Source organism: Bos mutus, chromosome 8 (assembly GCF_027580195.1).
Source record: "Bos mutus isolate GX-2022 chromosome 8, NWIPB_WYAK_1.1, whole genome shotgun sequence".
In the NCBI taxonomy this organism is placed as follows: Eukaryota; Metazoa; Chordata; class Mammalia; order Artiodactyla; family Bovidae; genus Bos; species Bos mutus.
In genome coordinates this window covers 62,604,283-62,676,371 of record NC_091624.1, presented here as the reverse complement: position 1 = coordinate 62,676,371, position 72,089 = coordinate 62,604,283, and the positions used below count along the sequence as shown (strand labels likewise).

At 38.0% G+C, this 72,089-nt stretch overlaps 1 pseudogene; it reads left to right on the top strand.

Moving 5' to 3' along the window:
- Positions 1 to 21,196: 21,196 nt before the first annotated feature.
- Positions 21,197 to 44,331, top strand: LOC102283065 (S-phase kinase-associated protein 2 pseudogene; annotated as a pseudogene).
- The last annotated feature ends 27,758 nt before the right edge of the window (positions 44,332 to 72,089 follow it).

The following is a 72,089-nucleotide window of genomic DNA, read 5'->3' as shown; positions in this document are numbered from 1 at the left end:
TATTTCTCAAAAGACCTGCAGAGGTCTTGGGAAGTAGAAATGTGACTTTTAAGAACTTTGGCTCTGGAGTCAGCCTGCCTGGGGTCAAATCCCACCTCTCTTCTTACTAACCACATGAACACAGGTAAATCACTTAACCTCTTTGTGTCTGTTTCCTTATGTATAAAAGGAGAATAAGACAACCTACCTGAAACATTTTTTTTAATCAGTGGATGAGATAATAAAAATAAAGTTCTTAAAAGAATGAGTAACATATTCCAAGGACTTATTTAAAGCTAGCAACTGATACAAGCTGGAACTAGCCTTCCTCACTTCAACCCAATGATTGAGACAGCAACGGTTTAATTAAGATACATCCAAGAAGATTCCCTATGAAAGATTAATGAAATACTATATCATTGAAACTGTAATCATAATAACAGCAGCTCTAAATCGTTGAACATCCAGGGCCAACATGATGATATGTTCTTTACTTGTTTTTCTGTTTAATCTCTCAGAAACCCTGTGAATTAGGTAGTTTTTCCATTTTACACAGTAGTAAACCACATTCAGAAAAGTAAGATCATGGCATCTGGTCCAATCATTTTATGGCAAATAGATGGGGAAATAATGGAAACAGAGCAAGACTTTATTTTTTTGAGTTCAAAAATCACTGCAGATGGTGACTGCAGCCATGAAATTAAAAGACACTTATTCCTTGGAAGAAAAGCTATGACCAACCTAGACAGTATATTAAAAAGCAGAGACATTACTTTGCCAACAAAGGTCTGTCTAAAAGCTATGGTTTTTCCAGTAGTCATGTATGAATGTGAGAGTTGGACCATAAAAAAGCTGAGCACTGAAGAATTGATGCTTTGGAATTGTGCTGTTAGAGAAGACTCTTGAGAGTCTCTTGGCCTGCAAGAAGATCAAACCAGTCAATTCTAAATGAAATCAGTCCTGAATATTCATTGGAATGACTGATGCTGAAGCTGAAACTCCAATACTTTGGCCACCTGATGCGAAGAGCTGACTCATTTGAAAAGACCCTGATTCTGGGAAAGACTGAAGGCAGGAGGAGAAGGGGACAACAGAAGATGAGATGGTTGGATGGCATCACCGATTCAATGGACATGAGTTTGAGCAAACTCTAGGAGTTGGCAATGGAAAGGGAATCCTGGTGTGCTGCAGTCCATGGGGTTGCAAAGATTCAGACATGACTGAGCCACTGACCTGATCTGAAACCACATTGCAGACTAGCTGAGTAACTTGCTCATGACTTGCACAGCCTTTACATTGTCTTTCCAAAAACTTGGCTGTTAAAGTGATTCCCAGTGACTTTGTGAGAACTCTAAGAGCTCAAATATATTAATTTACTAGATCTTCTAAAATGTTTCCTTTAAGGTAATCCATTAGTTGGCCTTGTCATATCTTCCTTTCAGGGACATTTAATTGAGAAAGCACTGAAGAAACACAAGTAGCAGACAAAGAGCAGAGAATAATCATGGGCAGATTTCACTTGAGTAAGGAGAGCTGATGTTTTTCAGGAATTTGCCATGGGGACAGTGGTAGGGTTAAGATCTGAATGTAATGTCTCTCCTTCAGAATGTTAACTCTATGTCCATTTCCACAGATGGAGAAGAAAGGCCCCATGAAGGAGAATCAAGAGAAGTCCTTGGAGTTGCTTTTGCCAACCTGAATAGTTTTTGAAGCTCCCATGAAGAACCTCATCCATTCAGCTTACTTAGGACCATTGGTGGAATCTGATAGCCAGGGAACAGACAATCTCTCGTAGGCCACATAAGTATGAGAGGGAAATAAACTTCCCAGGGTAAACATCACGTATCATCCTAAAGTGGCAGTCTTAATAAATATAAGCAATCGAGAACACTATAGTTTTTAAGGTACACTTTATATTAAACCATATTAGGGAGTATATTTGGAGAAGGCAATGGCACCCCACTCCAGTACTCTTGCCTGGAAAATCCCATGGACAGAGGAGCCTGGTAGGCTGCAGTCTATGGGGTCGTAAAGAGTCAGACACAACTGAGTGACTTCACTTTCACTTTTCACTTTCATGCATTGGAGAAGGAAATGGCAACCCACTCCAGTGTTCTCACCTGGAGAATCCCAGGGACGGGGAAGCCTGGTGGGCTGCCGTCTATGGGGTCGCAGAGAGTCGGACACGACTGAAGTGACTTAGCTTAGTAGAGAGTATATTATCAGAGTCCCAGCAAAGAATAGAAGCCATATTCTAAAGTACTTAATTAAACAATTAACAAGGGGACTATTTGTTGACATGTGAACAGAACAACAAAGGATACTGAAGCACGTATGAACCAGAAGCAGTGGGAAACTATTACCAAATTCAGAAGAGTGATTATTTCTCCTTCCTCTTTAATTCTTTAGTATCTACCACAGTAACTGTCACATCAAAGTGAAAGTGTTCGTTGCTCAGTCTTGTCCCACTCTTTTTGACCCCATGGATTGTAGCCTACCAGGTTCCTCTGTCCATGGAATTCTACAGACAAGAATACTGGAGTGGGTTGCCATTCCCTTCTCCAGGGGACCTTCCCAACCCAGGGATTGAACCTGGGTCTCCTGCATCGCAGGCAGATTCTTTACCATCTGGGCCTCCAGGGAAGCCCTAACTGTGGCATAACTTGTCATTATGATCATCATCATTATAGCTATGTTTCATGAAGGCGTCTCATGTGCTGGCCATTAAACTAAATACGATACACTGTTTCATATGTTCTCAGCCATCTTGTGATTTGGAAACTATTGACTATATTTTACATAATGAAAAGTGAAATTCAAAAGTCAAAAAATGGATAACAATTCAAACAGGTGATAGGTGTGAAGCAGAATTAAAATCATGCCTGACTGATTTAAAATACAGTGTTATCCAAGTTATAGTAAGTGAAGGTCCATGTTAGACATCAAATAAAAGATTTCTCCTCCACTGACTATAAAATTTCTATTACTTCAAAAGCCAACCAGTAGGCTTCCATCTAAACTCCAAGGAATAGTTAATGAGATAAAACTATATCACTTATCGCTCTTTCGCCAGAAATTTGTTCATGCTTTGTCTCACAAACAGATCACAGACGCCTCAAAGAAGGATTCCTTGTGTTATACAGCTTTATATCTCCCAGAGACTCTGGTGTTTTGCGAATATCAGTTCTTGTTTATTTATATAATTTTTTTCCCTATACTTATTTCCATAGTTCTCCACATGGCTACAAGCCTAGTCCTCACAGGGTTTTTATGATAATTAGGTTCTAGAGCAGCAGTTTCCATATCCTGAGTGTACAGTGCTCATTATGTTTAGTTTTCAAATTAAGGTTAATTTTGTCTTCCCAATGCGTCTACTCCCTTTGAAAACTTTAAGATGTCCAAGTTTGCAAAGATGGGCTTTGCAAAACTACAATTGGAAATTAACTTTACAAAGGGCAAATACTAAACCTGTCTGACTCATCTCTCTTTTATAATGGCTTTCCTAACCACAGGCATTCCTAGGAAATGTTTCTGACTTTGGTAGCTAAAAGTGAGAGAAGGAATCCTTACTGTTTGCTGACCCGTCTGACTGATCTTGAAATCAATGAGGTAGGGTCATTCAGGACAATCTTGCAAACTGCTTAGCAAAGCATTGAAGCTCTTCTGTGGCTTGGACCCAATTAAACACAAACTTGAATTTTCCAGCATCTTCTATCACTCTCTCGGCCCATGCATCTCCTAGACTCTAGCTGGAGAGAATGTTTAAGGAATATGCTGTGCCCTTATGAGTCTCCCTATTTCACATTGCTGACTGCCTCTTCCTGGAATGCTTCACCTCACATGGACTCAAATAAATAAGGATGCAGCTACATTTTGCAATAGAGTCTACTGGTTACTACTACATGTTCTAGAGCCAATCCCATTTTTCTAGTTCTAGTATATCAACTAGTTATCTGACCTTGAGCTTGACACATAACCATTCTGAGAATTAGTTTCTACATCTCTGACAGGAGCAAAATACTGTCTACCTCAATGCAGCTATTGTGAATATTAAAATGAGTTATGAAAGTAAAATGATCACACGATGTCTGATAATACAGTAAATGTTTAATATGTAATAGCTACTGTAATTTTTATTTAGATCAAATAGTTTCTCTCAATGAAGCCTTATTCTTCTCCAGCTAGATGACTTACTTCCTCTTTGCTCTCTTAGCACATTTTAGTCACCACTATACTGGCACTTTCTTCATTAATAATTTATATGACTGCATTCCATAATCAGAATTATATGACAAAATTCAGAAATACGACATAAATTTGACATAAATCAGAAATAATATGACGTAACTCCATAATTCCAGGTGGCTCAGTGATAAAGAATCCACCCGCCAATGCAGGATATGCAGGTTTGATCCCTGGATCAGGAAGATCCCTTAGAAAAGGAAATGGCAACCCACTCTAGCATTCTTGCTTAGGAAATCCCATTGACACAGGAGCCTGGCAGGCTATAGTCCATGGGGTCACAAATAATTGGACATGACTTAGCATGTCAACTAAACATGCTAAAGCAACTAAACAACAACAATACCATAATCAGAACACAGGCCTTTAGCTTTTTATAGCTTTAGCATAGTTGGTTCCTGTGTGCTTATTAGGTACTGAATGAAATGAATGAATGAATGGTGAATGGAGGCTAAGATACAAAATACTCTTAATTAATATAAAGATGTTGATTATTCTAAAGTGACCAAGTTACTCAAAGTGAGTAATTTGGGTAATGAGAGACTCTGTCTTAGGATAAACTTGATAAGACCTAGTCAGCAGATAGGCTTGGCAATATGATCTTGCTGACTCATTTAATCAATCACTCATTTCTTTCTGAAGTTAAGAAGTTAAGATAAGAAGCCTTTCTTATCTCTATATTTTATAACAGTGAGAAAATAAACGATCAATGCTCAATATCTGGGATCAATGCTCAATACCATTAAAGTGGTGTACATTTTGCAGTTCTTAATTAAATTGTGGCAAACGCATTGTGGTCTCCATGGCTAGCTTCATCTGCATATAGCAGCATAATCATTTTTTTCCCTTAAAGACTTGTTATGAGTCATAAGTCTTCTCCGGAGGGTGTGGTTATCATCTGATAATCACACCCTTGGGAGATTAAAAACACTTATCTTTGGATCATGACTTGCAATGCCCCAGGGGTGTGATTATCTCAGGAAACTCACACTTTCTGTCATGCCTAATTGCTTAATTATTATAGCAGCAAGTTCACACCACCATACAAGAGCTAAAGTTGTGTCAGCATTTCCACTATAAATTCTTTTTCTAAGACTCTATAGCTCAGCTATTAAAAAAAAAAATCTATGTTTCTTAGAAGCACTGCACTAAAGGTCTTATTCAAAGAAACATATTTCTTCAATAGATTATTTTTATCTCAAAAATTGGGTCCTTGTCCCTGTAGTGAGTTGACCAAAGATGTAAGTGTTAATTAAATGTCTTTAAATCATATATTTTTCTGAGCAGCTGGGAAAATAATACACATTCTAAAGATATAAATATGATTTCATCTATCTGAACAGCAAGAATGGCTCACACAATTTCCAGTTCCTTTGGAAATATGCTTACACTTTTTAGGACCATTTATAAAAGACTTTTCCTTTTGCAAGTAAAACAAGCTAGCCCATAGTTGAAAAATGTCATATATAAGTAAGTTCCAAACCTCAGCTAAATATTTTCTTAGGTCATATGCTGTTAACTTTCTAAAGAGAATTGAGTAAAGTCTAGTTAGGTAGAAAATGGGGAACAAGGAGATGCAGGCAAAACACTGCATAGTTACTTATAATAAGGCTTCTCAGTTTTATCAGTGTCTCAAAGGTGACAAGTGTCTCAAAGCCTGGAAGAGGCTGACTCACATAGATTGAATTTATGAGAGATCAAAGATTATGAGATACTGTTGTTCTTCAGTTGCTAAGTTGTGTCTGACTCTTGGTGACTCTATAGACTGCAGAATGCTAGCCTTCCCTGTCCTTCACTATCTCCCAGAGTTTGCTCAAACTCATGTCCTCTGAGTCAATGATGCCATCCAACCATCTCATGCTCTGTAACCCACTTCTCTTCCAGCCCTCAAACTGTCTCAGAATCAGGGTCTTTTCCAATGAGTCAGCTCTTAGCATTAGGTGGCCAAAGTATTGGAGCTTCAGCTTCAGCATCAGTCCTTCCAGTGAATATTCAGGGTTGATTTCCCTTAGGATTGGTTTGATTTCCTTGTTGTCCTAGGGACTCTCAGGAGTCTTCTCCAGCACCACAGTTTGAAGGCATCAATTCTTTGGCACCCTTCCTTCTTTATGGTCCAGCTCTTACTAGGCTACATGACCAATGGGAAAACCATAGCCTCGACTATAGAGACCTTTGTCGGCAGAGTAATGTCTCTGCTTTTCAACACACTCTAAGTTTGTCATAGCTTTCCTGCCAAGAAGCAATGATGACAAACTTCTGGAAGGACTTATGCTGAAGTTGAAGCTCCAATACTTTGGCCACCTGATGGGAAGAGCTGACCCATTGGAAAAGACCCTGAGGCTGGGAAATATTGAAGGCAGGAGAAGAGGACGTTAGAAGAAGTGATGGTTGGATAGCATAAATGACTCCATCAACAAGAGTTAGAGCAAACCCGGGAGACAGTGAAGGACAGGGAAGCCTGGCATGCTGCATCCATGAGGTTGCACAGTCAGACATGACTGAGTGACTGAACAGCAACAGTATTTAGAATTGTGCTAGTTACATTTCAAATAGTTATTATTTTTACAGATATTTTTCTATTACCAGTTCCTAGTTTAATACTGTTATAGTCAAAATATTCCATATGAGTACTGATATGTGTTTTATGGCCCTGCATACAGTTTTTGGAGAAGGAAATGGCAACCCACTCCAGTGTTCTTGCCTGGAGAATCCCAGGGACGGGGGAGCCTGATGGGCTGCCCTCTATGGGGTCACACAGAGTTGGACACGACTGAAGCGACTTAGCAGCAGCAGCAGCAGCAGAAGCAGCATACAGATTATCTCAGTGATTGTTTCCTGTGTACTTGTGTATTATGCTGTTGATGGGCATTGTGTTCAATAAATGCCAATTAGATCAAGTAGACTGAATGGATATTTAGGCTTATTTATTTCACTTTTCTTGTTTGTTCCATTAATTATTAGATAAGTGTTGAATTCTCAAAGTATAATTGTGGCCATTTCTAATTCATTTTTATTATGTTTTTGCTTCACGAATTCTGAAACTCTCCAATCAGATGCAGAAACTTTTAAGATTTTCATGTCTTCTTTATAAATTGATTCTTTTATCATTATGAATTGTCCTTTATTCTCTGGTAATTATACTCATTATTTTTAGAATGTCAGTTATCACTATAAATTAAAGTCAGCTTTTTATGATTAGTGTTTGCTTGGTATAGCCTTTTCCATACTTTAACATAATGTATACTATCATCTGTATCCTTATATTTAAAGGTTATTTCTCATCAACATATTTAGATCTTTTAACTAGGATGTTAAACAGTTTATTTTTTATGTGATTACTGAAATGTTTGAATTGAAGTCTACTTTCTTGGTAGTTGTTTTCTATTTTTCCCTTCTGTTCTGTCTTTCCTTTGTAAATGTCCATCTTTGGGTTAGTTGAGTAATTTCTAGGGTGCTATTTTATTTCTATTATTGACCATGGCACAGGCAGCAAGATACTCATAAATAATTTTGACTCTTTCTAAGATTTTTAAACTTGTTTAGGGAAGCCGTAGAGTAACCTTTATTTTACAATAAAATACCACTTTTCAATGTTTTAAATAGTTTGATTCATTTTTTCCCAACTTCTTATTTATGTAGGGTTGTAAGTGTGAAGTGAAAGTTGCTTAGTCGTGTCTGACTCTTTGTGACCCCGTGGACTATACAGTCCATGGAATTCTCCAGGCCAGAATACTGGAGTGGATAGCATTTCCCTTCTCTAGAGGATCTTCCCAACCCAGGGATCGAACCCAGGTCTCCCGCATTGCAGGCAGATTCTTTATCAGCTGAGCCACAAAGGAAACCTAGGGTTGTAAGTTGGTCCCTTTTAATCTTTCAAGGGTTCTGTTAGCTTTCTAGGTCTGTTATAACAAAATACCACAGTGGATTAAATAACAGAAATATATTGCCTCACAGTTCTGGAGGCTAGAAGTCTTACGTGGGTCATGTTGCTTTAGAAGGCTCTAGAAAAGGATATGTTCCAGGCCTCCCTCCCTGTCTCTGGCATTTCCTTGGTTTGGGCAGCCTACTCTAATCATCATACAGCATTCTCTCTCTAGGTACATCTCCGTATCCAAATTTTCTCCTTTTATAAGGGAATCAGTCATATTGGATTAGGGGGTCCATCCTACATTAAATAAGACCTTATATTAACTAGTTACACCTTCAACAACCCTATGGGTAAATAAGGTCACATTCTGGGTTACTGGGGTTCAGTGCTACAACAAATGTATATTGGGGAATGCAGTTCTACTCATAACAAGGATAGAAGCACAATGCCCACATGAGTAATTTATGATATCAATCAGAAATTCTGTCATTCACAGATTAAGAAACATTATATAGACTGCTACTGCATATAATATGACTTTGATTGGGGATTACTACTATTTAAATTTACTGTCACACAGATATATTGGGGTGCACAGAAAATATTGGGGTGCAATGACTAGGTCTGACAGGGTGTTCCCTTAAACATGCAACGTTTTCATTTCTAAAAACTATTTATTTATTTATTTGACTGTGCTGGGTTTTAGTTGCAGCATGTGGGATTCTTCATCTTTGCTGTGGCACGTGAGGTCTCAGTTGTGGCATGTGGGATCTAGTTCCCAGGTCAGGGATCAAACCCGGGCCCCCTTTACTGGGAGCTGGGAGCATAGAATTTTAGCCACTGGACCACCAGAAAACTCCCGCAACCTTTTGTAATTACTGTTGGGTGGTTATAAGTCTTTGTTGTATGCTATTTCAATTTTGTGTTTTGTTCCATTTCCTTATTGTATTTTATTATTATTACTATTAATACTATTATGATAAAAATAGTCAAGAAACCTATTCAATCTAACCAGGATTTACACATTATCCAGGAATATCTAAATAAATTTAAGTGTTATTTTTTCCATCTTTATATATAAATTATTCTTGATATGTAGTTTTAAATCTTATATATTTAAAAATTATCAATTAAAATTTTACTTGAAAAATAATTACTGTAAGTGTGAAAATCTGTAGATGCTGAAACATTTTCCAGTGAAAATTTTCTAGATATACAGTTATATCATTATATACTATTCAGCTGCATGTAAGCAATCTAAATGTCCATAGATAGATGACACAAATAAAGAAGACATGGTACTTATATACAATAGAATATACCCCAGCCATAAAAATGAGATAACGCCATTTGCAGCAACATGGATGGATCTAGAGGTGGTCATACTGAGTGAAGTCAGTCAGATAGAGAAAGACAAATATCATATGATATCACTTGTATGTGAAATCTAAAAAAAAATGATACAAAAGAACTTCCTTATAAAACAGAAACAGAATCGCAGATGTAGAAAACAAACTTAGGGCTACCAGGGTGGAAAGGCAGGAGGGGCTTAAATTGGGATACTGAGATCGACATACACACACTGCTATTTATAAAATAGATAACTAATAAGGACCTGTTGTATAGCACAAAGAACTCTATTCAGTACTCCGTAATGACCTATATGGGAAAAGAAACTGAAAAGGAGTGGATATATGCATATGTATGACTGAGTCACTTTGCTATACAGCAGAAATTAATACAACATTGTAAATCAACTATACTCCAATTAAAAAAAAATGTTGTGATAGCATTAATATCCATTCAGTTCAGTTCAGTCACTCAGTCGTGTCCGACTCTTTGCAACCCCATGAATCACAGCACGCCAGGCCTCCCTGTCCATCACCAACTCCTGGAGTTTACTCAAACTCACGTCCATTGAGTCGGTGATGCCATCCAGCCATCTCATCCTCTGTCGTCCCCTTTTCCTCCATAAACTAGACCAAAAAACAAAAATGTTGATTAACAAAATGTATTTAGTAGACACGATAATTCAAGTAGATAAATACATTTTGATATGTAAATAGTGGTTTATAAAATTTAGTAGTATTTCTATATTCTTATCATTTGCCAATAAAATAGGAGTAAATAACTGCTTTGACCAACATATTAACTGCCTAGAAATTTAGAAACACACGGCAGGAAAAGCTTTGTATCTATGGTAATACTGTGTGTGCATGCTTAGTTGCTCAGTCATATCCGACTCTCTGTGACCTCATGCACTGTAGCCCACCAAGCTTCTCTGTCCATGGCATTCTGCAGGCAAGAATACTGGAGTGGGTTGCCATGCCCATTTCCAGGGGATCTTCCTGACCCAGGGATCAAATCTGAGTCTTTTGCAAGCAGTTTCTTTACTGTCTGAGTCACTAGGGAAGCCAACTTTATGCCTATTAACTCGTTTATACTAACCATGGAGAAGGCAATGGCACCCCACTCCAGTACTCTTGCCTGGCAAATCCCATGGACAGAGGAGCCTGGTGGGCTGCCGTCTGTGGGGTCACACAGAGTCGGACACGACTGAAGTGACTTAGCAGCAGCAGCATACTAACCATAACTACAAAGGTAGATATAATTATTCCCTGGAAACTGAGGCAATGGGTATATTTAGTGACCTGCCTGATATTTCCTCTTTGTTCTCCAGAATCTGCTGGCTGCTCCGGAGTTAACACAGCAGATAAGTTCACTGTGATCTCAGGTCTCCATATCTTCAGATAGGTTCATTCTGATGACTGTAATGACATCATCAAATGCTGCATTGTGTAGACATCTTTTATATTTTCTTTGCCTCTATTCTGTTGTCTATCAGTTCTAATCTATCATTTAGAGTTTTTCAAATGTTCTATTCCAGGGCTTTTCCTTTTCTTTCTTATGAAACTAACAAAGTTTTGTTGTTTTTGTTTTCCTTGGCGGGGGTATATTTTTTGTAATTCTAAAATACTTTTGGTGAAAAGTTAGGAATCTGAACACTCTTCCATCCTGCATCCTGAGGAGGAAACCCCTGCTGCTACTGCTAAGTCACTTCAGTCGTGTCCGACTCTGTGCGACCCCATAGACGGCAGCCCACCAGGCTCCACCGTCCCTGGGATTCTCCAGGCAAGAATAGTGGAGTGGGTTGCCATTTCCTTCTCCAATGTACGAAAGTGAAAAGTGAAAGGGAAGTCGCTCAGTCGTGTCCGACTCCTAGCGACCCCATGGACTGCAGCCCACCAGGCTCCTCCATCCATGGGATTTTCCTGGCAAGAGTACTGGAGTGGGGTGCCATTGCCTTCTCCAAGGAAACCCCTAGAAGGATTTTAAGCAGAAATGTACAGGGTTTTAATGACCAACAAGACTATTTAGGAATTTTTTTTTTTTTTTTAAGTGAGGGTCAAAGTAAAATCTTAACTGTGTAACTGGGAAAATGGTTTTTGTAACTGATCGATTTTCATCTTAGGTAGAGAGTAAGACAAAAATTTTCACTTTTCTTTTCTTTGTGCCACTCCAGTCTCTACCTCATCAAAGCAGGTTTAAAAACAATGTATTAGGCATTTACATTTACACTTGCTAAATGATATATACCTTATGAGACCTCAGTGTGAAAATACCTGCATAGGACAAAATAGCCAATAACTGCTTAGTTTTTAAGAAAGGCCACTACAAAGGCTGAAAGCTTACTTTAACCTCTTTTTTTTTTTTTTTTTGGTTAGTGTAACATCTATTTCTTTAATCTTATAGATTCTTTTTCTTTAGTTCATGGTTCAATCCGCATTTAATTAATAGAATGTTGGTGTCCTCCAGATATTCTTGGGATTTTTTTTTTTTTTAAAATAATAGGATCATGGCCACATATAAAGTACCATCATATGTACTCATTGCTGGTAAATTTAAAGGCCACTGATATAATATTTAATATAATAAAAAGTAGAGAAACTAAAATTTGGGAGATTAGATAATAAGGGTTGTGAAAAGAACTGATGTTTATTCAGTGCCTGCTATTAATACTAACTTTTATCCTTTTCAAGAAATTACCATGTGTTAGGTACTATGCTAAGCATGTAACATTTATTAACTTATTTGCTTTCATAATAATCCAGAAATGAGTTCCCTCATTTCAAAGATGATGAAGGCTTGTAAAATGAGGGGTTGAAGGGCCCCACAAGATTATCTAGTGGTTAATCGGTCTTTCCAGGTGGCTCAGTGGTAAAGGATCCGCCTGCCAATGCAGGAGAAGCAGATGTGGATTCAATCACTGGGTCGCAAAGATTCCAGTGATCTTACTCCAGTACTCTCACCTCGGAAATCCCATGGACATACGAGCCTGGCAGCCTACAGGGTTCCAAAGGGTTGGACACGACTTAGTGATTAAACAGCAAAGTTATTGATCATGCGAGAATGAGACAACAAACTATTCATTCAGATAGAAATGGCAAAAATCAGGCAAAATATCATGTCTCTCCATTTTTTGTTTTTCTCCAAACCTGTTTTCTTATAATGCCAACATCAGAATATTGATTATGTAAGCTTTTTCCCCTGGTCTTATCATTTTGATAAAAATTCTGAAAAAAATACAAAATGCAGATAGGATATGCAACTTTTGTTAAAATACTAGCTAAAGCAGAATTAGAATACATAATTCCTGATCACAGGGACTGCCGTTTGACCACATACATTCATGATCTGGTTTTAGAAACTTGGCCAATTCAAATTAAAACATTTCTGTTTGCTAATTACCCTCCAGAAATTAGTGCCCAAGAGAAGTGAGATCATATGTTGATAACCGATTCAGCCTTATCTTGCTTCAGTTGCATTTTATTATAAACAAAATAATTTATGTGTAAGTTACAATGGTCCCACCTACTATTTTCAGAACAGCTTCACTTCAACTAAATATAAGGAACTTAATCACTTACTTTATCAAAATCATGTCACTGGTACAGAGCTAATCTCACCTTGTAAATTCACTTGTCAGATAGTTAGCAGATTTAATATGTTCTGAGTGTACACTGTGTAATCAAATAACTAATTGAAAATTTAAAATGCACTTTTTGCTTATTTTAATTTTCTTTATATTCATAACATTGTATTTTCTTGTGGCTGATGTACCACAGGCAATATAGAAATTACTTATTTTATGAATATTTAACACAAGAGTACCTCTTGTTGGATGATATAGTCTCTTTAATACAAGAAATAAGGAATTAAATTTGTAAAAGATTTCTTTTAACATTTTAACAGATATTTTATACTGATTTTAAGCATCTTAATATATGAGTGAATATATGAAACTTTAGAGATATGAATCAAGATCTGTTCCCCCATTTTTGAAGAGATGTGCCAAATGTCTAAAAGGTCAGATGAGCAGTCCAAAGTCATACAAGAAGCGTGAGTCAGAAAAGGGAGATAAGGATGCAAGTTTTTCTGTCTCCTGGTATATATTTTATTATTTATTTTTTAAAATCTAATAAAATATAGTCCTAGTTATCTGTAACTAGTATGTTTATTTAATATTAAATCAAAGAGAGGTGGTAGCTCTGGCTATTTCCATATCACTCACACAGTGGTATATAATATATCCCTATATATATATTATATATACATATAAGGAAGAATTGCTGAATATTGGATGATTGATATGAAGGAATATCAGATTTTCAAATACTGAACATTTGGCAAAACTGAAAAAGACATCATTTCTGCATGCCAGATGAAACTTACTGGCTTCTCATATACATCAAAATGTTTTTCAGGAACAAAAATTATCTTAACCAAAAATTATAATTATAACTCCATGTGTCTTTAAAACACATGTAAAGTTTTTATACAATATTCTTCAATAAATTCTATTTTAAATTCTCCATGCCAGGCATTTTCACAGCCATTTGGTCCTTAAAACATCCCTTTGAATAGATAGGAAAATGTTACCATCATTTCAAAATTTTATTTTATTTAGTTTATTTCACCATTTCCACGTCAATAGTTAAAAAGAAAATCAAGGGTAATTAATTTAATTACTTCCCCAAAGTCACATACACTGGACATGATAAATCTGGAACATCTCCTGGGTCTTAAATCACATTATGGTTGTAATTCTCCGTCTTCTTATGTTAATACTCTCGTTATATAATGTCCTACTTGCAAGTCATCTGCCCTTGCCTAAAATTTGCTACCTCTGGCAGAGGAATAGATGGAAATTAACTTGCCTCCAAAAATAGTGAAGCTGAAATTTACTATCAGAGAGTTTTCAAAAATGTTATCACTGCAAATAGTGAACCACTTCACTTCAGGCTTACATAATTTCCAAATTATCATTGGTAATGATTTAAACTCAAGTTATTAATGTTTTAAAAAGAATAAACAAGAAAACAATAAGTAATTAGATAAATACATAACATAAATTGTAATATGGTGAACTTAATATTATTAAAGAAAGAATTGGTAAATACTATTTTAAAATCATAATCTTGGTGAAGAAAATGGGAGTTTTTAAAAGCTGTTTGAAAACCTGTGAAGAGTTCTGATTTATATTGTATTGCTTGAAATAACAGAGCTATTTGATATAATTTTAGAAGATACTAATGTTTCTAGGATGTAAGGGTATAGTTTTCTCACATTTTATCAAGGTAAAAATGCCAGTTTGTGATTTAAATAAGAATTTTGAAATTTCAATCATTTGTAGGGTCACTCAAAAATTTGAAATAATTCATCTAATTGTTTTAAACTTCTGCTTTAGTTTTTTGGAACTTAAGGAAAATCCCATGGACGGAGGAGCCTGGTAGGCTGCAGTCCATGGGGTCGCTAAGAGTCGGACACGACTGAGCGACTTCCCTTTCACTTTTCACTTTCACACATTGGAGAAGGAAATGGCAACCCACTCCAGTGTTCTTGCCTGGAGAATCCCAGGGAAGGGGGAGCCTGGTGGGCTTCCATCTATGGGATCGCACAGAGTCGGACACGACTGAAACGACTTAGCAGCAGCAGCAGAGCAATTTTAGGGCTCAGTGGCTCAGTGGTTAAGAATCCACTTGGAATGCAAGAGACACAGGAAACCTGGGTTAGATTCCTGGGTTGGGAAGATCCCCTGAAGAAGGAAATGGCAACCCACTCTAGTTTTCTTGCTGGCAAAACCCCGTGGACAGAGGAACCTGGCTGGCTATAGTCCATAGAGACACAAAGAGTTGGACACGACTGAGCACGCATGCAGAGCAATTTTATTTTAAAAGTAAATCATCACTCTGGCATCCATGTGATTTATATACTGGCTCACATTTTTTCACTGCTATATAAATAAAGACAGTGTTTTTATTTTTCAGGAAGATTTACAAATATTTTATTCTAAACTAAAGGAAATGAAAAAAATACTATAATCTCACTCATTTCCTTAGAACCCACTCTTTCAAATATAAACTGACTATCTGGATATGTAAATGTTTCCATCCTACTTGTTTATTTTTAAAAGCAAAGATGTATTGTGTGTAGCTTTTATAATGCCACTGAATGAGTGAAGCTAGTCTTTTCATTCACAACTTTGGACACTACATAAACTCTATTAATTTGATACTAGACTCTGGGAACCTGTTACACCTCTACCTTGCCAGTTCTATACAAAGGAACACAGGTGGCCATTTCAACAAGAGGCTGTCACTATCTGTTAGTGACATACTATTCTTACTCCATAATTTCCAATCCACGTAGTTACAAATTTCCCAACCCCCAAATTCACATGTTGAAGTCCAAAATGTGACTACAAGATAAGGTCTTTAAGTAAGTAATTAAGATTAAAGGAGGTCACAAGTTTAAACGAGGTCATATGGAGCTATCATCCAATAGAACTAGTGTCTCTCTCTAAAAAAAGAAGAGACATGAGTGAAAACTTTCCCTCTCTCAAACACAGAGGGAAGGCCATCTTAGGACAAAGCAATATACACATCAGGAAAAGAGACTTCACCAGAAACTAGTCCTGAAGATGCCTTGATCTTGACTGTCTACTCTCTAGAAGAATGAAAAGATATATTTCTGATTTAAACCACTCTCTCTGTGATATTTTGTAATGGCAGTCTCAGCAAACTATACACATTTATACTCAGTTTTCCCTGGCTTTTGTGACTTGTATACCAAGTCTTTTGTTTTCTCTTTATGCTAGCTTCTCAGAAGTGCTACTTCTTGCTGCAGGATAATGTCTTTATCATTCTACCTCCCACCAAGAAATAAGTCAAACTAATAAAATTAGAAATGACTCTAATTTGTAAGAAGTGTATTGGGAATAACTAGCCATCAAAAAGGAGAAGGCAATGGCACCCCACTCCAGTACTCTCACCTGGAAAATCCCATGGACGGAGGAACCTGGTAGGTTGCAGTCCATGGGGTTGCTAAGAGTCTGACACGACTGAGCGACTTCGCTTTCACTTTTCTCTTTCACGCATTGGAGAAGGAAATGGCAACCCACTGCAGTGTTCTTGCCTGGAGAATCCCAGGGACGGCAGAGCCTGGTGGGCTGCCGTCTATGGGGTCACACAGAGTCGGACACAACTGAAGCAACTTAGCAGTAGCAGCCATCAAAAATAGACTTACACAATCTCTATCAAAATATAATGGCATTTTCTCCCTCAGAAATAGAAATATTTATCCTAAAATTCAGCAGGATCTCAAAGCAGCTTAAATAACTAAGAAATCTTGAAAAAGAAAAACAAAGTTGAAATTTTCACAGTTCCTGATTTCAAAACTTATTACAAACTATAGTAATCAAACCAGTATGATACTAGAGTAAAGATCAACATATAGATCATTTTGGAATAGAATAAGAGCCCAGAAATAAATTCTTCTTTATAAGGTCAAATGATTTTTGATAGAAGTTCCAAGACCATTCAATGGAGAAATGAAAGTCTTTTCAACAAATAGTTTTAGGAAAACTGAATATTCTTATGCAAAAGAATAAAGCTGGGCATTTACCTTACATCATATATGGAAATTAACTCCAAATGGATCAAAGACCTAAATGTAAGACTAAATGTAAGAGCTAAAACTATAAAACTTTTGAAGAAAACATAAGAGAAAAACTTCACGTCATTGGACATTGAAATGGTTTCTGTTTCTTTGATATGATACCCAAAACATAGGCAACAGAAATTAAAATAGATAAATTAGATTACATCAAAGTTAAAACAAAAACAAAAAATTGTGCCTCAAAGGACATAATCAGTGGAGTTAAAAGGTAATCTACAGAATGAAAAACAAGTTTGTATATCATTTCTTCTGATAAGGAGTTAATATCCAAAAATACTGAAAGAACTACAACTCAACAATAAAACAATTCAATTAAAAAATGAGTAAAGTATTTGATAAAATATTTCTGCAAAGAAGATATACAAATGACCTACAAGTGCAAAAAAGGATGTTCAAAATTAGGAAAATGCAAATCAAAACCACCAGGAGATACCACCTCAAATCCATTAGGATGTCTACTGTTAAAAACCAAATTTAACAAGTATTATCAAGGATGTAGAGAAAAGGAAAGGCTTGTGCACTGTTGGTGGGAAGGCAAAATGGTGCAGTCGATATGAAAAATATATGGAGTTCCTTCAAAAAATTAAAAATAATATTACATATGATACAGCAGTTTCACCTCTAGTTTAACACTTATTATGGACTAAATTGTGTTTCTCCAAATTCATATGTTGAATTCTGAATCTCTAGTACTTTAGAATGTGATTGTATTGAGATAGAGGGCCTTTAAAATGGTGATTAAATTAAAATGATTTGGTCCCAATCTAGTATGACTGGTGTTTTTGAAAGAAGAGGAAATTAGGACACAGATGTGTGCAGAGGAAAGGCTATGTGAAGTTACAGGGAGATGGCCATCTACAAGCAAGAAGAACAGCCTCAGAAGAAAGCAATCACTATGGTGTGAATTTTTGTGTCCTTCCAATATTCATATATTAGAATTCTAATGCCTAGTGTGATGGTATTAGAAGGTAGGGTTTTTGTGGGATAAATAGGTTGAGGGTAGAATCCTCATGAATGGGATTAGTGATCTTATAAAAGAGACCTCACAAAGATCCCAGCTTCTTCCAATATCTGAAAACACTGAAAAGTCTGCATCCTGGAAGAGGGTCTTCATGTAACCACACTGGCACCTTGACCTCAGACTTCCCACCTCTATGCTATGCTATGCTACGCTAAGTCACTTCAGTCGTGTCCGACTCTCTGCGACCCCATAGACGGCAGCCCACCAGGCTCCCCCGTCCCTGGGATTCTCCAGGCAAGAACACTGGAGTGGGTTGCCATTTCCTTCCCCAATGCGTGAAAGTAAAAAGTGAAAGTGAAGTCGCTCAGTCGTGTCCAACTCTTAGCGACCCCATGGACTGCAGCCTACCAGACTCCTCCATCCATGGGATTTTCCAGGCAAGAGTACTGGAGTGGGGTGCCATTGCCTTCCCACCTCCAGAACTATGAAAAATATATTTCTGTTGCTTATAGGCTCCCTGGTCTATAGTATTTTTTTTACAGTAGCCTGAAGGGACTAATACACCAACCCTATAGCAATATTCACAACAGCTAAAAGGTGGAAACAACCTGTGTGTCCCTAGTCATATAAATGAATAAATAAAACTGGAATATTATTTGGCCTTAAAAAACTCAGGTTATAGCTAAGAGATTCATCCATTCACATGGATGAACCCTGTGGAGACTATGCTAAGCGAAGTAAGCCTGTCACAGAAAAATATACTATATGATTCCACTTACATGAGGTACCTAAAATGATCAAATTTATAAAGATTGAAAGTAGACCCAGGTGGTTGACAGGGGCTGGATCAAGGCAGGAATGGTGAGTTGCTAAATGGGGATGAGAATTTCAGTTTTGCATGTTGAGAAGAATTTTGGAGGTTGGTTGCACAGCAGTGTGAATATACTAAACACTCTGGAACTATATACTTAAAAATGGTTAAGATGGTAAATTTTATGTTATATGTGTTTTACCACAATTTAAACAAAAATGGTTTTATGCAAAGTGAAGATCCTATTTAGCTGTTAGTGGTTGTTATTGTCTTAAACATCAATATGAGTATTTTTTAAACTGTAGTGAGTATTAGATATATAGAAATTGGAGTTGCCAGATAAAGCACAAGATATCCAGTTAAACTTGAATTCAAAGAAAAAAAGAATACTCATTATTATAAGTGTCTCAAATATTGCACAGCACATTCTTATATTTAAAATAATATTCATTGTTTCTTTGAAATGTAAATTTAATTCAGCACTATGCATTTTTATATGCTAAATTTAATAAAAATAAGATACTTTGCCATAGAAGAGTGCATTCTGTTCTGTATAAAAGATATGTATTAGCTTATATTTGAGTATATGAAATTATAAAGTCAGGGACTATCTGACATGTCAAATTATAAGTACCAGTGACATTTTGAGAGCTATAGGTGGCCCTTGTAAAGGCGTTTCTTCTATAATTAGCAATTCTAACCTCACGTTTTTACTCTGATTCCTCACACTCTTTTGGCACTTGAAGTATTTCTACATTTAAACCTATTTGATCTCTTTTTGAAATGCAACATTTTTTGTTAGGGATAACATCTTAAAAGTATTTGCTGAGGTATAGAGAATTGCTTTACACACATGCACACACATTTATTTCTGTTATCAAATAAATCTATTAAAAGTTGACTCACATCAGTTCAACTTTGGAGAATTCTGCAATGATTGATTGATAATCATCATCATAACTCAGACATAAGCAAATAGTCATATATGAATAAGGAACAGCAGAAAGCACATGCATTTATAATCAGAAAGCCTGTGTTTGACTCATGGCTTTGTTAATTTTTGATTTGACTATCTTGGACAAGTCATAAAGCCTCTTTTGTAACATTGATGCAATAATAATACCTATTTCTCAGGATACTGTATTATTGAAAATTGAAAATGAGTGTAAAATTATGTATCAATCTATATTTTGATATAGAACATGTAGAAAGCTTACTCCTTGGAAGAAAAGTTATGACCAACATAGATAGCATATTGAAGAGCAGAGACATTACTTTGCCAACAAAGGTCCGTCTAGTCAAGGCTATGATTTTTCCAGTAGTCATGTATGGATGTGAGAGTTGGACCATGAAGAAAGCTGAGAGCTGAAGAATTGATGCTTTTGAACTGTGGTGCTGGAGAAGACTCTTGAGAGTCCCTTGGACTGCAAGGAGATCCAACCAGTCCATTCTGAAGGAGATCAGCCTTGGGATTTCTTTGGAAGGACTGATGCTAAAGCTGAAACTTCAGTACTTTGGCCACCTCATGCGAAGAGTTGACTCATTGGAAAAGACTCATGCTGGGAGGGATTGGGGGCAGGAGGATAAGGGGACGACAGAGGATGAGATGGCTGGATGGCGTCACCGACTCGATGGACATGAGTCTGAGTGAACTCCAGGAGTTGGTGATGGACAGGGAGGCCTGGCGTGCTGTGATTCATGGGGTCGCAAAGAGTCGGACACGACTGAGCAACTGAACTGAACTGAAGTGAGAATGAGCTTGATGAGAGTATGAAGCACTGCCATTGGCAAGTGGGAAGAGGAACAGATTGAGTCCTCAGGAAATAAAAAAGAGAAACAGACACTGAAAGGTACAAATGCACTAAAGGGGCAATGAAGACAAATCTCGAACCTCCTAAGTATTTCTTGCTCTTTCTCACTTTGGACAAGTAAACAGAGATACAGAATCAACTGTTTAAAGTGAAAGAGTTCAGTGGAAGAGAGATTTGGGGTTATATCCCACTTCTAATTTTTACTGGGAGAGCGTGCGGCTCCAAGAAGCTCCCGGGAGACACTGCGGGAGTGAGTACAGGGCTGAGTATAGGGAATTGGCCGTCACTGTGGGGCAGGTCCCTGCGACAAACCTCACAAAAGCGGGGCCAAGAGGAGCTACCTCACGTCCAAGGTCAGGGGTGGCGGCCGAGAGGAGCTACCCAATGTCTGAGGTCAGGCGCCGCGGCTGAGAGGAGCTACCCCACGTCCGAGGCCAGGGGTGGTGGCCGAGAGGAGCTACCACACGTCCAAGGTCAGGGGCAGCGGCTGAGAGTACCAGGCTGCGATGGCACAGGAGCGGCTGAGAGGAGCTATCCCAGGTCTGAGGTCAGGGGTGTTGGCCGGGAAGAGCTACCCACTGCCCAAGGCCAGGAGGTGGGGTGGTGAGGAGATACCCCTCGTCCAAGGTAAGGAGCAGTGGCTGCGCTTTGCTGGACCAGCCGTGAAGAGATACCCCACGTTCAAGGTAAGAGAAACCCAAGTAAGACGGTAGGTGTTGCAAGAGGGCATCAGAGGGCAGACACACTGAAACCACAATCACAAAAAACTAGTCAATCTAATCACACTAGGACCACAGCCTTGTCTAACTCAATGAAACTAAGCCATGCCCTGTCGGGCCACCCAAGACAGGCGGGTCATGGTGGAGAGGTCTGACAGAATGTGGTCCACTGGAGAAGGAATGGCAAACCACTTCAGTATTCTTGCCTTGAGAACCCCATGAACAGTATGAAAAGGCAAAATGATAGGATACTGAAAGAGGAACTCCCCAGGTCAGTAGGTGCCCAATATGCTACTGGAGATCAGTGGAGAAATAACTCCAGAAAAAATGAAGAGATGGAGCCAAAGCAAAAGCAACACCCAGTTGTGGATGTGACTGGTGACAGAAGCAAAGTCTGATGCTGTAAACAGCAATATTGCATAGGAACCTGGAATGTTAGGTCCATGATCAAGGCAAATTGGAAGTTGTCAAACAGGAGATGGCAAGAATGAATGTCGACATTCTAGGAATCAGCAAAATAAAATGGACCGGAATGGGTGAATTTAACTCAGAGGACCATTATATCTACTACTGCGGGCAGGAATCCCTTAAAAGAAATGGAGTAGCCATCATGGTCAACAAAAGTGTCCAAAATGCAGTACTTAGATGCAATCTCAAAAATGACAGACTGATCTCTGTTCATTTCCAAGGCAAACCATTCAATATCGCAGTAATCCAAGTCTATGCCCCAACCAGTAACGCTGAAGAAGCTGAAGTTGAACGGTTCTATGAAGACCTACAAGACCTTTTAGAACTAACACCCAAAAAAGATGTCCTTTTCATTATAGGGGACTGGAATGCAAAAGTAGGAAGTCAAGAAACACCTGGAGTAACAGGCAAATTTGGCCTTAGAATACTGAAAGCTATGATCAACCTAGACAGCATATTAAAAAGCAGAGACATTACTTTGCCAACAAAGTTCCATCTAGTTAAAGCTATGGTTTTTCCAGTACTCATGTATGGATATGAGAGTTGGACTACAAAGAAAGCTCAGTGCCAAAGAATTGATGCTTTTGAACTGAGGTGTTGGAGAAGACTCTTCAGAGTCCCCTGGACTGCAAGGAGATCCAACCAGTCTATCCTAAATGAAATCAATCCTGAATATTCAGCTGAAGCTGAAACTCCAATACTTTGGCCACCTGATGGGAAGAACTGACTCATCTGAAATTACCCTGATGGTGGGAAAGATTGTAGGCAGGAGGTGAAGGAGATGAGAGAGGATGAGATTATTGGATGGCATCACTGACTCAATGGACATGAGTTTGAGTAGGCTCCAGGAGTTGGTGATAGACAGGGGCACCTGGCATGCTGCCGTTCATGGGGTGTCAAAGATCCAGACATGACCTGGTAAGTGAACTGATGGACTGAATGTATAATACTATAAATGTAGACTACCTAGAACTCTGAGTTCTACTAAATAAAATTTAAGCCATTTGTATGGCAAAACAAAATATCAGACAAGATCAATAGACATGATACATCTGGAAAAAAGACAATGCAAATAGCAGGCAATGAGTTCAGTAAAACACAAAGAGTTTGTACAGATTAACAAGAAAAAGACAAAACATGCAATATAAAAATGGATAGAAGATATGAATACACAGTGTCCCAAGAATAAAACCAAATGACTAGCAAACTTGGGAAAAAGGAAATCCACTAGTTTCTGGTAAAATAGAAATCAATATAACAATGATTTAATCTGAGAACATTTTAAAATGCTGTAAAACTTAATGCTGGCATGGATATGAGGTATAAGGTATTGTCTTAGATTGCTGGTAGAACTGTAATATGATTTACCTAATTTAGTGTTTTGTTTCTGAGGTCCTTATATTAATATGCAATATGAGAATCTGCTAAAATCTACAGTTTTTTAAAAAAAATTTTAAGAAAGCTATTCCTTTCCTAGAAAGCTTTTCTATAGAGACTAACCCCCAAATCCAACTTTAAGAGCTTATACATAAAAATACATATGGTAGAGTTGTTCAGGATAATGTAAAACAAAAGTAAAAATTATAAAAACCCAACTCTGAAAATGTGTGTATGAGTATATATATTCACATATATGGTCTATAAAGATCACCAAAATGTGGAGAAAAAAATACATGTAGACATACACTAAGGTATTAATATGAATTGTCTAAAGGGAAGAGCTTGGAATTGACTCTTGCTATTGGGGAAAAAAAGGGGACAGAGGAGAGAAATGTGTTCATGCTAAAACAATATGTATAATTCCACTTAGAAGGAAGCAGTGGAAATTAAAACATACTTTTTGTTTTGTTTTAACCTATTTTGGATCAAATAGAAAGATTATACATTGGTATTTGGAGAATTCCTATTTATGAAAAGAAAACTAAAAGTTGAATTAATAAAATGCAACATGAACTTTTTTTTAAAAATATAGCTGCATGTAGAAGCAATAAACTAGATGTTTTAAGCTTATTCAAAATAAGCCCATGAATAAAATAAATGAAACAATGATTTTGGAAATCAAATTAGCCATTCATATTTTCTCATAGTGGAACTTTTACATGATTTGAAGTGGGATGAAAACCAGGAAACTTGTTTCTAGCTAATAACTAGCTATTGATAGTAAATGATCCAGGAATATGTTCATTTAAATTAGATTTGGTAAGTTTAAAAAAAAATTTTTTTTTGAAAAATTGTTGAGTAAAATTTTAAGTTAAATTGTTTTTTATATTATTTAAAAATTTTTTTTTGGAGTTTACTTGACTTCACTTTAAACTGCTAGATGTTGATCCTTTTTATGTTCATATTTAAGGAAGTGCTGAGGGTCACATCACTCAAAGCCAACCCCATCAGGCATCCTACCATGATGATCTGTGATGAGGTCAGAGGTTGGAAGGACAAAGAGAAGAGGTAGATTTTACAACTCGAGTTCAAGGAACTTGTCACTCTCCTCACAGAGCATCTCTTTTCAGTGAAAAGAGAAAAGGCTGCACTATGAAGACAATAGAATTCCCTCTCTTTTATGTAGATTTATGTTTTTCATGAGATACATATTCTGTATAAAGCATTTGTACAGAATATAATGTTTTATTGAAAGTAAATTATTTCTTTGGGGTTTAGTAGTGCTTGACTGAATTGTCCCACCCCCTCTACAATTCTTGTGTTGAAGCCTTAACCCCCAACATTACTGTGTTTGGAGACAGGGCATGTGAGGAGGTGATAAAGGTTAAATATCAGAAGAATGAGGCCTATCCAATAGAGATGATGGCCTTAGTAGAAGAGGAAGTGATATTAGAGATATATCAGAGATATCAGAGCTCACATTCTTCACCTTGTAAGGATGGACATGGAGAGAAAGTGGCCACATGCAAGCTAGGAAGAGAACTCTCACCAGAATTTGAATGCTGCCAGAAACTTGATCTTGGACCTTCCAGCCAACATGCCTGTTCTCTACTCCATTGTGGTTGTCTTGATTCTTCTGATACCTGGCAAAGGTGATGAACATTCATTTAAAACAACAGCTTCATTATAGTTAGTTTTTTCTAATTTAATGAGTAAATTTAATACCAAATTCACCATCTTTGAAAGCTATTATGATTTTATATTGCAATTTCTTTTTAAAAATTTAGTGAATATTTGGAAAATAAGAATTTGGCATTATCTGTTTTTTATACTTAAAAATTGCATTTATACAGTTTTTCCAGTGTGTCATTTGATGTGATGATAATTAAAGCTTGAGTTGACACAGATGTTTTAAAGTTACTCTCTAGACTTCAGTATTTCAAATTCAGAAACATAAGGAGTTTGTTGAACATCAGCTTTAAAATTACTATACAAAACAAAGAACTGACTCAAAGAAATTTAAATGACTTATCAGTTCAATTCAGTCACTCAGTGGTGTCTGACTCTTTGCTACCCAATGGACTGCAGCACGCCAGGCTTCCCTATCCATCACCAACTCCCGGAGCTTGCTCAAACTCATGTCCATCGAGTCAATGAGGCCATCTAACCATGTCATCCTCTGTCATCCCCTTCTCTTCCTGACCTCATTCTTTCCCAGCATCAGGGTCTTTTCCAATGAGTCAGCTCTTCGCATTAGGTGGCCATTAGGTATTGGAGTTTGAGCTTCAACATCAGTCCTTCCAATGAATATTCAGGACTGATTTCCTTGAGGATGGACTGGTTTGATCTTCTTGCAGTCGAAAGGACTCTCAAGAGTCTTTTCCAACAACATGGTTCAAAAGCATCAACTCTTTGGCATTCAGCTTTCTTTATAGTCCAACTCTCACATCCATACATGACTACTGGAAAAATGACAGCTTTGACTAGATGGACATTTGTTGGCAAAGTGATGTCTCTGCTTTTTAATATGCTTAGGTTGGTCTTCCAAGGAGGAAGCATCTTTTAATTTCATGGCGGCAGTTACCATCTGCAGTTATTTTGAAGCCCAAGAAAATGAAGTCTTTCACTGTTTCCAAAGTTTCTCCATCTATCTGCCATGAAGAAATGGGACTGCATATCATGTTCTTAGTTTTTTGAATGTTGAGTTTTTATTCAACTTTTTTACTCTCCTCTTTCGTTTTCATCAAGAGGCTCTTTAGTTCTTCTTTGCTTTCTGCCATAAGGGTGGTGTCATCTGTATATCTGAGGTTATTGATATTTCTCCCGGCAATCTTGATTCCAGCTTGTGCTTCATTCAGTCCAGCATTTCTCATGATGTACTCTGCATGTAAATTAAATAAGCAGGGTGACAATATACAGCCTTGGCATACTCCTTTCCTGATTTGGAACCAGTCTGTTGTTCCATGTCCAGTTCTAACTGTTGCTTCTTGACCTGCATACAGATTTCTCAGGAAGCAGGTCAGGTGGTTTGGTATTCCCATCTCTTGAAGAATTTTCCAGTTTGTTGTGATCTACACAGTCAAAGGCTTTGGCGTAGTCAATAAAGCAGAAATAGATGTTTCTATGGAACTCTCTTGCTTTTTTGATGATCCAACAGATGTTGGCAATTTGACGTCTGGTTCCTCTGCCTTTTCTAAATCCAGCTTGAATATCTGGAAGATCACGGTTCACATACTGTTGAAGCCTGGCTTGGAGGATTTTGAGCATTACTTTGCTGGGGTGTAAGATGAGTGCAATTGTGCTATAGTTTAAACATTCTTTGGCATTGCCTTCCTTTGGAATCAGAATGAAAATTTACTTTTCCAGTCCTGTGGCCACTGCTGAGTTTTCCAAATTTGCTGACATATTGAGTGCAGCACTTTCACAGCATCATCTTTTGGGATTGGAAATAGCTCAACTGGAATTCCATCACCTCCACTAATTTTCTTGAAGTGATCACTCAGCTATAAATTTTTTTCAGTCCTGAGAAAGGGGGAACTTTCGCTGGCATAGTGACTGTGGAAGAAAATGAGAATTGAAATGGAAACCACAAATTGCAAAGTGTATCCTAAATCACAAGATACACAAGATATGTAAAGGGTGCCATAGAAAATTATGTTTATCACACACCATCTAAACTCCTCATTCTTTTTTCCCCAGTTTATTTAGACCTTTTTAGTTTAGATAAGACCACAGGTGAACTGCAAGGAGATTAAACCAGTCAATCCTAAAGGAAACCCACCCTGAATATTCACTGGATGAAATGAGGCTGAAGCTGAGCTCCAGTGCTTTGGCCCCCTGATATGAAGAGCCAACTCACTGGAAAAGACCCTGATGCTGGGAAAGATTGAGGGCAGGAGGAGAAGAGGATGACAGAAGATTAGATGGCTGGACAGCATCACTTATTCCATGTACATGAATTTGAGTAAACTCCAGGAGACAGTGAGGTTCAGGGAAGTCTGGTGTGCTACAGTCCACTGGGTCACAAAGAATTGGACATGACTTAGCAATCGAACAACAGCAAGTGAACTGGCAAACAATAATTTCACAGGGATTCATAAATCCTAATATTAAAGACTTCCAATAGTTTCAGCAATTTTCTGGGCTACACACTGACCAATCTCTCCCAAGGTCACCCTATGAATCCAGCACTTTAATCTCTAGAAACATTCTTTTCCCAATTTCACTCTCTCCCCTTTGAGATACTCTAAGTACACAGGATAGGGGGTCTTCAGAGAAAGACAACCAGGCATGGATTTCTTGACAAAAGAGAAGCCATTCTGGGCCTAAGTCATTGTGTGATCTGAGCCTGCCCATAATCCTTGTATTTGAATGGGTCTCAGTAATTAAGGATCTTAAGAGAAGCGAGGGAAGGCAGGAACAAAGGAAAAGCAGTCAAGAAACAATAGGTCAGTGATAAAAGTCCTAGTTCTTCCTGAAGGGATATGCATAACAATATGATGTGTATCTTTGAGTTCTGCAAGAACAAAGGCCCTGAATAAAGGTGGAGGATGGATTTCTCAGTCTACAAATTCTGGGCTCTGTTGATCCTTGCCCCAATTCTATAATGAATTTTTCTGTGCCCAAGACCCTTCATGAATATGCATGCACTGGCCAAGTCTTTATATGAGTATGCATATATACCTAGCTTAAAAATTCCACAATATTGCTGTTCAAGGACACTACTTTGGGAAAGATCCCTGATGTTCTCCTTACTTGCTGCAAGAAATAAATCTTTCCTTTTCCCACTCTTTGGCTTGGTTGTGTCTTTTGGCTTGACACCTACCAAGAGGTAAACCCAGTTTTCAGGTAATATTTTGTACAGACAAACTTATTTAAAAAAGTATGTTATACCTGACATAATTATATATCATTATAGTATAATACAATACATGAAACATGATACATTGTACATATTCATGTTATAATTTGATAGGTCCATTTAAATGGTTATTCTTTTTCTATTTTTCTTTTTATATTCCGTTAAAATTAGAAGTTCTAAAATCATAGAGCAAAGTAAGTAATGCATTTTTAGAATTTAAACTGTTACATGGTAAAAGTATCCTTTTCATGAAAAGAAACACTTTTTGTCATATAGCTATCATCATGGCAGATTAAAAATTGCTTGGCAAGATATAATGAAGAAAACATCTTTACCATGCAGAAACTAAATGATCTTAGTAAAAATAAGTTAGTCTCCCCGAGCCTTAGTTTTCTCATTTGTGAATTTGGAATAGAGAAGAAAACAGTAGAAAATTGTAGTCAGGTGAGGCTATTGGTCTTAGTGACTGAGATGGGAAAACAATACCTGACCCATTCTACTCTTTCTTCAGTTGTCTCGTGTAAAGTAAAATTCATATTTTTTGTCAAGACAAGAAAAATTTACACATAAAAATGTCTCTGCCCTTAGGTGACCTCTCTCTCCACCTGTGCATTGTACATCTGTATTACGCATCACCCAAACCTCCCCCATCAGCAGCAATATCTGCTCAATCATAAACAGCAGCTTTCTAGCATTGACAAGACAACTTCTTAAAAGATAGTATTCCTTCTTGATACTGTTAAGGGTCACATGATCTACCACGGACATGACTGAGTGACTTCACTTTCACTTTTCACCTTTCCTTTCATGCATTGGAGAAGGAAATGGCACCAGTGTTCTTGCCTGGAGAATCCAAGGGATGGGGCATCCTGGTGGGCTGCTGTCCATGGGGTCGCACAGAGTTGGACACGACTGAAGTGACTCAGCAGCAGCAGCAGACCTACCATGATGACACTTAGATCTGGATTGTGCAGACTGTCAATAATATGTCCTTTGATGTACAGTCCTTTGTCTCAGAAAACTTATATATCTGTGTCTTGGCTTCTAAGTAGCAGAACAGTTCTCAGAGCTTTCTTAGATACTCGTTCTGGGTGGTGGTGGTGGTGGTTTAGTTGCTAAGTACTCTTCTGACTGCATGGACTGTAGCCCCCCAGGCTCCTCTATCCATGGGATTTCTCAGGCAGGAGTACTGGATCAGGTTAATATTTCCTTCTCCAGGGGATTTTCCTGACCCAGGGACCAAACCTGGGTCCTCCTCCTCCTCAAATTTGGCTCAAATAAAACTTGCCATTTCTTTCTAAGATCAACTGATTAATTTTTTGTTGATACTAGTTGATAACTAGTCTCCCCATCAGTTATTCCCCAAGGCTAGAAAACAACAATTCAAGTTACTTTCTAGGTCTCTAGGCAAATTATCATTCTTCCAATATAACTCAGGCTAGGCATACTTACCTTTCTCTGACAGGCTCTGCTCCACCTGATAAAAAATTATCATCAGCCTTTCCTTGCTATGTAAACAGACTCAGTGTATGAAAACAGAGAACATAAAGAGATAGCTTGACTTTAAAAATATAATCTTCCTTAGATTTTTAATATGCACATTCTTACCAAATGTTTTTGTTTATTATTTGGGAGATTACAAAACCCTGCAACTATATATATTTACAATAACTTGCTATCCATTTTCATTCAAATGAGACGTCTTTACTATTCAATGTAATGTTTACTTTTGGAAGCCCACCAAAACTGGTAAACCAGAGTTAGCATACATTATGTTGTTCCTCTCCCTAAGAATCAGTCTTCTGCATTGTTGTTGAAGGAATGAATATCCTTACATTGCCATGTTTTACTCAGAACTCATATATGATAAAATATCCTTCGCTATTCTTCAATATTCAGCCTGAAATGGTAAATTATAAAAACATTCTTTTAGGGTTTTTAAAAATTATGGCTAGTATGAATTACCTTTGCATTTTCTTTAACAAATTTTGATAGAAAAGACTTTAATATGTCTTCATCACTTATCTATTATACTAGATAAGAAAATATACACAATTAAGTAACAATTAAGAACATAAGCACTGAGTTCACAAATATAAGGCCAGAGAATATTTAATTATGTGACAAACTTGGATTATGTAGGCAATATTGGAAATTCTGAGAAAAAAATCTCAAAATATTTTCCCTTTTTGATGGCAGAATTGTTTTTTGGCTGTGCTGGGTCTTCGTTGCTGTGTGGGCTTTTCTCCAGTTGTAGAGAGTGGGGGCTGGTCTCCAGTCGTGGTGCTTGTGCTTCTCACTGCAGTGGCTTCTCTTGCTGCAGAGCATGGGCTCTAGGGCAGACGGGCTTCAGGAGTTGTGGCTCTAGAGCACCCGCTCCACCAGTGCAGAATTTTTAAGTTGTGAATTAATGAGATTGTGTTTTTATCATTCCACTTCTTATTGCCTTATTTTAAATTTCCATAAATCATGTCTAATTTTCTCTAGTCAAAAATGAATGAAATGACAAAAGTTTTTTAGTCATTTGTAAAGCAGTAAAAGAGTCAACTTAAAACCATATTCAGTCAGCAAAGGCAGAAACTCTGATTTATTTTTTGATTGCTATTCATATTTTTATAGTAATTATAAAATAGAACGTATGTCTAGTTCAAGTGGCTTATTTAGTTTCAAGTATTTTAAAGAGGCTCTGAATTTGTGCAGGCATGTAGAACTACAGCTCAGAATTGTAATGGGATAATCTTACTATGCCAAATATTTCGATTGGAATGAGTAGTTGAGTTTACATTAGTGACTGGGCAACAACAAAAGTATATTTATATTCTATCACAAATGAAGATTTATTTAAAATATTTTTATTCCTTGATCTAAAATGAAACTCCATACATATCTGAATAATCATTATTTTTCAATCTTAACAACAGGCTTTGTCATATATAACTCCAGGCCTACTAGAAGGTAATCAAGAAGTTCTACCAATTTTAAGGAAATCTGTATGAAAATTTCAAAGTCACGCTCCTAACCCAGGTTTTTGTGTCAATGGCTTCCTAATTCTAACTGAACTAAATCCCAAATTCTCAGCCTGTCTTGAAAAATTTCCACTTTGGGGACTGTTATAAACTGGATTATGTCCCTTGAAAATTCACAAGTTGGAGCCCTAAGCCCAGTAGACTATATTTATAGATAGGACCTTCAGTTCAGTTCAGTTCAGTCACTCAGTTGTGTCCGACTCTTTGCGACCCCATGAATCACAGCATGCTAGGCCTCCCTGTCCATCACCAACTCCCAGAGTTGACCCAGACTCACGTCCATCGAGTCAGTGATTCCATCCACCCATCTCATCCTCTGTCGTCCCCTTCTCCTCCTGCCCTCAATCCCTCCCAGCATCAGAGTCTTTTCCAATGAGTCAACTCTTCACATGAGGTGTCCAAAGTACTGGAGTTTCAGCTTTAGCATCATTCCTTCCAAAGAAATCCCAGGGCTGATCTCCTTCACAATGGACTGGTTGGATCTCCTTGCAGTCCAAGGGACTCTCAAGAGTCTTCTCCAACACCACACTTCAAAAGCATCAATTCTTCGGTGCTCAGCCTTCTTCACAGTCCAACTCTCACATCCATACATGACCACTGGAAAAACCATAGCCTTGACTAGATGGACCTTTGTTGGCAAAGTAATGTCTCTGCTTTTGAATATGCTGTCTAGGTTGGTCATAGCTTTCCTTCCAAGGAGTAAGCGTCTTTTAATTTCATGGCTGCAGTCACCATCTGCAGTGATCTTGGAGCCCCCAAAAATAAAGTCTGACACTGTTTCCACTGTTTACCCATCTATTTCCCATGAAGTGATGGGACCAGATGCCATGATCTTCATTTTCTGAATGTTGAACTTTAAGCCAACTTTTCACTCTCCACTTTCACTTTAATCAAGAGGCTTTTTAGTTCCTCTTCACTTTCTGCCATAAGGGTGGTGTCATCTGCATATCTGAGGCTATTGATATTTCTCCCGGCAATCTTGATTCCAGCTTGTGTTTCTTCCAGTCTAGTGGACCTTAAAGGAGGGTAATTAATGATGTCACATCCTGGGGTCTAATCCTATAAGACTGGTATCCTTATATGAAAAGAAAGGGACACCAGAGCTCACTCCACAAGGATAGAGAGGGAGGGTCATATAAAGATACAGGAAGTAGGTAGGCATTAACAAGCCAGGAAAAGAGGCCTCACTAGAAACCAAATGTACTGACAAATTGATCTTGCATATCTAGCCTTCAGAACTGTGGAAAAATAAATTTTTGCCCTTTAAGCCACCCAGCCTGTGGTATTTTGTTATGGTAGTCCAAGATGACTAATACAGAGAACTAGTCTCCCTGTGAGTCTTCTCATCTTCTTCTATTGTAGCTATATTCATATTAGTATCTTTTGCTTAGAATCTTGCTTCTTACTTATCTTTCCCAAGTCCCTTCTCCCTTGGTAGCCACTAATTTGTTCTCTGTATCTATGAGTATGTTTTGTTTTATTTGTTTTTTAAGATTCCATATATGGGTAAAATCATACAGTGTTTTTCTTCTTTCCTTATTCCACTTGGCGTAATACCTTCATGGTCCACCCATGTCGTTACGGATGGCATGTCTCCATCTTTTTTATGGTCGAGTAGTATTCCTTTATATATATAAATATATATATTCCATTATATATATATAAATGTTATCCATTGATCCTAAACACTTAGCTTATTTCTTTATCTTGGTTATTATGAATAAAGCTGCATTGAACATAGAGGTGCATATATCTCTTTGAATTAGTATTTTCATGTTTTTCAGATAAATATCCAGAAGTGAAATATTTGGGGCATATGGTAGTTCTATTCTTAATTTTTTGAAGCTCTCTATACTGTTTTTCATAGTGGCTGCACTATTACAGTCTTAATAACAATGTATAAATATTCCATTTTCTCCACAAGCTCTCCAACATTTACTATATATTTTTTTTCTTCTCAATAACAGTTATTCCACCAGGTGTGACGTGAGATCTCATTGTGGTTCTGATTTGTATTTTCCTAATTATTAGTGCTGTTCAACAGCTTTTCAAGTACCTGTTGACCATCTGTGTGTCCTTTTTGGAAAAATGTCTGTTCAGACTCTTTGCACATTTTAAAATCCAGTTGTTTATCTTGTGAGTTGTATGAGTTTTTTATATATGTTGAATAGTGACCCCTATGAAGCATATGATCTGAAAATTTCTTCTCTCATTCAGTAGATTATCTTTTCATTTTGTTAATGTTTCCTTCTCTGTGCAGAAACTTTTGATGTGGTCCCATTTATTTTTGCTTTTGTTTCTTTTATCTTTGGATTCAGAGCCACAAAAGTGTCATTAGGTCCAAGGTCAATTAAATTACTATATTTTCCTCTAAGAATTTTGTGCTATCAGGTCTCACATTGAAGTCTCTAATCCATTTGGAATTGTGTATGGTATAAGATGGGCTCCCCAGGTAGCTCAGCTGGTAAAGAAATTGCCTGCACTGTAGGAGTCCCGGTTTGATCCCTGGGTTGGGAAGTTCCCCTGGAGAAGGGAGAGGCTACCCACTGCAGTATTTTTGGGCTTCCCTGGTGGCTCAGCATAAGAGGCCTGGATTCGAAACCTGGGTTTGGATGATTCCCTGGAGGATGGCATGAAAACCAACTCCAGTATACTTGCATGGAGAATCCCCAGGGACAGAGGAGCCTGGTCGGGTACAGCCCATGGGGTCACAAAAAGTTGGACATAACTGGGCGACTATGCACAGCACAGCACAGCAAGTATTATTCTGCAGATATTGTCTCAAAAGTCCCTTAAGCTGTCTTCTTTTTAAATTCTTTTTTCATTTTTCTGTTCTCTCTGGGTGAGTTCTATTGTTTTGTCTTCCAGATCACTGATTCATTCTTCTACCTCATACAGTCTGCTACTGAACCCATCCAGTATTTTTTTTTTTTTCAGGTCAGTTATAACTTCTGTTTGGTACTTTCTGATATGTTCTCTCTGTTTATCGAAAATCTCACTGAGTTCATGCATTCTTCTCCTGAGTTTGGTGAGCATCTTTATGACCAAACTTTATGTTAGGTAAATTGCTTATCTCCATTTTGTTTAGCTCTTTTTCTGAAGTTTTATCTTGTTTTTTACAACTGCAACATATTCCTTTGTCTCCTCATTTTGCCTAATTCTTTGCATTTGTTTTCATGCATTAAATGTATAACCTGTCTCTCCTAGTCTTGAAGAAGTTACTTTATTGAGGGGACAAACTGTGGAGCTCAGAAACACTATCCTGCCTGGCTACCAGAGCCAGGCACTCAAGGAGGTGTCCCCAATGTGTGCTGTTTTTCCCTCCTGTTGTGTTAGGGCTGCAACTGTTGTGGGACACATACAAGGAGTGTTGGGCCCTGGGCTGGTTGAAGGATCCAACAGGGGCTGTCATGGGGCACTGTTGGGCAGGGTTATCACTGGACCAGCTAAACCACAGTTGTAGAGTCTCTCAGCAGAGTATGCTCACTGGTGTCAATGGTGGAGAATTGTCCTCTCCTATGCCAGTATTTGGCTCAGATGGTAAAGAATCTGCTTGCAATGTGGGAGACCTAAGGTCCAATCCCCGGGTCAGGAAGATCCCCTGGAGAAGGAAATGACAACCCACTATTAGTAATAAGATAGCCTGAGATTGCATAAATAACACCTGCCAGTAACTTAGTCCCCAAAGAATGTCTCAATTGTTTTCTGAGTCTCTGGCAGATGCTTCAAGATTAGTTACGTATGCTCCTTTCACCTAAGTCCCATGCATTTTTCAATCACATGCTTCACTGCTGGTTTTTGGGTTGTGTGTGCCTGCTCATGAGCTCTTTAACAGTGGGTTTTTTTCTTCCCTGCAGTTCTGTAGTTTTCCTAAGCTTATTCCTCATTGATTTTTCAAAGTTAGGTGTTTGGGGAACTCAAGTGCCTGATGTAGAGTTCAAATTCCTTGCTCACTCAGAGAAAAGATCCATAACTTTGTGATCTCTCCTGATTGTGAATTGCCAGGGTATGGGTTTTTCCTTGTCAAGCCTATATCAATGTTGTTTTTTTGTTTGTTTGTTTGTTTGTTTGTTTTTTTTTTAATTTAGCAAAAGTTCAAGTTTCTTTTATCCTTTGTTTTGGAGGTTCTATTCATTCAATTTTCAGGTCTCTTTTGGGGAAATTACTCCCAGGTGGCGCTAGTGGTAAAGAATCTGCCTGCCAATGCAGGAGACGAAAGAGATGTGGGTTCCATTGCCAGGTCAGAAAGATCCCCTGTAGGAGGGCATGGCAACCCACTCCAGTATTCTTGACTGGAGAATCCCATGGACAGAGGAGCCTGGCGGGCTACAGCCCATAGGGTCGCAAAGAGTCGGACACGACTGAAGCAACTTAGTACACACTGCACACATTCCATTTACAGTTGTAGACTTGCTCTGTCTGTGGAAGGAGCTGAATTCAGAAACTTCCTATACCACCATCTTAAAGCCTCCTTCCACTTATCTCCCGCACTTGATTGCTAGAGTTGTACTTAAAAATTTAAAGCCTATGTCAAATCTTCCCCCAAAATACCTTTTTGTTTTCTCTTTCCTATATATTCCTATCCACTGAAAGCATATAATTGCTCTTGCTTGAAGCTCCATTAATACTTCTCATATATCTAGCAGAGATATGATATATTGACTAACATTTTATCTATTTGGACATCTGTCTCAACTTCTCTATTAGATTAATTAAACAATATATAAATTGGTTAAGTCTCCTTGAGGGTCTACTATGTACCAATTTGATTACCTGTCAGACATTTGTGTTTTCAATTACTATCTATAGTTCAGTTCAGTTGCTCAGTCATGTCTGACTATTTGCAACCCCATGGAACACAGCACGCCAGGCCTCCCTGTCCATTGCCAACTACCAGAGTTTACTCAAACACATTCCATTGAGTCAGTGATGCCATCCAGCCATCTCATCCTCTGCTGTCCCCTTCTCCTCCTGCCCTCAATCTTTCCCGGCATCAGGGTCTTTTCAAATGAATCAGCTCTTCACAAAGTATTGGAGTTTCAGCCTTAGCATCAGTCCTTCCAATGAATACTTAGGACTGATCTCCTTTAGGATGGACTGGTTGGATTTCCTTGCAACCTAAGTAACTCTCAAGAGTCTTCTCCATCACCACAGTTCAAAAGCATGAATTCTTCAGCACTCAGCTTTCTTTATAGTCCAACTCTCACATCCATACATGACTACTGGAAAACCATAGCTTTGACTAGATGGACCTTTGTTGGCAAAGTAATGTCTCTGCTTTTTAATATGCTGTCTAGGTTGGTCATAACTTTTCTTTGAAGGAGCAAGTGTCTTTTAATTTCATTGCTGCAGTCATCATCTGCAGTGATTTTGGAGTCCAAAAAAATTCTCACTGTTTCCTCATTTATTTGTCATGAAGTGATGGGACCAGATGCCATGATCTTAGTTTTCTGAATGTTGAGTTTCAAGCCAGCTTTTTCACTCTCCCCTGACTTTCATCAAGGGAGTCTTTAGTTCCTCTTCACTTTCTGCCATAAGGGTGATGTCATCTGCATATCTGAGGTTATTGATATTTCTCCCAGCAATCTCAATTCCAACTTGTGTTTCTTCCAGCCTGGATTTTGCATGATGTACTCTGCATATAAGTTAAATAAGCAGGGTGACAATATGCAGCCTTGACGTACTCCTTTCCTGATTTGGAACCAGTCTGTTGTTCCATGTCCAGTTATCACTGTTGCTTCCTGACCTGAATACAGATTTCTCAAGAGGCAAGCCAGGTGATCTGGTGTTCCCATCTCTTGAAGAATTTTCCACAGTTTGTTGTGGCCCACACAGTCAAAGCCTTTGGCGTAGTCAATAAAGAAGAAGTAGATGTTTTTCTGAAACTCTCTTGCTCTTTTGATGATCCAACGGATGTTGACTTTGATCTCTGGTTCCTCTGCCTTTTCTAAATCCACCTTGAACATCTGGAAGTTCATAGTTCATGTACTGTTGAAGCCTGGCTTGGAGAATTTTGAGTATTACTTTACTAACGTGAGATGAATGCAATTGTGCAGTAGCTTGAGCATTCTTTGGCATTGCATTTCTTTGGGATTGGAATGAAAACAGGAGTGGATGTTTTCCACTTCTGTGGCCACTGTTGAGTTTTCCAAATTTACTATCTAGAGAACCTTGAATATAAAAAGTATTAAGCAATGTTGAGTTAAATTTATTTGAGTTGGTTTTGAATCAGGTTAGGTAATTAGTATAATCTGCTTGAAATTATCAAAAAATATCAAGATATGTAACTAAATAAATATGTTGGTTTTGAATCAGGTTAGGTAATTAGTATAATCTGCTTGAAATTATCAAAAAATATCAAGATATGTAACTAAATAAATATGTAACTAAAATAAACTAAATAAACAAACTAATTTACTTCTCAAAACACTGTGTTGCTTTCTCTAAGTTGAAATTCTTTATGTGGAACTCATATGAGCTCACTATTGAATTTGCAGGGATAAAAATCAATTCTCTCATTTAGAAAGAAGCAGCTATGTAAAATTTTGCCCCAGATCCTTTACTTAAAATAGTTCCCAGTAGCGAACATTTTCTTTCTAACTTTTATTCTCACTCCAGCTGCCTAAAAATCCTTTTTTTCCCTCTTGCTATCGTTTTATGAATAATTCTGTGTCTGCCCTTAATACAAGATTTCAAGAAACAATGGAATATATAGATATATTGAGATATATCTGTCACTATAGATGTACCTATATTCTAATGGAGATTTAGGGATGCAAAGTAAAACATTAGTAGGCTGAAAAGTACAACCCTGAAGATAGCTTTTATAATATTTATTTTTTGAAATTTAAGTTGATAACTAACGTTTTTGGTAACCTAACTGACATACCATTATAAGTTAATTACTATTTGTTTTTATCTTTTAAAGCATATGTGAACAATTTCACAATGTATTATAGAGCTATTTTTTGCCTAGATGATGTTTGCATCTTTAATAGAAAATATTTTTGACATATTCTATATTTCATAACGTACGCGAAATCAATTTGCCTGTCCCCTATGGAAATGGTATATTTCTCTACCCAGTTGGTTTTAGGTTTGGACACATGACTGACTTTCCCACTAAAATATGAGCAAAAGGAACAGTGCACTATTTTTGTGTCTGTCTGTCAATTTCTCATTCTTGCTCTTGCCATGAAAGAATAGTGTATGCTGAGGGAGGTTCCTTTATCCTTGAACCCAGACTGAAGAAAAAAAGAAAAAAAAAAATGAGCAGATTCATAGCTCCAAACAAGAAAATGTAAGTCTAACACAGTTAGAGTAGAACCATAGAAACGAGGACCATTTTGTAAGAGAGAAAGAAGTTTGCTCTTGTAAGTCACTGAGATTTGGGACTATTTGACTAAGAATTTAGATAGTATAATATCTATCTAAGAATTTAGATAGTATAATATCTATCTAAGAATTTAGATAGTATAATATCTATCTAAGAATTTAGATAGTATAATACACATTATAAAATATGTACCAAAAAAATCTTTATTATTTAAAACCTGACAAATAATTTACTGGGATTCAAGAAACATCCAGGTCTAGCTTATATTCATGTATTTATCTATGGTTAGAATTTGGAGAAGGCAATGGCAACCCACTCCAGTACTTTAGCCTGGAAAATTGCACGGATGGAGGACCCTGGGAGGCTGCAGTCCATGGGATCGCTAAGAGTCGGACACAACTGAGAGACTTCACTTTCATTTTTCACTTTCATGCATTGGAGAAGGAAATGGCAGCCCATTCCAGTGTCTTGCCTGGAGAATCCCAGGGACAGGGGAGCCTGGTGGGCTGTCATCTATGGTGTCACACAGAGTCAGACACAACTGAAGTGACTTAGCAGCAGCAGCAGCTATGATTAGAATATTTAAAAATTTAACAAATTATACATTTTAGGTTTATATCTTTTAATATGTATACCAGAGACTTCCACTTCTTGGTAAGACAGAGTACTGTCCTTAGTTGTTCAGCTGCTAAGTCATGTCTGACTCTTTGCAATCCATGGACTGCAGCACGCCAGGCTCCTCTGTCCTCCACTATCTCCCAGAGTTTGCTCAAATTCATGTTCAGAGAGTTGGTTTTGTTATCTAACCATCTTACCCTCTGCTGCCTGATTCTCCTTTTGCCTTTAATCTTTGCCAGCATCAGGGTAGGCATACTTTTAAAATTATCATGAAGTTCAACCAAACGTCTGGACGTATTACATAAGAGAAACATAAAAAGACACTGAAATATGGAAAGAAGATGGTAAGTTTTTCAGGGACCTCAGAAACTGAGGGAAAGCAGTGGTCAGTATCCTGGATTTTCTTCTTGTCTCATATATCCCAGCTTAAAGCTGAAAAAATGGGCAACAAAGAAATACCAAAAAGCACTGACAAAAAAATTATAGCAAAAGCCTGCTCTCTTTCACCAAAGGAATAGCCTAGCAAAACAAACCTTTTAGACAATAACCACTTTATTGCAGCTGAACACCAGACCAAAAAAAAAAAAATGTGGCCTGATTCCAATGACACCAACAAAGACTGTGGAACCTCGACTTCCACACCTGTAAGGCTGCCATAAGGCAATTCAACATCTCCACTGGGATGATGTTAGAATGACAAATAGAGAATTTCATCCCTGCTAGATGGTAACAAACTGACTGCCTTGTCCTCTGTCCACTAGAATAGTGTCAAAGAAGGTCTAGAGGACGGTTGGACTGTTTACCATTGCCACTCTTACCGTGATGCCAGTGGAGCCCAAAGAGGATTGGAAACTCCCATTCCACCTAGTAGTAACGAAGAACCCTCCCTGCCCTTGAACATCACTTTAAGTGCAACAGTATAGACTGAAAGTAAAATGATGAAAGAAAGATATTAAATGCAAACATTTATCAAAGGAATACAAGAATGGCCATTTTAATATCAAACAATAAAGTGAAGTGAAGTGAAAACCACCCAGTCATGTCCAACTCTTTGCTACCCCAGGGACTCCCCTGCCAGGCTCCTCTGTCCATGGAATTCTCCAGGCAAGAACACTGGAGTGGGCCGCCATTCCTTTCTCTAGGGAATTCAAGTCTCCCACATTGCAGGCGGGCAAAGAAAATTACCATAGACAGAAAAGAACATTATATGATGATAAAAGGATCAATCCACTCCACCCAGAAAAACACAGCTGTCACAATTATGTATGTATCAAATGCTATTAAGCAGCAGAATATGTAAAACAAAACCTGAGAAAACTGAAAGAAAAAGTGAACAAATTCACAATTATAATTGGAGACCTCAACACTCCTTTTTCAACAACTAAAAAGAAAGTCAGCAATTATTTAGAAGAGCTTAACAACACTATAAATCAACAGGATCTTATTGATATTTATAGAACATAGCAAGTCCCAATAACAGTAGAAAACAGTAGAAATCATGTGCCCATGAAACATATACCAAGACAGACAATATCTCAAGCCATAGGATGAACTTCAACAAAGTTTAAAACTTGAAATCATACCAAATGTGCTCTCTGATCACAATGGAATCAAACTAGAAATCAATAATAGAAAAAAATAACAAGAAAATCTTCAAACACTTGAAAATTAAATCATAATTTTAAGTAGTCCACAAATAAAAAAAAGCATTAGAAAAAATAGAAAATAATTAAATGAATGAAATATCAAACATTTCATATCATGTTTGATAAACATCAAATTTTGTGGTCCATAGCTAAAGCAGTGCTGAGAAGAAAAATTTATAGCACTAAATGCATTCATTAGAAAAAAATAAAAATCTGAATAAACAATCTAAGCATCCACCTCAAGAACAGAGAAAAAGAAGAGCAAAAGAAGTCTGATGAAAACAGAAAAAGGAAATGCTGAAGATAAGAAATCGATTAAATTAAAAACAGGAACACAGTAGAAAAAACAATCAATGACGCTATGAGCTAGTTCTGTGTAAAGTTCAATAAAATTGATAAATCTTTAGCAACACTGACAAGGAAAAAATAGACATTATACACATAAAATGTCAGAAATTATATGGGACATTATTACAGATGCTGTGAACTTCAAAACAATACTTAGGACATGGTCCAAAGAATTCTACTTATTAATGTACATAATGCACATAATTCTACTTACTTATACAAAATTGACTAATTCCTCAAAGAACGTAAATAACCACAACTCACCTGATATGAATTAGAGAAACTGAATATCCCTATCAGTTCAGTTCAGTTCAGTTGCTCAGTCATGTCTGACTCTTTGCAACCCCATGAACTGCAGCACGCCAGGCCTCCCTGTCCATCACCAATTCCTGGAGTTCACTCAAACTCACGTCCATCGAGTTGGTGATGCCATCCAGCAATCTCATCCTCTGTCGTCCCCTTCTCCTCCTGCCCGCAATCCCTCCCAGCATGAGTCTTTTCCAATGAGTCAACTCTTCGCATGAGGTGGCCAAAGTACTGGAGTTTCAGCTTTAGCATCATTCTTTCCAAAGAACATTCAGGACCGATCTCCTTTAGAATGGACTGGTTGAATCTCCTTGCAGTCCAAGGGACTCTCAAGAGTCTTCTCCAACACCACACTTCAAAAGCATCAATTCTTTGGCACTCAGCTTTCTTCACAGTCCAACTCTCACATCCATACATAACTACTGGAAAAACCATAGCCTTGACTAGACGGACCTTTGTTGGCAAAGTAATGTCTCTGCTTTTCAATATGCTATCTAGGTTGGTCATAACTTTCCTTCCAAGGAGTAAGTGTCTTTTAATTTCATGGCTGCAATCACCATCTGCAGTGATTTTGGAGCCCCCAAAAATAAAGTCTGACACTGTTTCTACTGTTTCCCCATCTATTTCCCATGAAGTGATGGGACCGGATACATGATCTTAGTTTTCCGAATGTTGAGCTTTAAGCCAACTCTCTCACTCTCCTCTTTCACTTTCATCAAGAGGCTCTTCATTTCCTCTTCACTTTCTGCCATAAGGGTGGTGTCATCTGCATATCTGAGGTTATTGATATTTCTCTTGGCAATCTTGATTCCAGCTTGTGCTTCTTCCAGCCCAGCGTGTCTCATGACGTACTCTGCATAATAAGTACTAAGAAAATTTAATTTGTAATTTTAACACTTTTAGAAAAGAAGTTTCAGGGTCCAGATATTTTCAATGTAAAATCCTACAAACATAAAGAAGAATTAACACCAGTTCTCTAATCTCTTTTAGAAAACAGAAGAGAAGGGTATACTTCTCTATTCATTTTATGAAGTTTGGTTCCCTGATACCGAAACCAGACAAAGGATGTACCTGCCTTCTCTTGCCACTACTCCCCAATAAAAAAAGGAAAGAAAAAAAAGATCAGTAGCTCTCCTAAATAAAGACATAATAATCTTTAAAATCTTACCAAATATAAGTAAGCAAAACATAAAAACATTATATACCATGACCAAGTATCCTGGGATACCAGTCTAGTTCAATATTTTGAAATCAATCAGTATAATCCACTATATTAACAGGCTAAAGAAGAAAAATTGCAGCATCACATTCAGTCCAGAAAAAAAGTTGACAAAGTTTAATACTCATTTATGATAAAAGCTCTCAGAAAAGTACAAATAGAGGGGAAATTCCTCAACTGATCTAAAAAAAATACAGCTTTTGTTATTCTTAATAGTGAAGATGAGGGAGTACTTTCTTACAACTATTGGAAACAAGGCAGGAATGTCTACTCTCACCACCCTCATTCAACATAGTGCTGGAAGTTCTAAGTGGCATAAGGCATGAAAACATGAATAAAAGGCAAAACAAACAAACAAACAACAAAACAAAACCAAAAAATGGAAAAGAAGGAAAGAAATCTGACTCTACTTGCAGATGATGTACTTTTCTACAAAAAAACGAATATTCCATATTGAATCCTTTACTGTCATCTTACTGATCTAATTCCAATAGGTTTCATGAGAACGTGATATGGGAGTGCTAACAAAAGACATGACACTTCAGAGTTTTCAGATATCTTCACCTGTTTTGTTCCTAGCATATTCAACTTTATTTGCATAGGATATTTATTTGTTGTTATAACACTCTGAAGTTAAAAGAAGAGATTATTCAGATCCCTCTACTGTTGTTTAAGACAGTTCCAGGATCAATCCTCAAGATGAGTTCCTGGTTCTACAAAAAAAAAAAAAAAGGAACGTAGAAGAAAAATGACAAATGAAGCCAAGATAATTTAAATGACACATTCAGAGGTCAACTTCCTAAGAATTGAAGACCACCCAATGAGAGGTGTATGGAAAGGTTAGACTGTGTTTGGGAATTTGAGCATCTTTTGGAAACCTCTACCCAGATGTGGTTGGTCGGCTCTTGTCCTGAGGGGTGGTTGCCTTCCGCAGTCCACGATCATTTATGGAACAACCGTTAGTTGAACGTTTCGGCCCTTTTCTTCTACAGCACCTAGACCTGTAGAACTCTGTGATCCATGTGTCTACCATGCAAGCCTTCTGTCTCACTGCTCCAAGTTGCAGAATCTCAGCCTGGAAGGCCTCCAACTTTCAGATCCCATTGTTGATAATCTTGCTCAGAACACAAATTTACTGTGACTAAAACTTTCTGGATGTTCTAGATTCTCTGAATCTGCCCTGAAGACTTTGCTGAGCAGCTGTTCCAGACTGGATGAACTGAACCTCTCTTGGTACTATGATTTCACTGAAAAGCGTGTACAGGTGGCTGCTGCACATGTGTCAGAGACCATCACCCAGCTGAATCTGAGTGGGTACCGAAAGAATTTGCAGAGACCAGATGTCTCTACCTTAGTTGGAGGATGTCCCAATCTTGTCCACCTAGACTTAAGTGATAGTGTCATGCTAAAAAATGACTGCTTTCCAGAATTTTACCAACTCAACTACCTCCAATACCTATCACTCAGTCGGTGCTATGACATAATACCTGAAACTCTACACGAACTTGGAGAAATTCCCATATTAAAAACACTACAAGTCTTTGGAATCGCGCCAGAAGGTACCCTTCAACTGTTAAAGGAAGCCCTCCCTCATGTACAGATTAATTGCTCCCATTTCACCACCATCGCCGGGCCGACCATTGGCAACAAGAAGAACCAAGAGACATGGGGCATCAAATGCCAACTGTCACTGGAGAAACCCAGTTGTCTATGAAGCCTCTATGGCAAGATGGTGTCTCCTTTTTTCTTTGAACAGGGAAAGTAAGCAGGAAGCCCAATTGTGGAGAGCTCAGCTATTTTTATTCTTGGTTTTCTGTTGCCCTCCTTCTACAAGTATATTAGAGGACCATTGGAGACAGAAAACTATGAAGTGTTGCTTTTTAGAAATGACTATGAAAGCTTTGCCAGATCTTTTGACTGTGTGGATCACAATAAACTGTGGAAAATTCTGTAAGAGATGGGAATACCAGACCACCTGACCTGCCTCTTGAGAAACCTAAATGCAGGTCAGGAAGCAACAGTTAGAACTGGACATGGAACAACAGACTGGTTCCAAATAGGAAAAGGAGTACGTCAAGGCTGTATATTGTTATCTTGTTTATTTAACTTCTGTGCAGAGTACATCGTGAGAAATGCTGGGCTGGAAGAAACACAAGCTGGAATTGAGATTGCTGGGAGAAATATCAATCACCTCAGATATGCAGATGACACCACCCTTATGGCAGAAAGTGAAGAGGAACTAAAAAGCCTCTTGATTAAAGTGAAAGAGGAGAGTGAAAAAGTTGGCTTAAAGCTCAACATTCAGAAAATGAAGATCATGGCATCCGGTCCCATCACTTCATGGGAAATAGATGGGGAAACAGTAGAAACAGTGTCAGACTTTATTTTTCTGGGCTCCAAAATCACTGCAGATGGTGACTGCAGCCATGAAATTAAAAGACACTTACTTCTTGGAAGGAAAGTTATGACTAACCTAGATAGCATATTGAAAAGCAGAGACATTACTTTGCCAACAAAGTTCCATCTAGTCAAGGCTATGGTTTTTCCAGTAGTCCTGTATGGATGTGAGAGTTGGACTGTGAAGAAAGCTGAGCGCCAAAGAATTGATGCTTTTGAACTGTGGTGTTGGAGAAGACTCTTGAGAGTTCCTTATACTGCAAGGAGATCCAACCAGTCCATTCTGAAGGAGATCAGCCCTGGGATTTCTTTGGAAGGAATGATGCTAAAGCTGAAACTCCAATACTTTGGCCACCTCATGCGAAGAGTTGACTCATTAGAAAAGACTGTGATGCCGGGAGGGATTGGGGGCAGGAGGAGAAGGGGACGACAGAGGATGAGATGGCTGAATGGCATCACCGACTCAATGGACATGAGTTTGGGTAAACTCCAGGAGTCGGTGATGGACAGGGAGGCCTGGCGTGCTGTGATTCATGGGGTCACAAAGAGTCGGACACGACTGAGTGACTGAACTAAACTGGAACATTTTAGAAAAAGCAAATCTGTTTCACAGGTTGTGCGCAGCTTCCCTTGCACTCTCCTCTATGCGCAAATAATTTAATGTGAGAGATGCTACAACAGGAGCGCTCACATTTCTCCTCATTCTTCTGTCCGCGGCCTCTCTTGTACGTCTGTAAAATCTAAGCTGTAGCGTTGTGGTAACAAAGCCGCTGTCATATTCCAAGTCCAGGTGCTGAATGCAGGAGTTTGCAAGACTACAAGACTGCCTGAGACACATACTCCTCACTCTTTGCTTCGGTCAAGTACTGTGAGTTAATTCACCTCTTGTCTTTAATTCACACCTGAACCAACGTCCCCTCGGCTGTACTCCGGGAACGCGTCTTTTTATTCCAAGTACTACTTTTTGCATCTTTTTGGCAGCTGTGGGCAGGGGAAGACTTTCTAAAGAAGGGAAGGTCTGACGACGTAACAGAAGATTCAGTTCTGGCACTCCCTCTCGTGGTGGACTGGAACTGGCACAAGAGGCAGTTGGGAAAACCGCCCTTGATGGGGAAGAGGATTGTGGAAAGATCTAAAGGTTTTTCGGTCCAGAATCAATTTCTTTTTCCTGCCCTAGCTGTAAGACAAGAGTCATCCCAGAGGTTTCAGAAACGGAAGAACTGAAAATAATGGAGGAGTTTATCTTGCCATTTCTGCTTTATTGACTATGCCAAAGCCTTTGACTGTGTGGATCACAATAAACTGTGGAAACTTCTGAAAGAGATGGGAATACCAGACCACCTGACCTGCCTCTTGAAAAATGCTGTTTAGGTTGGTCATAACTTTCCTTCCAAGGAGTAAGCATCTTTTAATTTCTTGGCTGCAATCGCAATCTGCAGTGATAAATAAAGTCAGCCAGTGTTTCCACTGTTTCCCCTTATATTTGCCATGAAGTGATGGGACCAGATGCCATGATCTTAGATTTCTGAATGTTGAGCTTTAAGCCAACTTTTTCACTCTCCTTTTTAACTTTCATCAAGAAGCTCTTTACTTCTTCACTTTCTGTCATAAGGGTGGTTTCATCTGCATATCTGAGGTTATTGATATTTCTCCTGGGAATCTTGATTCCAGCTTGTGTTTCTTCCAGCCCAGCATTTCTCACAATGTACTCTGCATATAAGTTAAACAAGCAGGGTAACAATATATAGCCTTGACATACTCCTTTTCCTATTTGGAACCTAACAGTTAAAGATAGCTCCATGTAGGTGAAAATTTCCAGGATTTTAAAGGTAGGGACAGTCTTCCATATAAATTACAAAATAGTAGAAATACTTAGCTGAGTTGAAATGTCATGCTTTAAGGGTAATATTAATATAGCAAAGATACAACATCACTGGCATTTAATCCTTCCACTACAGTCAAGAATAGCAACTATGTGAATCAGTTTGACATAACATCAAGTCTTTTTCTCTTCTTGCAATGACTATCTCATAAGCATGTAAATAGTACTATTTTTGGAGGGATTAAAATGGACATCCCAATAAGTAAAAATGGACTTATAAACAGTATATTATACAACTGATATTCATTTAAAGAAACCAGGTAACTGTAACATTACATTCTAAACATGGGAAAGTTCATTTTTCAAGCCAATTTAGGAAAATTAAAAGTCAAAATAATGATTAATTCTGTTGAATTTGTCTATTTAAACATCCAAATAAGGAAAGCATAATTAAGATTTAGGCTTCTTTAGTAGATTCAGGTTTTTTAAGAAAAGTTCATTTTTTAAGTAAATGAATTATGCTCTAAAATTTTTAAGTAAATGAATTTTATTTAGAAATTTTTAATGTAAATGAATGAAATTTAATAATGTTTCTCCAACTCAAACCTAGGCCACTGATTTCATTTTTGGATCCTAGAGAGAAAAGAAGGAAATGTTTTCTATTTATTTTAGTTTGTTTACTTTTTACCACAATTCCCTGCTCTATTAAGAAAATTAAGACCATTAAACTACGAGAAGTTCAAAATATTCTAGAATTAAATGAATTGCCAGAATTAAATAAACCCTTTTCACAGAACAGTTACTCCACTATGTGAAGTTTAGACTCTAAATGGAACAGATAAAAATGCAAACTGAAATCTGTAACTACCAATTATTTTAATAATGTTTCAGTCTCTCACATATCAATTTAACATTGGGGATATTGGTTTAATCTTGAACAATTTTCTTCTGTTTTCAGAATTTATCTTCCCAGCAATTAAATCTATTCCTTTTCATCTTTACCAGAAGCCATTTCCATGTTAAGCAGGTTAAATTATTTTCATTTCAGACTTTAACATGTAGTTTTGTACCTAGCTTAAAAAAAATTCCAACTTAAAAAATTGGACCACCACCCTAGCCCTGATTTATGTTTAAAGCTTTAAACAAAAAGTTTGCATCTGTTACCCTCAAAGTCTGTAATTAGTAGTTGAACCACACAAAGAATCAACATGATGTCATGTCTAGACAACATGTAAATTAATATGAAAGCAATTGATTTAAAAACTCTATACTAATACAAATTAATCTGAATTAAGTTTAATCCTCAGTTATTAACTGATTAAGTGTTGCTGTTGGTAGCTACAGGATGGTGGTTTCCATCTGTGAATGTTAAGGACACAGTCATTGATTCTGTATGGAGAAATAGTGAAAGCATAGACCATACACAATGATGTTCCATCACTGCTCCTTGCACAGAGAAGTAAAACTGAAATACACAATTTAAAAACATATAGGAAGCTTTTCTCAAGTGTCATAATTAACTTTTGGCAAAGGGGATGTTTCAGGCATGTTGACTCTGGCTGTGACTGGCACACCATCCCTCTGAGAAAGTGCATTCATCTGTTCTGAGGGAGAATTCACTCTTGCTTTGAGCAAACATGAAATCGAAATTGCCAATATATTCTTTCTTTTTTAAGCAGAATTATTACAATTTACTATGGACAAGAAAACACATCATTATTAAGTACTGACCTCTGTGAAAGACCCTTGGATTTTGGGGTGACAATATTCTCAAGTCTTCAGAGCAAATCAACAGGTGCGTACTCTGAACCCAGAGTAGGTTATTATTCTAAAATCTCACACATAGTCTGGGTGCTAGAAATGTCTATCTGTCTCATTTACTAATATATATATATTTGTTTTTAAGTATTATGTGTCCTCAAGTTTTTTTCTAAAGCATTGTTTTGTTTTGCTTTGCTTTTTTTTTTTTGAGGACTACTTGTTTAAATAAAGTTAGCTTTTATTCATTTTAGAGGGCTAAAATCTCAACCTCAATATCATTAGAATATAATAAAAATGTTAGCTTTGCTTTCATTAGCTAGTTCCCATAATTGTGTAATATTTCTTCAGATAACTAGAAATCAAGAACCATTGTTTAAATTATGAAAAACATTTTATGTTTTTTAATTTGGTGGTCATGTTGGTTTAGTTTGTCAGAAAACTCTATAGCTCATGTTGGAACAAAATTCAGAAGTATTTTGTGACTATACTATACATAAGTTTGATAATTAAAAAGCAACTATGTTATATCAAAACGAGGGTCATTGTATTTATATAGACTCTTTTATAGACATCCTACTCATTGTCATAATAACTGAGGCTGTCATGACCATGGTCTGCACCTCACATGAAGCCCTAAACAATTCTGACAGGCTGCAGCTCATTAAGGGACAGTCATTTTGTTGAAATGTCTATCAGCTTGCAGGGATGCACTAAGATGAATAGGCCCAAAACAATAGGCCCATTTGTTAGAGCAGTAGCTTCTCTAATACATGATGAGACAATCAAGCCAAGCTGCCTTCGGCACAAAGACATAATTAATCAAATGGACAAATGGTTCAAAAATTGCTCTAGTATATTCTGTAGTGGACAGAGGTTTCCATGGAAACATTGGCGTTTGCATCACAGTTAATGACCATTCTGTACAATGAAGTCTCCCCCTTCACACACACTTCTTCACTCCCTCTCCACTACGCCTGCTCTCCCCATTTCTCCAGCCATTAAAAAATACAACCTGGAGAAAAACAAACAAAATGAGGAGAAAGCAGAAAAGAGAATCCCCAGTGTCTGATTTCCCTAACAGAAAATCTAATAGTTCTATATCACTATTTATGAAATTAATTGTAAATTTTTATCATGTTTTCAATACTTTAAAAATACCTATGTAGAAAACCAACCTTAAATTGTGACTTTGCATACTATTAAATAATTACAGTGACTTCACTGAAATACTTACAGATACAAATTAGATTACTGTCATGATTTAAATGTATTTGAAAAAAATTGAATTGCAACCTGTCTAAAATGTTAAATGAAAATTTAGTAAAGCCTTGTGAAAAGGGAGACTTTAAATTTATTGTCAGTCTCTGGAAAAGGATACACAAATACTTCTTCAGTATGACTGCTTTTACCTTGAGTTCTAAAGCATCACTGCTTAATATTTAATATTTAATCAGTTAAAGGCTCTCCCTACTTTGCTGTTGTTTGTTGTGTTTGACTCTTTTGCAATCCCATGGACTGCAGTCCTCCAGGCTCCTCTGTTCATAGATTTCCCAGATAAGAATATTGGAGTGGGTTGCTATTTCCTTCTCCAGGGGATCTTCCAGACCCAGGGATTGACCTTGTGTCTCCTGGATTGAAGGAAGATTCTTTACCCCTGAGCCACTGGGGCCTTAATAAAACAAATTCCCTATAGGTAACTGCATCTGTTCTTTGAAGGTAGTTTCTTGTTACTATATGATGGCTTTGAGTTTGAATCATTGCTCTCCACCCTCCTTCCAAAATGCAGCTTATCTGAGTGTTCTTTTCAACCACAAGAAGGACAGTTGTTTTGAGGTGTCCTGCAAATGAAATATGCTCCATTCTGGTAGTTTAAGAACCATAAAATTGGCTAAGTTTTATGCTTATTTGGCAGTCTTCTGTAGTACTTGAAACACGAGTATGATTCTTTGGAAAAGATACTGCAAAGTAGCTTAATAAAATTTTTGCTGTTGCTGCGTCGCTTCAGCCGTGTCCAACTCTGTGCGACCCCATGGACTGCAGCCTACCAGGCTTCTCTGTCCATGGGATTCTCCAGGCAAGAACACTGCAGTGGGTTGCCATTTCCTTCTCCAATGCATGAAAGTGGAAAGTGAAAGTGAAGTCACTCAGTCGTGTCTGACTCTTAGCAACCCCGTGGACTGCAGCCTACCAGGCTCTTCCATCCATGGGGATTTCCAGGCAAGAGTACTGGAGTGGGTTGCCATTGCCTTCTCCTGCTTAATAAAATAGTTATCTGTTTTTTTCCCCTTCTAACTGCATTTTTCTCTTGTCACTTTCTTGAAAAATCTTTTGTCTTTGCATGAGAACTGGATTGCTTTGCAGTGTCCCTTGAGGATTGTTTTCTTATTTTTTATTTATTTATTTAATAATATAAATTTATTTATTTTAACTGGAGGCTAATTACTTTACAATATTGTATTGGTTTTGCCATACATCAACATGACTCCACCACTGGTGTACATGTGTTCCCCATCCTGCACCCCCCTCCCACCTCCCTCCCTATACCATCCCTCTGGGTCGTCCCAGTGCACCAGCCCCAAGCATCCTGTATCCTGCATTGAACCTGGACTAGTGATTCATTTCACATATGATATTATACATGTTTCAATGCCATTTTCCCAAATTATCCCACCCTCGACCTGTCTCATAGAGTCCCAAAGACTGTTCTATACATCTCTGTCTGTTTTGCTGTCTCTCATACAGGGTTATCATTACCATCTTTCTAAATTCCATATATATGCGTTAGTATACTGTTGGTGTTTTTCTTTCTGGCTTACTTCACTCTGTATAATAGGCTCCAGTTTCATCCACCTCATTAGAACTGATTCAAATGTATTCTTTTTAATGGCTGAGTAATACTCCATTGTGTATATGTACCACAGCTTTCTTATCCATTCGTCTGCTGATGGACAACTAGGTTGCTTCTATGTCCTGGCTATTATAAACAGTGATGTGATAAACACTGGGGTACACATGTCTCTTTCATTTCTGGTTTCCTCGGTGTGTAGTCCCAGCAGTGGGATTGCTGGGTCATATGGCACTTCTATTTCCAGTTTTTTAAGGAATCTCCACACTGTTCTCCATAGTGGCTGTACTAGTTTGCATTCCCACCAACAGTGTAAAAGGGTTCCCTTTTCTCCACACCCTCTCCAGCATTTATTGCTTGTAGACTTTTTGATAGCAGCCATTCTGACTGGCATGAAATGGTACCTCATTGTGGTTTTGATTTGCATTTCTTTGATAATGAGTGATGTTGAGCATCTTTTCATGTGTTTGATAGCCATCTGTATGACTTCTTTGGAGAAATATCTCTTTAGGTCTTTAGCTCATTTTTTGATTGGGTTGTTTATTTTTCTGGAATTGAGCTGCAGGAGTTGCTTGTATATTTTTGAGATTAATTCTTTGTCAGTTGCTTCATTTGCTATTATTTTCTCCCATTCTGAAGGCTGTCTTTTCACCTTGCTTATAGTTTCCTTTGTTGTGCAGAAACTTTTAAGTTTAATTAGGTTCCATTTGTTTATTTTTGCTTTTATTTCCAATATTCTGGGATGTGGGTCATAGACGATCCTGCTGTGATGTATGTCGGAGAGTGTTCTGCCTATGTTCTCCTCTAGGAGTTTTATAGTTTCTGGTCTTACATTTAGATCTTTAATCCATTTTGAGTTTATTTTTGTGTATGGTGTTAGAAAGTGTTCTAGTTTCATTCTTTTACAAGTGGTTGACCAGTTTTCCCAGCACCATTTGTTAAAGAGATTGTCTTTTCTCCATTGTATATTCTTGCCTCCTTTGTCAAAGATAAGGTGTCCATAGGTGCTTGGCTTTATCTCTGGGCTTTCTACTTTGTTTCACTTATCTATATTTCTGTCTTTGTGCCAGGACCATACTGTCTTGATGACTGTGGCTTTGTAGTAGAGCCTGACGTCAGACAGGTTGATTCCTCCAGTTCCATTCTTCTTTCTCAAGATTGCTTTGGCTATTCGAGGTTTTTTGTATTTCCATACAAATTGTGAAATTATTTGTTCTAGCTCTGTGAAAAATATCGTTGGTAGCTTGATAGGGATTGCATTGAATCTATAGATTGCTTTGGGTAGTGTACTCATTTTCACTGTATTGATTCTTCTGATCCATGAACACGGTATATTTCTCCATCTATTAGTGTCCTCTTTGATTAGTTTCACCAGTGTTTTATAGTTTTCTATATATAGGTCTTTTGTTTCTTTAGGTAGATATATTCCTAAGTATTTTATTCTTTTCATTGCAATGGTGAATGGAATTGTTTCCTTAATTTCTCTATTTTCTCATTGTTAGTGTATAGGGATGCAAGGGATTTCTCTGTGTTGATTTTATATCGTGCAACATTACTATATTCACTGATTAGCTCTAGCAATTTTTTGGTGGAGTCTTTAGGATTTTCTATGTAGAGGATTATGTCATCTGCAAACAGTGAACGTTTTACTTCTTCTTTTCCAATTTGGATTCCTTTTATTCCTTTTTCTGCTCTGATTGCTGTGGCCAAAACTTCCAAAACTATGTTGAATAGTAATGGTGAATGTGGGCACCCTTGTCTTGCTCCTGACTTTAGAGGAAAGGCTTTCAATTTTTTACCATTGAGAGTTATGTTTGCTGTGGGTTTGTCATATATAGCTTTTATTATGTTGAGGTATGTTCCTTCTATTCCTGCTTTCTGGAGAATTTTTATCATAAATGGATGTTGAATTTTGTCAAAGGCTTTCTCTGCACCTATTGAGATAATCATATGACTCTTATTTTTCAATTTGTTAATGTAGTGTATTACATTGATTGATTTGTGGATATTGAAGAATCCTTGCATCCCTGGGATAAAGCCCATTTGGTCATGGTGTATGATCTTTTTAATGTGTTGTTGGATTCTGATTGCTAGAATTTTGTTAAGGATTTTTGCATCTATGTTCATCAGTGATATTGGCCTGTAGTTTTCTTTTTTTGTGTGGCATCTTTGTCAGGTTTTGGTATTAGGGTGATGGTGGCCTCATAGAATGAGTTTGGAAGTTTACCTTCCTCTGTAATTTTCTGGAAGAGTTTGAGTAGGATAGGTGTTAGCTCTTCTCTAAATTTTTGGTAGCATTCAGCTGTGAAGCCATCTGGACCTGGGCTTTTGTTTGCTGGAAGATTTCTGATTACAGTTTCAATTTCCGTGCTTGTGATGGGTCTGTTAAGATTTTCTATTTCTTCCTGGTTCAGTTTTGGAAAGTTGTACTTTTCTAAAAATTTGTCCATTTCTTCCAAATTGTCCATTTTATTGTCATGTAATTGCTGATAGTAGTCTCTTATGCTCTTTCGTATTTCTGTGTTGTCTGTTGTGATCTCTCCATTTTCATTTCTAATTTTATTGATTTGATTTTTCTCCCTTTGTTTCTTGATGAGTCTGACTAATGGTTTTTCAATTTTATTTATCCTCTCAAAGAACCAGCTTTTGCCTTTGTTGATTTTTTGATATGGTCTCTTTTGTTTCTTTTGCATTTATTTCTGCCCTAATTTTTAAGATTTCTTTCCTTCTACTAACCCTGGGGCTCTTCATTTCTTCCTTTTTTTGTACCTTTAGGTGTAGAGTTAGGTTATTTATTTGACTTTTTTCTTGTTTCTTGAGGTATGCCTGGATTGCTATCAACCTTCCCCTTAGCACTGCTTTTACAGTGTGTCCCACAGGTTTTGGGTTGTTGTGTTTTCACTTTCATTCATTTCTATGCATATTTTGATTTCTTTTTTGATTTCTTCTGTGAATTGTTGGTTATTCAGCAGCGTGTTGTTAAGCCTCCATTTGTTGGAATTTTTAATAGTTTTTCTCCTGTAATTGAAGTCTAATCTTACTGCATTGTGGTCAGAAAAGATGCTTGGAATGATTTAAGTTTTTTTGAATTTACTAAGACTAGATTTATGGCCCAGGATGTGATCTATCCTGGAGAAGGTTCCATGTGCACTCGAGAAAAAGGTGAAATTCATTGTTTTGGGGTGAAATGTCCTATAGATATCAATTAGGTCTAACTGGTCTATTGTATCATTTAAAGTTTGTGTTTCCTTGTTAATTTTCTGTTTAGTTGATCTATCCATAGGTGTGAGTGGGGTATTAAAGTCTCCCACTATTATTGTGTTATTGTTAATTCCCGTTTCATACTTGTTAGCATTTGTCTTACATATTGCCATGCTCCTATGTTGGGTGCATATATAATTGTTATATCTTCTTCTTGGATTGATCCTTTGATCCTTATGTAGTGTCCTTCTTTGTCTCTTTTCATGCCTTTTTTTAAAGTCTATTTTATCTGATATGAGTATTGCTACTCCTGATTTCTTTTGGTCTCTATTTGTGTGGAATATCTTTTTCCAGCCCTTCACTTTCAGTCTGTATATGTCCCTTGTTTTGAGGTGGGTCTCTTGTAGACAACATATATAGGGGACTTGTTTTTGTATCCATTCAGCCAGTCTTTGTCTTTTGGTTGGGGCATTCAACCCATTTATGTTTAAGGTAATTATTGATATGTATGATCCCGTTGCCATTTACTTTATTGTTTTGGGTTTGAGTTTATACCCTGTTTTTGTGTTTCCTGTCTAGAGAAGATCCTTTAGCAGTTGTTGAAGAGCTGGTTTGGTGGTGCTGAATTCTCTCAGCTTTTGCTTGTCTGTAAAGCTTTTGATTTCTCCTTCATATTTGAATGAGATCCTTGCTGGGTATGGTAATCTGGGCTGTAGGTTATTTTCTGCATCACTTTAAGTATGTCCTGCCATTCCCTCCTGGCCTGAAGAGTTTCTACTGAAAGATCAGCTGTTATCCTTATGGGAATCCCCTCATGTGTTATTTGTTGTTTTTCCCTTGCTGCTTTTAATATTTGTTTTTGTGTTTGATCTTTGTTAATTTGATTAATATGTGTCTTGGGGTGTTTTGCCTTGGGTTTATCCTGTTGGGGACTCTCTGGGTTTCTCGGACTTGGGTGATTATTTCCTTTCCTATTTTAGGGAAGTTTTCAACTATTATCTCCTCAAATATTTTCTCATGGTCTTTCTTTTTGTCTTCTTCTTCTGGGACTCCTATGATTCGAATGTTGGGGTGCTTAACATTGTCCCAGAGGTCTCTGAGATTGTCCTCATTTCTTTTAATTCGTTTTTCTTTTTTCCTCTTTGATTCATTTATTTCTACCATTCTATCGTCTACCTCACTAATCCTATCTTCTGCGTCTGTTATTCTACTATTTGTTCCCTCCAGAGTGTTTTTGATCTCATTTATTGCATTATTCATTATATATTGACTCTTTTTTATTTCTTCTAGGTCCTTGTTAAACCTTTCTTGCATTTTCTCAATCCTTGCCTCCAGGCTATTTATCTGTGATTCCATTTTGATTTCAAGATTTTGGCTGATTTTCACTATTATTATTCCGAATTCTCTATCAGGTAGATTCCCTATCTCTTCCTCTTTTGTTTGGTTTGGTGGACATTTATCCTGTTCCTTTACCTCCTGGGTATTCCTCTGTCTCTTCATCTTGTTTATATTGCTGTTAAATGGTATGGACCTAACAGAAGCAGAATATATTAAGAAGAGATGGCAAGAATACACAGAAGAACTGTACAAAAAAGAGCTTCATGACCCAGATAATCACCATGGTGTGATCACTGACCTAGAGCCAGACATCCTGGAATGTGAAGTCAAGTGGGCCTTAGAGAGCATCACTACAAACAAAGCTAGTGGAGGTGATGGAATTCCAGTTGAGCTATTCCAAATCCTGAAAGATGATGCTGTGAAAGTGCTGCACTCAATATGCCAGCAAATTTGGTAAACTCAGCAATGGCCACAGGACTGGAAAAGGTCAGTTTTCATTCCAATCCCAAAGAAAGGCAATGCCAAAGAATGTTCAAACTACCACACAATTGCACTCATCTTACACACTAGTAAAGTAATGCTCAAAATTCTCCAAGCCACGCTTCAGCGGTATGTGAACTGTGAACTTCCTGATGTTCAAGCTGGTTTTAGAAAAGGCAGAGGAACCAGAGATCAAATTGCCAACATCTGCTGGATCATGGAAAAAGCAAGAGAGTTCCAGAAAAGCATCTATTTCTGCTTTGTTGACTATGTATGCCAAAGCCTTTGACTGTGTGGATCACAATAAACTGTGGAAACTTCTGAAACATATGGGAATACCAGACCACTTGATCTGCCTCTTGAGAAATTTGTATGCAGGTCAGGAAGCAACAGTTAGAACTGGACATGGAACAACAGACTGGTTCCAAATAGGAAAAGGAGTTTGTCAAGGCTGTATATTGTCACCCTGCTTATTTAACTTATATGCAGAGTACATCATGAGAAACGCTGGACTGGAAGAAACACAAGCTGGAATCAAGATTGCCGGGAGAAATATCAATCACCTCAGATATGCAGATGACACCACCCTTATGGCAGAAAGTGAAGAGGAACTAAAAAGCCTCTTGATTAAAGTGAAAGTGGAGAGTGAAAAAGTTGTCTTAAAGCTCAACATTCAGAAAACAAAGATCATGGCATCTGGTCGCATCACTTCATGGGAAATAGATGGGAAAACAGTGGGAAAAGTGTCAGACTTTATTTTGGGGGGCTCCAAGATCACTGCAGATGGTGACTGCTGCCATGAAATTAAAAATACGTTTACTCCTGGGAAGAAAAATTATGACCAACCTAGATAGCATATTCAAAAGCAGAGACATTACTTTGTCAACAAAGGTCCATCTAGTCAAGGCTATGGTTTTTCCAGTGGTCATGTATGGATGTGAGAGTTGGACTGTGAAGAAGGCTGAGCGCCGAAGAATTGATGCTTTTGAACTGTGGTGTTGGAGAAGACTCTTGAGAGTCCCTTGGACTGCAAGGAGATCCAACCAGTCCATTCTGAAGGAGATCAGCCCTGGGATTTCTTTGGAAGGAATGATGCTAAAGCTGAAACTCCAGTACTTTGGCCACCTCATGCGAAGAGTTGACTCATTGGAAAAAACTCTAATGCTGGGAGGGATTAGGGGCAAGAGGAGAAGGGGACGCCAGAGGATGAGATGGCTGGATGGCATCACTGACTCGATGGACGTGAGTCTCAGTGAACTCCGGGAGTTGGGATGGACAGGGAGGCCTGGCGTGCTGCGATTCATGGGGTCGCAAAGAGTCAGACGTGACTGAACTACTGATCTGATCTGTATTCTGGCAGTTTGTGCAGTTCTCTTTATTGTGGATTTTCCTCACTGTAGGTGGGGATGTATGGGTGGCTTGTCAAGGTTTCCTGGATAGGGAAGCTTGTGTCGGTGTTCTGTCGGGTGGAGCTGGATTTCTTCTCTTTGGAGTGCAATGAAGTGTCCAGTGATGATTTATGAGATGTCAATGGGTTTGGAGTGACTTTGGGCAGGCTGTATATTGAAGCTCAGGGCTGAGTTCCTGTGTTGCTGGAGAATTTGCATGGTATGTCTTGGTCTGGAACTTGTTTGCCCTTGGGTGGTGCTTGGTTTCAGTGTAGGTATGGAGGCATTTGATGAGTTCCTCTAGAGTAATGTTCCCTGGAGTCAGGAGTTCTCTGGTGTTCTCAGGATTTGGACTTAAGCCTCCTGCTTCTGGTTTTCAGTCTTATTTTTACAGTAGCCTCAAGACTTCTCCATCTATACAGCACCATTGATAAAACATCTAGGTTAAAGATGAAAAGTTTCTCCACAGTGAGGGACACCCAGAGAAGTTCACAGAGTTACATGGAGAAGAGAAGAGGGAGGAGGGAGATAGAGGTGACCAGGATGAGATGAGGTAGAATCAAAAGAGAGAGCAAGCTAGCCAGTAATCACTTCCTGATGTGCACTCCACAGTTTGGACCACTCAGAGATGTTCACGGCGTTATATAGAGAAGAGAACAGGGAGGAAGCAGACAGAGGTGGCCAGGAGGATAAAGGGGAGAATCAAAAAGAGAGAGACAGATACAGCCAGTAATCAGTTCCCTAAGTGTTCTCCACCATTGGGAACACACAAAGAGAGTCACAAAGTTGGGTAGAGAAGAGAAGGGGGAGGGAGGAGATAGAGGCGACCTGGTGGAGAAAAAGGAGAGTCCAAAGAGGAAAAGAGGAGTCAAGCCAGTAATCTCGCTACCAAGTAAAAACGGGTACTGACGATGGGGTTCTTAAAGGTACAAAATTGATAACAAATACCAAAAAGCAAAGATTAAAAGTCTAGAGTAGAAGTTGGATTTTCAAAAATACAATATTAATGAAGAAAAAAAACAAAGTTACAAAAATTATAAAATATATATATATGAAGTTTGCTCAAAAAAAAGGGTCTCTCTCTTTTTTTTTTTTTTTTGCAAAGTAATAGTAGGTTATAAAAATGAAAATTAAAGGAGTAATAGAGGACTTAAAAATTTTTTTTAATTAAAGAATGATAGTAAAAAATAGTAAAAATATATCTAGGACTTTCTCTGGTGTTGTTGTGGGCAGTGTGGGGTCAGTTCATTTTCGGATAGTTCCTTGATCCGGCTTATATTTCTCAAGATCTATAGGCTGCTTCCTATGTAGTCTGTACTAACTACAGGGTTTTAATCTATTACTCCTGTCACTTCCAAGGCAATTCCCTCTGTTTAGCTTCTTCTGTTTTCTGGTCTCTTCAGTGTCTAATTTCTGCCCTGACACAAGGGGGCAGTGGTGGACACTTTTTTAGGCTCACTTGTTCTGTTGTGCTGTTGGGAGGGAGGGATGCTGCAAACAAATAACACTGGCGTGTGTTCGCAGTGTCTCGGCCACACTGGGCCTGGCCCCGCTCACAGCGTGTGTGCCTTCCCTGTCTACACTGCTTAGGCTCTAGATTGCTCTGCCGGGAACTGTCTGAGGCCAGCCCTGGGTTGTATGCACTTCCCAGGTCTAAGCCATTCAGGTTCAGGCACTCAGGTAGTCCTCAGAGGTGCAGACTCTGTTGGGCCTGCCTCTTGTGCCCTTCCCAGGTCCGAGCAGCTCAGGTGATGAGGTGTTAGGTGAGCGCAGTCGCTGCAACTTTTCGCCTCCCCCGTCCCCGCTGCTGGATTTTCTGGGCGTAAAACCGGCGCACCTTCTCAGGCGGATGTTGACTGTCCAGAACCCCAAGAAGTCTTGGTTAGCAGAGAGGCCTGCTTGAAGTTTGGTAGATAATGCCTCTCTGGGGCTGCGATTGACCCCTTCCAGCTCTGGCTGCCTGTCACATGAGGGTGGTGGTCTGCAGCCAGCCAGTTCTGTTCAGTCCTTTGTTTTGTGCGCAGGCCTGGTGGTTTCTTAGGTTAGGGCTTTTCCTGTGGTAGCTATCCCACAGTCTGGTTTGCTAGCACACGTTAGTTCCCTCAGATTGCCCTCGGGGCCTTCAGGCCTGGTTCTTACTCTAAGCAATGCAGCCCGCGCCTCCCTGCCCAGCCCCCGCTTGCTAGTGGCGGATGCAGGCGTCTGTGCTGCTTCTCTGCTGGGGGAGTCAGTGTTGGGCACGTAATCTGTGGGTTTTAATTATTTATTTATTTTTCCTCCTGATTATGTTGCCCTCTGTGGCTCTAAGGCTTGCCACAGACTCGATAGTGAGAGTGTTTCCTGGTGTTTGGAAACCTCTCTTTTTAAAGATTCCCTTCCCGGGATGGAGCTCCGTCCCTACCTCTTTTGTCTTTCTTTTTATCTTTTATATTTTTTCCTACCTCCTTTCAAAGACAATGGGCTGCTTTCCTGGGTGCCTGATGTCCTCTGCCGGCATTCAGAAGTTGTTTTGTGGAATTTACTCAGCGTTCAAATGTTCTTTTGATGAATTTGTGGGGGAAAAAGTGGTATCCCCGTCCTATTCCTCCGCCATCTTAGGACCGCCTCTTCTTATTGTTTTTTAAATCTTTATTTTTAAAAGGCTGTGTCAGTGGAGTCTTTCGCAGGCAGGAAGCATGAGGAGGAGAGAATCTGAGGCTTTGGAGTGAAGGTAGGCTGGAGGATGAATGCAGCAAGGACACTGATGGCATTTCCAACACTGAGAGGAGGGAAAGGACTGCTGCATGAGTGCTCAGTCGCTCAGTCGTGTTGACTCTTTGTGACCCCATGGACTGTAGCCTGCCAGGCTTCTCTGTCCATGGAATTTTCCATGCAATTTTCCAGTGGGGTGGCATTTCTTCCTCCAGAGGATCTTCCTGACCCAGGGATCAAACCTGCGGCTTCTGCATCAGTGGGCAGATTCATTACCACTGAGCCATCTTGGAAGTCTAAGAGACCTGCTAGTCTTGAAAAAAATAAGGGCTCAGATCACTACCCTGGGTGTGAGGGTTTTATGTGTCAAATCTAAGCATTGTCTAGATAGCTATTAGGACATTATTTGTGAGTACGTCTGTTGGGGATGTTTCTGGGAGAGATTAACATTTGAATTGGTAGACTGTGTAAAGAAGCTCACCCTTACCAATGCAAGTGGGCGTCATCTAATTCGTTGAGTGTCTGAACAGAACAAAAAGGCAGAGGAAGGTCAACATTGTCCTCATTGCTTAAGCTGGGAAATCCATCTTCTCCTGCCCTCAGACATTGGCACTCCTGGTTCTCAGTCCTTTGAATTATACTGAATTACAATCACTGGCTTTCCTGGTTTCCCAGCTTGCATATTGAACTTGTCAGTTCACTATTTTCTTGCTTGCATTTATTTTTTAAAAATGAGAAGTCTGCTGTAATTCTATCCTTGTCCCTCTGTATAGAAAGTGTTTTCCAATTCCTGGATTTCCTCAATATTTTCTCTTTATATTTGGCTTTCTCAGTTCGACTATAATTTGCCTGTCTGTAGTGTTTTGAGTTTTTATCCCATAGCTGTTCTCTAAACTTCCTGGTTCTGTGGTTTGGTATCCATCATTAATTTTAAAAGTTCTCAACTATTGTTTCTTCAAATATTCCATCTGTTCCAGTCTCTTCTCTTCTTTCTGATACTCCAATTACATGCATGCTTCAGCTTTTGATATAGCTCCACAATTTTTAGATATTCTGTTCTATTCTAAACTGTTCTGTTATATCCCGTACTTTTTTCTTTATTTTCCTCTTTGCACTTGAATTTGAGAAATTTCTATTTATTTATGTTCAATCTCACTGCTTTTTTTTTTTTTTAATCAGTCTACTGATGTGCCCATCAAATGCAGTCTTCATTTCAAATATTGCATTTTTATTTCTTCTTATTTCCCTTTAATTTTTTTTAAGTTTCCTTATCTCAGCTGGTATTCTATCTGATCTTATGTGTCATCTACTTTTCCTTGAAAGCTTTTATCATATTATAGTCATTGTTATTTAAAATTTCCTGTGAGATAATTGCAACATTTTTATATTTGTGTCTGGTTCTGATGCTTGTTTTGTTTTTTTTAGATGGTATTTATTCTTGCCTTCTGGCATGCCTTGTTGAGATCAGACATACTGTACAGGGTAATAGTTACTGAGATAAACAGGCTATCAGTATGAGATTTATGGTAATCTGGCTAAGAGTTGGGACACATTTAATGTTTATTTTAGTTATAGGCACCAGAGGCTTTGACTTGTTCTAGTGGTCTTGTTTTCCTTTCCCTCTTACCTTTCAGTTTCCTCACGTGCTCTTCTTAAAGAGAATCTGTGCCTTGCAGTTTTTAACTTTCAATCCATTGTTATTATTTCTGGAGGTTTGTTAGTGTTGTGACAGGTAATGAAGGAAAAGAATATGTTCTTTCATCTTCAGATTAAGTCTCAGTTTTACAATGGGCCTGTGTCTCAGAGGTTTGCCCTATGAAGTATTTCTGATCCTCTCCCAGGACTAGGGCTTTTGTGTTTCCAGGCCTCCGATCCCCTCTCCAATCCCAGTGTTTCCAGTATATCTATTTGAAGCCATCTTTCATGTTAACTTTGGCTTTTTTCCTCCTTTAGGTGAGATGGGAAGGCAGGATGAAGCTAGAGTTAAGGTGGATTTCCTTTCTTCAAACTAAGTTCTCAGAATTGCTCTCTGGTGATGTCCTTTATCCCAGAGATTAGGTCTTTATTTAGAAAGAAGGGTCTGGGAGGACCTCATCCTGTCAGAGACTCTTGAGAAGGTTTCTCAGGTCTTCCAAGGAAAACATATTGGTATTCCTGGAGGAAAAGCTGTGAAAGTTGGGGATAGTCTCTGCCGCCTCTGGCAATACCCAATTTTTACTAGATAAATGATGCTTGGCTGACACTTTCTGCTTCAGGTAAGCAAATATCAAGTACTTTATCTCTTCGGACTTTGAGAATGCAGCTTGTCATGTGAACTTAGTTTCTTATGCATCTAAGAAAGTCATGAATTTTCCATTTCTTTAGCACTTTTCTTATTATAAGTGTAGGACTAATGATTTCCAACAAGTTTACATGTTGGCCTGAAAACTGAAGGTCTCCAGATTCATGGACATTTGTTTTATTTTGGTCTTAAAATCCTATAAAATCCTGTACTACTACTACTATGATTATTTACATTGTTGCCTTAATTATTTTGGCCTTCGTCATTGAGAGTTCTTTTCAATTGTGGATTCTGTGTGCTTTCAACATGGTATTGTTGTTCAGTCGCTAAGTCATGTCCGACTCTTCGCAATCCCATGGACTGCATGCAGCATGCCAGGCTTCCCTATCCTTCACTATCTCCCAGAATTTGTTCAAATTCATGTTCATCCAAACAATCTCATCCTCTGCTGCCCCCTCCTCCTTTTTCCTTCAATCTTTCCCAACATCAGGGTCTTTTCTAATGAGTTGACTCTACATCATGTGGCCAAAGTATTGGAACTTCAGCTTTAGCATCAGTCCTTCCAATGAATACTCAGGGTTGATTTCCTTTAGGATTGACTGGTTTGATCTCCTTGCTGTCCAAGGGACTCTAAAGAGTCTTCTCCAGCACCACAATTCAAAAGCATCAATTCTTCAGCACTTGGCCTTCTTTATGGGTTCTCAAAGCAAGAATATTGGAATGGTTTGTCATTCCCTCCTCTAAAGGACTATGTTTTGTCAGAACTCTTCACTATGTCCCATCCATCTTTGGTGACCCTGCACAGTATGGTTCATAGCTTCATTGAGTTTTGCAAGCCCCCTAATCATGACAAGGCTGTGATCCATGAAGGGAGTCTTTTCAACATGCACCCTCATTTTTCTCCAACAGCGAGAAATCTGCAATTTATGTATTTGTTCAAACCTAAAATTCATGTCGGAGAAGGCAATGGCACCCCACTCCAGTACTCTTGCCTGGAAAATCCCATGGGTGAAGGAGCCTGGTAGGCTGCAGTCCATGGGGTCGCAAAGAGTCGGACACGACTGAGTGACTTCACTTTCACTTTTCACTTTCATGCATTGGAGAAGGAAATGGCAACCCACTGCAGTGTTCTTGCCTGGAGAATCCCAGGGACAGAGGAGCCTGGTTGGCTGCCATCTATGGGGTCGCACAGAGTCGGACACGACTGAAGCGACTTAGCAGCAGCAGCAGCAAAATTCATATAAAGCAGTTTGATAATATGTGTCTAAAACACATTTCCCAACTAGACTACAATGTTTCTTTACAGGTTTTTTTGTGTCCAAAGCCTTAAATTGTCCAGTCAAAACGTTGTTTTCCAAAGTTACTTTCTGTAGGTTCCTTATTCATAGTCTGCATTCCATCTTGGGTGATTTCTTTAGACCCACCTTCAAGTATGTAGATTCTTTCCTTGACTGTGCCCAGTTTGCTCTTAAGCCTGTTGAAGATATTTTTTTCATCTCTGTCATTGTGCTTTGAATTTTTGGTATTTCTATTTAAATCTTTCTTATAATCTCCATGTCTCTACTGAATTTGACCCCCTATCTTGCATGTTGTTCACATTTTCCCTTACAGCCTTTTACATATTAATCATAAGCATTTTTAAATCCCCTTTCAGATACTTCCAATACTTGTGTCATGTAAGAGTTTGGCTCTAATGATTGCTCTGTTTCTTAGGAATGTGCTTTTTTCCCTTGCCTTTTTGTATGCTTCCTAATGTATTCCTGGAAGATGAATATCTTGTGTAGGGAGAGATTAAAGTAAATAGTTTTTATGCTTGGAAATAAGTATGATTTTCTTTCTGTTAGGACTTTGGCAGGAAGAAATTTATTTCTTAAATTTATTTATTTATTTATTTATTTATTAAATCTATTTATTTATTAAAATCTGGTTTTCAGGCTTATTGTTGCTATGGCTACTCTCAAGGTACCATCTGTCTCATATTCTTCTAATGACATTTGTGTTTAGGGTAGGGGCTTTCAGAGGGTTTTTTCTTTCAATTGCCTATTCCATGCTAACTTTTGGTCTTATCTCTACACTAGGCCTAAGTGAAGATCTGATCTTTTTTTGCAAATTGTTACTTGATGTTTCTTTTCCTGGTGTATGTGCTTTGGGCAGGGCATTAGGGTGGGCATGGTTGTTCTCAAGTAAGTCTTTATTTTAGGTATTGTGTCCCCAGTTCTCAGTCCTGTAACTTGCTTTGTAGTTATGAGTCCAGTACATCTTTATGCCATTCCTCCAGGGCTTGAGGTTTTTTTACTTCCTATTTCTTTGCCCAATATGCAGTGCTTTATCACCAGAGGTCAAAGAGTACCAGTGGGTGCTCATCTCTCCCACTCCCACCCATCCCTGGCATAGGGTAAGGTTCTTGGTTTTGTAGGAAAGATAGAGAAGAAATATCTCAGTTGAGCTTTGTGATGCTCCTGCAGCAGCTGCTGTTTTCCTCCTTTAGTTCTGCATCAAAAGGGAAACTTTCTCTGAATCTCTGAAATATGACATTTTCTGAGTCCTCAGTTGGCAGACTACCCCAGTATTTGCAGTTCCCAGGGCCTTCACCCTCTGGCAGTGCACATTCAGTCTTCACTGATTTGGCCACAACAACAGCTTGATCCTTATTGTCCAGCTGCATCTTGTTCTGGCAAGCCACTGCTCATATCATGTGTTTTCCTGCAAGCTACAGAACTTTTTTGGGGGGCCAGTTAGTCACCTTGCAATCTCAGCACTCTAATGGGTTCAAGAAAAGTTGTGAACTTGCTGTTGTATGTATACCATTTTATATCACTGTGAATTCTGAACATGCAAATGTATTATATATTCATCAATTGTAAATGCAAGACAAAATGGTACCTACTCAAAACTCTTGCATGTGAGAAGCAATCTGCTCAAAAGGTAAAGTAATAGGCCTTGATAGATTATTCATCTATGTGACTTTATGTTTAACTGTATAGGAAAAACTAATACTAAAATTCCCCATGTCTGAGCGTAAACTCTAAAAATCTCATTTTTGCTAAAAATAAAAACAAATAGTCAGTAGAACACATACATATTCAGATCAAAAGTGATGCAAGGATACAATTGTTTCCATGTTCTAATCGAATTTTACGAGGTTCTTTGCTTTCAAAATTTGAATTAAGCTGCACTTTTGTACTGAAACTTCATTTTTATTTATGACATAGTTATGCACTAATAGCCTTCCTGCCTTTGGTGGTAATCTTATTCACCTGGCCATATAAATTGTTCTGTTTATTTTTGATTTGTATTACTTTGAAGATTCTTTCGTTGAACTTTGTAACTATTTTATTTATAACAAATTTGCTTTCCTTCTAGGAATTTATTCTTTTGTATATATATTTACACACATATGATGTTTTTATTGAAACCAGTTCATAGGTATGTGTATATATAACATTTACATATATAATGTTGCATATTTTTCTATTTGTGACACATTTGAGCCATATTTTTATATATTTATAAATTCTTTAATACAATTTATCATATGCAGAACCTCACTACAGATCCTGGAAATTTGGCAGGTTTCTCTTATTTTACAAATGAAAATGTAAATAAACAAACTGGACAAAAGAAGTCTTTTGTGCCTCATTTACTAATGGATTGCTTGAGAGCTAAAATTAGAACGCAAACTTTTGACAAATAAACTTTTCTGCATTTTTCCTCTTGTCATGGATCCACCTGACATATATTCTGATCACTTTCCTAGACCAGGTATTATTGGGGTTTTATACATTTTGTTAGCATTATGATGTCAGGATACTGCTTTGTTCCAGAAAGAAAGAATGAAATGCACAGGCTTGGATTAATAAGCAAAACCTGGCTGCCAAGAGCTTGCAATCAAGTAGGCCAACCTTAAATAGAAACATCCTGTGAATTAAATATTTTGTGATTCCTTAAGATTTTCTGATTTCTAAATTTTTTTCAATGGGCTGAAAAAGTACATACTTAGAAGTGTATACTTAAGAGTTGGTAATATTTGCATGTGTCATTAAAAAGAAGATGAGCCTATTTCCAAATGCCAAAGAATACTCTATGGTCTCCTTCATCCTGGATCATGGACATTAAGCACAGACAAGTCACAGAACTTGTCAGTTAATGAGAAAATAGCCATCTAGACCTTTTTACAATGGGGTTCCTTTGCATCCAAGACAGAAATTGAGTTAAACCTTACTGAGAGAGTGTAAAAATAAAATTCAAGAACTATGAGCACTGACTTACTGAATACTTAGATTTTGTGAGGTATAAAAGAAAGCAACCAAACAAAACAGAAAGAAGGAATATTCACAGAGGGATAGCGAGAGGACAAAATCAGCTCAGGGATATAAAGAAGAAAAAAGTTTTAATCTGAAAACAGTATTCAGTATTCTAAACAGAGAAGAATGCTTGAGATAGATGAGTATGAGTGATAGAAAAGGGCCTTCACATTTCAGTAATACGGTATAGATTCCAGTTTTATAATAATATTATAGAGTTCTCTTTCAATTTAATAAAAAGGAGAGAGGTACAGTTTATTTTAGACTGGGAAGGGTCAACAAAAAATATATTCCCACCCCCACCTCCAGCCACAAGTTATTGGGAAAACAGTGAAAAGCAGTAAAAATTGTGAGCCTTGGATTCAGGATGCCTTAGTTAAACTCCAGTTCTGCTGCTTGTTACAAGCTATGTGACTTTAGGTCTCACTTGTTAAATAAAAATAATATTAGTATCTATTTTATAGTACTGTTGTGAGGATTACATAATAAAATCTATTACTGATGTTTGCTTTAATAAACCCTTTTCAAACCCTCAGAGTCATAACTACCATGGATTTCAAAATTTGAAGTGATAAGGATCATATCAGTTCAGTTCAGTCTCTCAGTCGTGTCCGCCTCTTTGCGACCCCATGGACTGCAGCACACCAGGCCTACTCCAGGAGCTTACTCAAACTCATGTTCATTGAGTAGGTGATGCCATCCAACCCTCTCATCCTCTGTTGCTCCCTCCTCTTCCTGCTTTCAGTCATTCCCAGTATCAGGGTCTTTTCCAATGAGTCAGTTCTTTGCATCAGGTGGCCAAAGTTTTGGAATTTCAGCTTCAGCATCAGTCCTTCCAGTGTATATTCAGGAATGATTTCCCTTAGGGTTGACTGGTTTTATCTCCTTGCAGTCCAAGGGGTCTCTCAAGCTTCTTCTTCAACACCACAGTTCAAAAGCATCAATTCTTTGGTGTTCAGCTTTCTTTATAGTCCAAACTCTCACATCCATAAATGACTACTGGAAAAACGATAGCTTTATTGGCACATATGTATGTGACATAGTATATGACCCTTATCATGGGTTCTGAGGAAGTCCACGTGAATATTATTGCAGCAAAATATATCAATCTTAATACAAATGAAATAAAGAATGTAAATAGCTACTTATGAGTTCATTTCAGGTGTTGATGACAAAAATTCTTGTCAGAAGAGGATTTTACTGTCAATTGAAGTTCCAAAAAATGTTTGGTTTTCAGAGCTTTCTGGATATACAATGTGTCTAGCCAAGACTTCCAGTAAAAGGTTGGTAAGTATTTGTAATGGCAGAATTTTTGTCTTATTCCAGACTTAGAGGCAAAATATGTGACTAAATTTCTTTACTAAATATATTATATACTAATGTAATTTCCCTGGTTAAAGTACCAGAAAACATAATGGAAATTTAGTATATTAGTTAATTGCTGTGTATGAATCACAAAACACTCATTCAATTAATTTTTTTCTAATAGTGACTTCATATAATTTTGACAGAGACGATTTCTCTGTTTTCTGAATTATTCTATACAAAAAACTACATGGGCTTCTGGTTTCTAATTCTGCATATAAGAAGCTCAGATGTTGCCACTCCATCCTAACAACAAATAAAAAGCTAAACAGGCTGAAAAGTCAAAAATCTTGGATCTATAAGAGAGAGGAGGACACAGAGCAAATCCTGCTGTAAAGATAGGCGAAACAGACACGTAGACACAGGGAGTCGCAGATTACTGGAGCAGAGATTTATAACTGGAATAGCCACAGGAACTAGGGCTGAGGTGCATGAGTGCATGCTAAGCCACTTCAGTTGTGTCCAATTCTTTGCAACCCTATGGACTGTACCCCGCCAGGTTTCTCTGTCCTTTGGATTCTCTTGGCAAGAATATTGGAATGGGTTGCCATGCCCTCCTCCAGGGGATGATCTTCCTGACCCAGGGACTGAACCCTGGCAGGTGGGTTCTTTACCACTAGTGCCAGCTGGGAAGCCCTGGGCAGAGGTAGGAAAATCTAAACTATAATTGAAGAATTGGTAGAGGCTCAGTGTGGAGAAGGCAATGGCACCCCACTCCAGCACTCTTGCCTGGAAAATCCCATGGATGGAGGAGCCTGGTGGGCTGCAGTCTATGGGGTCACTAAGAGTCAGACACGACTGAACGACTTCACTTTTACTTTTTCACTTTCATGCATTGGAGAAGGAAATGGCAACCCACTCCAGTGTTCTTGCCTGGAGAATCCCAGGGGCAGGAGGGCCTGGTAGGCTGACGTCTATGGGGTCACACAGAGTCGGACACGACTGAAGTGACTTAGCAGCAGCAGCAGTGTGGACAAGTATGAGAATTTAAATCCCCAGAAGCACAGTCATGGGAGACCCTCACAATTTTGTGAGATTGACCGGAATTCTACAGCTAATATTGGAGAAGTTTCCTCCCTTGTTTCTTGCATAGTGGGCCAGAGGCAGGGGAACAAACTATTTTGAAATATTCCAGGACATTCTGTTCTTCTTAACAAGTCCCAACCTCAGGGGAAACCAGCTAACTAAAGCCCCAGCTGCCTCAGTATTAACCAAGCCTAGCTAATCTAGGGATGGGAAATACCCAAATTCAGCTAACTCTAGCCACTTTCTCCTACCCAAGTGGTGAAAAATACTCTGAGAAACACTTGTGAAATTCATAGTTCACAAGTGTTTCTCAAAGTTTTTCTCAAATAAACAAAATACCAGAAGCATAGGTTCACTAAAGGATTGGGACTTAATTATAGGAATATAGAGCATTTTCCCTCTCTGCATATCTTACCACTACATTACTAAAGACCTTTTACCTGCTACATCATAGATGGCTATGAAGAAAAATTTACAAGGATTATCAAAGGTGAAAAACAAAAACAAAAAACAACCATAATTTGAAGAAACAGAGCAAGCATCAGAACCAGACCTGGCAGGGATGCTGGAATTAGACTGGGAATTTGAGACAACTATAATGCCACGTGGGAAGCACCATGTATATCTAAAGAACATGAGAGGGAGAGGGTGGGGAGATTTGGGAGAATGGCATTGAAACATGTAAAATATCATGTATGAAACGAGATGCCAGTCTAGGTTCGACGCATGATACTGGATGCTTGGGGCTAGTGCACTGGGACGACCCAGAGGGATGGTATGGGGAGGGAGGAGGGAGGAGGGTTCAGGATGGGGAACACATGTATACCTGTGGTGGATTCATTTTGATATTTGGCAAAACTAATACAATTATGTAAAGTTTAAAAATAAAATAAAATTTAAAAAAAAGAAAAGAAACACAAATGGACAATGTAAACAGAGAGATGGAAATTCTAAGAAAAAGATAAAAAAGAAATGCTAGAGATAAAAACAATATAACAGAAATGAAGAGTGCCTTTGATGAGCTATCAGAAGAATGAACACAGCTGAGGAAAGAGGATATCTGAGCTTCAAGATATCTCAGTATAAACCCCCAAAACTGAAAAGTGAAGAGAAAAATACTGAAAAACAAGCAAAACACCAGAATATCCATGAACGGTGGAATAACTACAAAAGGTGTAATACACAAGTAATGGGAATAAAAGAAGAAAAAGAGAGAAACAGAAGAAATATTTGGAACAATAATGTCTGAGAATTTCCCCAATTAATTCAGATGCCAAATCACAAGTGTAAGAAGCTCAAAGAAGGTGAAGCAGTACAGATGTTAAAAACTACATCTAGGCATGTTCTATTCAAACTACAAAAAATAAAAAAGTAAACTTTAAAAATCTTAAAAAAAGCCAAAGGGGGGAGGGAAGACATCTTACTTACAGAAGAGAAAGATAAGAATTATGTTTAACTTCTTAAAAACCATGCAAACAAGAGTGTAGTGACATATAAATATTTAAAGTACCGAGAGAAAAAGCCCACCAACTTATCATTCTGTAACTTAAAAAATTATCTTTCAAAAGTAGACAAAGATTTTCTCAGATGAACAAAAATTAAATGAACTTGTTGCTAGCAGAACTGTTTTCATAATTATGAAATTTCAATAGATCCCTTTTGTTAAATTTTATAAATATTGAGTAAGAATCAGTAAGAACATTGAAGATTTGAGCAAAGCACTTAATCAAATTGACACTTTAGAACATTATACTCAATAACAACAAAATCTACTTTCTATTTAAGTGGAGATAGAATGTTCACTTATTGAGTCAACACTGGGAATAACTGTAAGTTATTAAATTTAAATAGGTGGAAATCAGACAGTATTGCCAGACACAATGGAATTAAACAAAATGTACAGTATAAAGACATCAGAAAAATCTCCAACAATTTGAGAATTAATAACACATCTAAATAACTTTAAAAGAAATTTTCTTAAAAAAGTCATAGGACATATTAAAATATTTTTAACTGAATGAATATAAAAAATTACCATGTCAAAATGTGTGAGATGTAGCTAAAACAATCTTTATAGGGAAATCTATGGCTTTTAAATATTTACATTACAAAAGAAGAAATAATCTAATGTTCTTGGATTTCTGTCTTGGTAATGGTTAATTCATTCTTACTGGGCCAATACTTCCACAAATAACAGCTTTAAACCAAAGTGAAAATTGCTCAGTCATGTCCGACTCTTTGCAACACCTTGGACAGTCCATGGAATTCTCCAGGCCAGAAACTGGAGTGGGTAGCCTTTCCCTTCTCCAGAGGATTTTTCCCAACCCAGGGATCAAACTCTGGTCTCCCGCGTTGCAGGCAGATTCTTTACCAGCTGAGCCACAAGGGAAGCCCAAGAAAACTGAAGCAGGGAGCCTGTCCTTTTTCCAGGGGATCTTCCCGACCCAGGAATCAAACGAGGGTCTCCTGCATTGCAGGTGAATTCTTTACCTACTGAGCTATCAGGGAAATCCTTAAACTAAAAGGGAATATGTAAAAAGAAACAACTACCTAAGGTCACTGGAGACTGAGAA